The sequence below is a fragment of the Hyaloscypha bicolor genome (genome assembly GCF_002865645.1).
Source record: "Hyaloscypha bicolor E unplaced genomic scaffold K444scaffold_87, whole genome shotgun sequence".
NCBI lineage: Eukaryota > Fungi > Ascomycota > Leotiomycetes > Helotiales > Hyaloscyphaceae > Hyaloscypha > Hyaloscypha bicolor.
In genome coordinates, this window is record NW_020194589.1 from 888,482 (window position 1) to 959,716 (window position 71,235).

General features: G+C 37.2%; 12 protein-coding genes across 12 annotated transcripts; 2 read left to right on the forward strand and 10 right to left on the reverse strand.

Annotated features, from left to right (window-relative positions):
- Positions 1-9,651: 9,651 nt before the first annotated feature.
- K444DRAFT_613550 (uncharacterized protein) lies at positions 9,652-10,538 on the reverse strand. The gene is made up of 3 exons (XM_024880372.1): positions 10,304-10,538; positions 10,073-10,186; positions 9,652-9,952 (listed from the first exon to the last, which is right to left on the reverse strand). The coding sequence occupies exons 1-3, from the start codon at positions 10,305-10,307 to the stop codon at positions 9,840-9,842; spliced, it is 231 nt and encodes a 76-aa protein (XP_024735575.1). The 5' UTR covers positions 10,308-10,538; the 3' UTR covers positions 9,652-9,839.
- Positions 10,539-11,223: 685 nt separating this feature from the next.
- On the reverse strand, positions 11,224-12,109 carry K444DRAFT_414586 (uncharacterized protein). Its single transcript, XM_024872645.1, has 3 exons — positions 11,827-12,109; positions 11,577-11,687; positions 11,224-11,512 (listed from the first exon to the last, which is right to left on the reverse strand). The coding sequence occupies exons 1-3, from the start codon at positions 11,996-11,998 to the stop codon at positions 11,391-11,393; spliced, it is 405 nt and encodes a 134-aa protein (XP_024735576.1). The 5' UTR covers positions 11,999-12,109; the 3' UTR covers positions 11,224-11,390.
- Positions 12,110-13,873: 1,764 nt separating this feature from the next.
- Positions 13,874-14,785, reverse strand: K444DRAFT_414611 (uncharacterized protein). Its single transcript, XM_024872646.1, has 2 exons — positions 14,473-14,785; positions 13,874-14,322 (listed from the first exon to the last, which is right to left on the reverse strand). The coding sequence occupies exons 1-2, from the start codon at positions 14,612-14,614 to the stop codon at positions 14,054-14,056; spliced, it is 411 nt and encodes a 136-aa protein (XP_024735577.1). The 5' UTR covers positions 14,615-14,785; the 3' UTR covers positions 13,874-14,053.
- Positions 14,786-19,222: 4,437 nt separating this feature from the next.
- Positions 19,223-19,787, reverse strand: K444DRAFT_630379 (uncharacterized protein; the record flags this gene model as incomplete). The annotated part of the gene is made up of 2 exons (XM_024883204.1): positions 19,223-19,641; positions 19,784-19,787. 2 exons carry the CDS (start codon positions 19,785-19,787, stop codon positions 19,223-19,225), a joined length of 423 nt encoding a protein of 140 aa, XP_024735578.1.
- A 1,364-nt stretch (positions 19,788-21,151) lies between these two features.
- On the reverse strand, positions 21,152-22,133 carry K444DRAFT_414722 (uncharacterized protein). Its single transcript, XM_024872647.1, has one exon. It carries the CDS (start codon positions 21,858-21,860, stop codon positions 21,336-21,338), a length of 525 nt encoding a protein of 174 aa, XP_024735579.1. The 5' UTR covers positions 21,861-22,133; the 3' UTR covers positions 21,152-21,335.
- A 1,609-nt stretch (positions 22,134-23,742) lies between these two features.
- Positions 23,743-25,659, forward strand: K444DRAFT_630381 (uncharacterized protein; the record flags this gene model as incomplete). The annotated part of the gene is made up of 1 exon (XM_024883205.1): positions 23,743-25,659. The coding sequence occupies one exon, from the start codon at positions 23,743-23,745 to the stop codon at positions 25,657-25,659; it is 1,917 nt and encodes a 638-aa protein (XP_024735580.1).
- Positions 25,660-26,847: 1,188 nt separating this feature from the next.
- Positions 26,848-29,535, reverse strand: K444DRAFT_531441 (HET-domain-containing protein; the record flags this gene model as incomplete). Its single annotated transcript, XM_024874983.1, has 2 exons — positions 26,848-27,030; positions 27,652-29,535. The coding sequence occupies 2 exons, from the start codon at positions 29,533-29,535 to the stop codon at positions 26,848-26,850; spliced, it is 2,067 nt and encodes a 688-aa protein (XP_024735581.1).
- A 1,754-nt stretch (positions 29,536-31,289) lies between these two features.
- K444DRAFT_613555 (HET-domain-containing protein) lies at positions 31,290-33,227 on the reverse strand. The gene has a single exon (XM_024880373.1). The coding sequence runs from the start codon at positions 33,115-33,117 to the stop codon at positions 31,423-31,425; it is 1,695 nt and encodes a 564-aa protein (XP_024735582.1). The 5' UTR covers positions 33,118-33,227; the 3' UTR covers positions 31,290-31,422.
- A 710-nt stretch (positions 33,228-33,937) lies between these two features.
- Positions 33,938-34,755, reverse strand: K444DRAFT_630383 (uncharacterized protein; the record flags this gene model as incomplete). Its single annotated transcript, XM_024883206.1, has 2 exons — positions 33,938-34,215; positions 34,332-34,755. 2 exons carry the CDS (start codon positions 34,753-34,755, stop codon positions 33,938-33,940), a joined length of 702 nt encoding a protein of 233 aa, XP_024735583.1.
- A 1,569-nt stretch (positions 34,756-36,324) lies between these two features.
- On the reverse strand, positions 36,325-38,895 carry K444DRAFT_630384 (ankyrin; the record flags this gene model as incomplete). The annotated part of the gene is made up of 1 exon (XM_024883207.1): positions 36,325-38,895. One exon carries the CDS (start codon positions 38,893-38,895, stop codon positions 36,325-36,327), a length of 2,571 nt encoding a protein of 856 aa, XP_024735584.1.
- A 1,513-nt stretch (positions 38,896-40,408) lies between these two features.
- Positions 40,409-40,861, forward strand: K444DRAFT_724188 (uncharacterized protein; the record flags this gene model as incomplete). The annotated part of the gene is made up of 1 exon (XM_024888612.1): positions 40,409-40,861. A coding segment is annotated over exon 1 (249 nt), but the record flags the coding sequence as incomplete, so codon positions are not given.
- Positions 40,862-40,912: 51 nt separating this feature from the next.
- K444DRAFT_663972 (uncharacterized protein) lies at positions 40,913-43,415 on the reverse strand (the record flags this gene model as incomplete). Its single annotated transcript, XM_024886907.1, has 5 exons — positions 40,913-41,614; positions 41,667-42,242; positions 42,294-42,549; positions 42,622-42,801; positions 42,878-43,415. 5 exons carry the CDS (start codon positions 43,413-43,415, stop codon positions 40,954-40,956), a joined length of 2,211 nt encoding a protein of 736 aa, XP_024735586.1. The 3' UTR covers positions 40,913-40,953.
- Between the last annotated feature and the right edge of the window lie 27,820 nt (positions 43,416-71,235).

Consider the following 71,235-nt stretch of genomic DNA (forward strand, 5'->3'; position numbering starts at 1 on the left):
ATATTATTTTAGCGGTTTTGAGGTTTAGGTTATATAGTAAAGGCCGCGGCCTTTTATATATAACTTACTAAAATTATATAAGAAAGCTAGTTTTTCTATAAACTTAGAGAATAATTCTTTATAAGTATTTAATTAATTAAGCTTTTATATACTATATACTATTTATACTTTACTATTTATGCTTTTAATTTATTATTTTACTATTAAGTCACGTTTTATATTCTAGTATACTTTATATAGGTTTTTGTCTTATTATAGTTTCTCTCTTATAGTAAACGGGTTTTAAAGCCTGGAACTTATTCTAGCTAATAAGTTTATAGGTTCTAGATAGAGCTACTTACTTTTTTTATATTATATAATTACCTGGCTTTTATATAATATTTAATAGACTATATTAAGCTCTTAATATTTATTCTCTTTTAATTTTACTTATAATTATAATTACTTTTATATAGTACCTAAAAACTAAGAAAAGAGATTCTAATCTGGCCCTAAAATATTATATAAAAAATATAGAATTTCTCTTCTTTCTTAGATTATTTCCTTAGTTTTAAGGAAAGTATTTAGAATCCTACTTCTTTTCTAGTACTTTAAATACTCTTATATCTTAATTATCTCTATTTCTATTTATATTTTATCCTAGCTTATTATATAATATCCTTCTAAAAATACTTTCTCTGGCTTATTACTTATTAATAGAATAGAGAGGATATTAATAGCTATAAAAGAAAGCCTTGGCTAGTATTATCTCTAAATATCCTAATACTATTATATAAGGGCTCTCTATTTACTAGAATTATATAATTCTAGTAAGTTATAGTCTTTAAACTTGTCTTGATTTATAGGACGAGCTTCTATTCTAAGAAATAAGATAATATAATTATATATATCTAGTTCTAGTATTTTATAAGACGAGTCTTTATATTAAAAAGCTAGTAGTATAGGTATAATAATAGGCCTTTCCTAATATTTCTCCCAGAGCTTTTTAATCTTAGCTAAGACTAGCTTTAATTATTTCTTTAGCTAGTATATCTTAATATACTTTATATAATTATAAGAATTTAAAATTAATATAGTAATATAAACTAGAAATATATTAGTTCTTATATAATAATTATCTAGAACCTTATATACTGCCTCGATTTGATAAAGGAAGTCTCTTTTCTCTAGATCCTTACTTTTCTAATATTTAGCCTATTAGAATTAGTATAATTATATAAGATTATATAAAAGAAAAGAATAATTTATATTCTTTTATTAGAGGTATTTAATTAAGATATTTATTATAAAAAAAGTAGAATTAAGGGAAGTTAAGCCCTTAGCTATAAGAATAGCTTATATAAAGGATATAAGGAAGTCCTTAATTATATAAAGCTTTTTTTAATCTTTAGGAATTAAGATATTCTTCTTAAGCTTTTCCTTATAGTTTTAATAATACCTTTCTATTATTAGCCTTAAGTCAAGTAGTATATAAAGTATCTTATACTAGCTATTTTACCTTATATAATTATTTATTAGAATTAGCCTTTTTATAAATATACGAAACTTCTCTATTTTTCTAGCTAATTTATAAATATAAACTATAATATTATATACTTGACTAAAGAGTCCTATTAGCCTAAACTAGGCCTTTATTACTTCTATTATATTAAAAACTCTAGTATACTACTCCTGCTTATTATATAAATTAAGGTTCTCTAAGCTAACCTAATTTATAAATAAGAAGGCTTATATAACTAGATTAATAATATAGCCTAGATAGTAAATATACTAGTAATCTGCCTCTTAGTTTAAGCTTAGCTTATCCTTTAGCTTCTTTTAAACTAATTAATAAAGAATATTATTTATTAAGGTATTATTATATATAATAGCTCTAAACTTATAAGTAATACCATAATCTTAAAGAACTAGCCAAAGAATTAATATTGAGCTTCTGAGCTATGGCCAGAGACCTGCTTTAAAGCAAGAAGGACCTTTTATTACTTTCTATTATATATAGTAAAATAGCTATAGATTATAAGTAAAAGTAATTAATTTAGAGAGGTCCAGATATCTAGAGAGATATAGATAAGTAAGAGTATAGCCTGGACTACTTATTATATGGTATCCTGGTACCTTTTCTAAGCGTCTTTAACTAAGCTAGTAATTCCTGAATACGAAGTTATAATCTTGCCTTTAATAGCTCAATTAAGTACTTGGCAAAGCATATAGAACTCTAGCCATTTAACGAGAGTATAGGACAGATTCCGTATAATAATAAGAGTAATTAGAGCTTCAAGAATAACCGAGATATTAAAATAAGCTTCTAGGATCTCAGTATTAAGCTCCTCTTGCTCGCTCGTTCTAGTAGCTTGGTAGTAATATTACCTCAATTATAAATTAATTATTACTTGGTTCCTACTAATAGCTATCTTAATAGGGATCTTATAAACACCTTATATATGCTTCTTTATATTCTCTAAAAGAGAAGTATAATATAGCTTTCTCGTTTTCTTATTATAATAGATATAATAGAAGTAGGCTTAATTCTCCTTCTTAGTAGGATTATATATATGTTTCCAGACCGGGGCCCTTAATTTTCGGCTGGAAGGGGCTTCTAGTTCTAGATCTATAAAAGCAGAAGCTAGAGAGGAAGAGTCTAGCTCATGCAAAAAAGACATTTTGAGTATATAATCTAAATAGAATAAGAATAAAAGATGTGAGAATAGAGAGAGTGAAAAATTAAAGGGTGCGGGGTAGAAAGCGGTAAGGAATCAATAAGGAATCAATACGTATCAATACTTACTAATACCTTATTAATACCAGTAACTATCGATTCCTTATCGATACCTCAGGTATTTTTGCCGAGCCTGCTGCTTCTCAGAGGTCCATTCGCCCCAAGAGCAGTCTTTGGCCTGCGTGTCAGACTACATTGACACGTGGTTTTCTGTTCCCAGTTCTGAGCATGTAAAGGCCTAGAAGCTGCCTCCTTAATATTGGCGGATGCCAGTTGCAAGACTTATGGCCGCGTCCTCCGTAATTGCTCCAGATCTTGTAAGGGATGCCAGAAAGGTGCCCAATATCTCGCCCTGAGCCTTCTGCGCTTTCCCCGCAGCTTAATCAAAGACATCGTTAATGCTACTACTCATAATTGTAAACAAAACTGCAGGTGAATCAGAATGTAGATGAGCGATGGTCTAAAGGGAAGACAAATTGTAATAACTTCCTTGAAAAACTGTTTGAACCAGTAAGCCGTCCGCAGAATTCGTCAGCACTGAAACGTAGCAGTCATCGCGCCATCTGGTTGGTTTCCGGGTCGGGGGTGTGAGGTGCCGAAGCCATTTTAATGGAAGGCTTTGATGGAGGCAAGAGAGGATCGTTTAACTAGATAAAGATTAAAGGAGAAAACTCTGCCCTTAGGACTAGAAAGAAGCTTGCTTCTTATATTTCTCTCCTCAAGAGCCCGACTCACTATTATATACTATTTCTCGGTGGTTCTCTATTCTTCTTACCGGAATATTAGCGCTCTAGACGCACCTTATTAGTAATAATTTACAATTATTAATATATATTACTAATAATAACTCGCGATTATTATAGCAACTTTAATAACGTTTTAATTAGAAAATAGTAATTATTTTTCTTTTATAAGTACCAAAGGAGTTTATTATTTATAATTTCTTTTTATAATTATTATAAAGTAATAATAAATTTATTTCTCTTTATTATTAATAATTTCAAATATTAACTTAATAAAATATTCCTAAAAGCTTTTCTCTTATATATAAGTTTTATTAATTATAAAGTTTATAAAAAAATTATTTATAAGACTTATATAATATAATATATTAATAAATAAATAAGATTTTTATAGCTTAAAATATAAAATGTATTTTAAAATATTTATTTTATAATTATAAAGTAATAATTATTATAATCTGTTACTTTATAATTACATTTTTATAAAAGTAAAATAATAAATCTAATAAATCCCTTTAACCCCTTTAGTCGTGACGTTAAGTCCGACTATTAACCAGAGAATAATAATACGACCCGCTCCAAGAATACTGAAGCATTGTGTACAGAGGCAACAAATTCTCAATAATAAGAAATTCTATTGGTGGGATCCGAACTTCTGCAGCCCGCCTGGCTGGCTCGGCACCCAAGGCTGTAAAGCCCCGCATCACCATGGTCTCAGCAATGCTTAATTGCTCCGCATCGGAGGATAGGTATAGCGGGCGGATAGTCGGAGCTGGAGCTGGAGCTGTCCAGTAAACCTCGGAGGACGGGTTGAGGCAGCAGATCATAGAGTGCATGACACAACACTTGCACCCACTACAGCGAGGCTGCCAGCTCAGATGACAGGCCGATAGATACCATCTGGAGTGTGAAAATCGACCACGCTCCCAAATGAGAACAGGAAACGGAGGTTGGAAATGCTCCCTAAGCCGCCCTCAGAAATAGAGTTGGATATTAGGACCGCGCGAATAGTGTTGGTGGGAGGCATTACTGTGGTTTGCTATTAGCAGCTAGCTTGTGTCCCTCGATCCTTTAAGTAAGCGGTGAGTTGCACGCTTGTGGTGTCAGAGTACCAGAAAAGTACTTTAACAATCTTGCAATCTCAGACTCTCATCGGTTCGTGGGCTTTGCCGCGAACCATACGCGGCAGAGGGAGGCAAACAAGGCCGTCGCCATTCTCAATAGCGGTTAAGGTGTTGCCGCAGCCTCTGTGTCGAGAGCAAGTGCATCAAAGAACAGATGTAAATAGTGAAACCACACTCCCCTCTCGAGCAGGAAACAGACATGTGAGAGCCTTGCTCCGAGAAGCCGCAAATACGTGCACAGGATGAGGAGGGTTCTACGTGATCAGGAACAAATTCTTTGGAAAACTTGCGAACAGTTTTTATGGGAAAATGTAAAACGACTCCCCCCGGGGGTGTCGATTGGGGGCCGGACTAACCTAAAGTAGAGAGGAACACCAAAAAATCTAGTTTTCCTTTAAATTTAATTTACTATATAAAGAATTATTATAGTTTAATTATTTTTTTATATTATAGAAAGCAAAATTATAAGCTAATAAGATATAAAGTTTTTATTATATAATAATTAGTAATTTTTTTAAAAAAATTTTAAAGAAGGTAAGGAAAGTCGGAATTCCCAAGGCACTATGAGAGCCCGAAAATTTAGCGATCAAGTGCCTGGAACTAATTTACCCCTTACGCAATTATTGCCTTGCCTGTTCCACGCCCCAAATTAGAGCTCTTATATATAAACTTCCTTATATTTATATTAGGAAATCTGATTCGGGAAAAGGACTCAAGTAAGTACAAGCAACTAACTAGGCATTATTAAAACTCTAAAATCTATTGATACGTCTAATCGACAACCAGTGTCGTTTTACATTTTCCCGTTTTTATAGCTAAGCACATTCGTTCGACATGACCCTCAAAAATGCTTGTTCCGCAAGGTATTTATGTAACCTTCAAGCCTTCTTCAGCTTTCCGTCCTCAAGCTTTTGCCCCCGAGAGAGTGGGAATAGATGCGTATGCTCATATCGAAGAGGCTCCCGGCCCGCTAGTTGATCCCGCATATCTACTAGGCAAGCCTGTAAGCGTCAACAACAACTAGGAAAAGCAGTACACCGAGAGAACGTGAGAGGAGGAAAGCAAGGTAGCGTACAATGCTCAATTATCATGAAGCGTAGCGTAAGATATGCAATAATGACCCCGACAAGACTAATAATCGCACCGGTAAGGCCGAATGCGATTGCAATTGATATATCCGAAGAGACTGTTTAAGGATTAGAGAAGAGCTGAAAGGGGTGCGTAAAAGCCTCGGTGCAGAGCTGCACGTGATGGGGCGTTTTTCGCAAGCCCTGGGTATAGCAAGGGTGACTTGCCCATGATTGTATTGGTTTGAATTGATGTTTGAAATCGACTTTGGAAATCCAGCTTCCTTGGTTTGGGCCAAGTGGTCGCGGTTGAGAATATATAATTGAAAGAAATGGATGGTATGGATTTGTTAGGTTTGCGGCAGCAGGCAGCCTTGCCGGAACTTATTTCTGGTGTTCGGCTGTGGCGGCGCCGGCTGTGGCTGTGTGGTTGCGCTTTTTGCTTACCATCGTACACAACGGTTCATACGGAGTAGGGCCACGGCAAGGCAGCTTAGGACAAAAATTATGCAGAGGGGTCGAACATTGACAGGGTCCCCACAAGCGGTTCAATCAAATCTCCTGGTGGCTGCCACATAACGAATCTTGAGCCACACATCGCTTAATGTGATTCGTTCTCAGGTCCCCCCCCTCCCCCCACTAATTGCACCGCTGTTGGAAGCGCGGAGCAGCAATCCTCCGGCAGCATTGCTGCCCATACATCGTCTACGGAGCCACTCCACGCCACACCTCCAGGAGGTAAGGCTGGTGCTGTGGCTTTTGCAGCTCAACCATACCAAAGTAGAAATGCGGGTTTAGCTTCTCACCTGCTACAGAATTCTGCAGTCTGAGCGCTCTGTGGCGTGCGCTCGGAGTGATCGAACTGCCTTTAACGTTAGCTAAAGGGCCCTCCGAAGGTTTTGCCACCTGGTTTTCTTACCGTGAGGCGAGGTCACGTTTTTGGGGCTCACTGCCTACATGTAATAGTGCCATTTCCCCCCTCGTTCGTTCAGGTTTTGGCATTGCGGCGCGTCGCGTTGCTTGCGCCACCTAAAAGTGCGCCTCGCTTAAAAATACTAATAAAAGTATGCCTTACTCAAAAATATATTAATTTCCTTATTAATAAATATAAATAAAACTTGTTTTATTTTTATTTTAGTTCTTTAAGTTATATATATTTAATTTTATTAATTAAATAAAATAATTTTATTATATTATTAAAGCTTTATTTTCTTCTTTATTTAAAAAGTTTATATAACTCAAATTATTATTAAAATTAATAGTTTTAGTTATAAATATAAGAATATATTAAATTAAAATATAATAAAATAATTCGTTATTAAGTAAAGCAGTTAAAGACTATATAACCGAAGTCCCTACCAAAAGCACGACCCCACCAAAAGCACGTGAATTGACGAGATTTCCCGAAACTTCCAAAAATTAGTATTTAATAACCATCTAATGGATTATAATAAAACTAAAGCAATACGTAGTATTAATTAAGAACTCGATATTATTTCAATTAAAAAAGCTATTTAAAGCGTTATAGTAAACTAATTGTCCGCATGGCTGTTTTCCTTGCTCCTACCACCATTGGTACTACCCCCTGATCTGGCAGAACCACATTAGGTTATACGGGCAGTTCCACTAGTACCTTTACCTTAGGGAGCGCCTTTGTCCGATTTAACACTCTCGGAGCAGCTTTTTTTACCTTCGGAATAGTATAATTTGGCTGCTTCTTTGGTATCTTTTTGGCCACCGTAGCTCGCTCCTTCCCCCCTCCCCCTCTTGCGGCCTTAGCCCCCCCTATAGCTTTCTCCTTCGCTTTCCTCTCTTTTTCTAGCTTATTTTTGAGGGCATTTGCGGCTCTCTTGATTTTTCTTTCCAATTTCGCCTCCTCCTCAGCTGCTTTTAGTACTTCCTTTTGCTCCTGATATTCCCTAGCCTTGACTACCTATACAGGAGAGTAGCAATCGACAATACCCTTATTTGGCTGGCTATAAAGATTCAAACGAACTCCTTGTCAACCCTTCTTTTTCTGGAGATTAATAGCCTTAAATAAGCCTCGGTTTTGGTATTATAGGCAAGCTACTTGTACAGAGAGATATAAGGTGGTAGCAAAGAGTTTCTTGACTTTGTCTTCAGTTAGTTCTTTATTATATATAAGCTGAAATCGACGAATTGCTTTTGAAGTCTTGGGTATACGTAATTCCTGAGCCTTTTCAGGTAAAGAGAGCGTGGGACGAGTAATAGTCTTAATAATTATGCTTCTATCTATTAGCCAGATACCCGATTTGCGAAAAGCAGATTGGATATTTTCCTTAGTAAAAGCTTTATTAAATGCGATCTTGAATCTCGGCCAAAAAAGCCCTTTTATTATTCTAATGGTTCCCATTATTTCGTCTATTAGCTTATTGATTTTAATAAAGTAATATATCGAGAGAGGTTAGAAAAGGCCCATATTAAGAGATTAAAGGCAATAGGTTATATGAGGTGGTAAAATCAGGAGAATTATACTATTTTGATTAGCCCAATCGACGAATGCCATATTAACGTGGCTTAAATATCCATCTACGATTAAAAGACGCTTTTGGGTCGTACGTTTGGGTTTGGTATAGCGTTCAAAGATCTTCTAAAGCCATACTAGCCCGATCGCATTATTAGACTATCTATTACTTGAAACCATAAAATGTGCCTTCGAATCTGTCTTTACTTTATTAACCCATATACTTATTAAATCGCCCGATTCGCCTTTATATATTAGAAGTAGTAGTATCCATTTTCCAATTACAGATATATAAGCCAAGATACTAATGAACTCCCGGCTTCTATCTTGCTTAGCCTTCATAATTCTCCCTAAACGTAAAGCTTCTTGTATTATTATTCTCTTCAAGGAATATCCAAACCCTATTAAGAATCCCTTTTTATCGAAATTATATATGTTTTCGGCTATAATTCTGTATTTTTCGATGACTATCGCAAGCTAGAGAGCCAGATACACGTTAGTAAGTATTTAAGTAATAAATACACGAAATAATATTAGAAAATAGCTTATAATACTGAAAAAGAGTTAAAATATTAGGGCATATTCGGCACCGGCTCGTAAATTATTAATATTACGAAGGTACAGGCTTTTTAGCCTAATACTATAGCGCTTAACAAAATGGCCCACCCAGTTCTTCCCTACTTCTGCTTCCCTGATTTCCTCTGCAAGATTCTTAATAATATAACTGGTGGGCGGCATTCCCCGATCCGTAAGGTGATTAATTCAATAAATTAGAACCTCTTCTTGCTTAATGGTAAGGCATTGGTGCCAAAATGAGTTGGCTTGCTGTCGAGTCTTCATAAGGCCCCGAATACATCGAGAAACAGCAGAACGCGAGTATTCATAGTACTTAGCTGCCTTGCTGTAATCAGTGAACTCCCCTCTTTGAATTGCACCAATTGCCTTCGTAATCCGAGCTGATTTGTCGATTCTAGCCATGGTTTTGGTACTGGTGGTGGGACGCGATTTAGCGTGTTTTTGGTCGGGTCGTGCTTTTGATAGGGAGTTCGGTTATAGGGTTTACTCTATTATATTATGTCAAAGTTGGGTCACTCTAGCTGCTGACATTCACTTCAGGTGACTAAGTGCGATTAATTGTCACAGGCACTGGCCGTTTCAATTAGACGTTTTGATCGTCAACCAGATCGTATCACGCTACGCTGCTGTTTTCTTGAAGCGAGACGTTGCGGTAGACAAGGAGACACTAGTCTTCGTTCTCTGCCGTCTGACATTGGTCACGTGATCATCCCACTGCTTTGGGATCGAGTTCCTACAACCCGTTATCAAGGAGCAGAGGACCTCTCTTCGTGACAATTCCTACACTACACAGCAAATTGCAGCAAGCAGTAGAATGAAATCAGATGGGGAAATGGGAACCTCAAAAACTGTAAGGGCGCCACTAAGCGGAGTAAAAGGTAGCCCGGGGAGGTCTTCTAGGCATGCCAGCCGAAGGAGTTCTGCGACGAAACGCAAGTGAGCCGAACAGAAGTTCAAATAATTATGAGACCTATGGAACGAGCTCCGAAAGATTCGTTGTCGATTTTCCCCATCCAGTTTATCCTCCACTGCCAAACTCCAGGTAACCAGTGACCATGTGGAGACTAAACGCCAGCTAAACCTTGAACTCAATCTCCTAGCTTGGTATTTGCCCCTGCATACTATGGCTCAAGCCAGAGTAGAAATTCGCTTTCGACTGGAAGGGGATTGCCCAGCGAAGTGCGTATGCTCGTGCCGAAGGATATAATCGTGATCGACGGGACGTTGACATGTGTTACGTCCTATAGATACGCGTTGTTAGCTACGGGCTATCATACAAGCTGGCCAGAGTGTCCACAAGAGTACTTTTCGAAGGGTAGCAACGAGAAGGGAGTCAGGACATAGGAGTTTGAGAGAAATACCGGTATCATCAAGACACATTGCTCGCAAAGTCAGGTAGCTGATCCACACACCAATTAGACTTATGCACACACTAACAATGCCAAAAGCGGTGCTGATAGAATCTGAGGAGCCTGCTGAGAGTATTACAAATTAGCCATCGTTGCACGGGGGTGGACGGTGTGGGAGGATGCGCAAGGCTGAAGTGAGAGAATTGAGCTTTGCACGTGGTGGCTTCCCCTGAGACAACTTACCCATTGTTTGTTTTGACTGGATCAAATCCAGTGACCAAATGCGACTTGTACGAAGAAAGGCTCGAAAATTTTCGATGCGGGTTTACATCTTTATACATCATACCGGAGGAGGAATGATGGGGACAGGTCCATGGGCTTCTGGGAGGGGTTGGCCGTGTTATCGTTGTTTTCGCATGCGCAAGGATTGTGACACCCACTTGGTATTAGACCACGGTGTCGATTGGCTGTGTTTCGTGCAGGCTTCCTGGATTTGTGAGGGACTCCCAGTGTGTCGCCTCATGTCAGCCTACAAATGAGCGACGGCAAGTTGAGCGCCCTTTTTTGAGCCAATAGAACTAAGCGATCCTCCAGTTCACCCCACACAAAGATTCGGTTACGTGCGAGATTTCCGGGCGCTGACCCTGGGTGACGAAAAAGGAAAGATCAATAGGCGCAGAAACGCCAAAACGCCACAATTGGTTAGCTCAAATATGCGCTCACACGGCAGCGAGGGCATTATCGAGTTTGAAACATTTCCCCTACCTCCCCAGGCAACACAAAGAGCTTTCCATCAGCTACCTCAACGGTCGCGATTCTAAGAGGCGTCTATAATGTCGGCAGCGTAGGAGGAACAGATCCATCCGTAACATCTTTCGTGGCCAGGCTACCGCAGGCCTTGATTTGGCGCACTCAGTGAAGGTTGTTGCATTTTGGAGAGCAATGGAGTCACTAAGCAAGCCTCACCAGCAACCGGAAGTAAATCAACTTAACTAGAATTTCTAGCACGATAGTAACCTTGAACTATAAGCCAGAAGCCAGATATGGGAGCCTTGTCCGACTAAGAGAAATGCAGAACGTAATCTCACTTCTCGGACAGGATAGGTCAATTGGGTTAAGGCTACGTAAACAATCTGACTCCAGCGCTGCAACCGAAAGCCAAGGAAGGAGCTTGCCATAAATAATAGATGAAGGAATTGGCGCCGGAGACCGCTAGTCATGTGTTGTTGACCGAGTGGACGAAGTGGAAAGAGTCTTGAACGGGAACCACAATGTCGAAGTATAAAATAAAGGACGTTGCTTTCTGAGAAGTAGCGAATAGCGATGCTCTTCACGCCACCTTCAGATCTCTATTTCCAGGCCCTTGTTGCTGAGACGACGGGAAGAGATGCGTATGAAGATGCTGAAAAACAGGTTCATGATCATCTCCACGCACTCGCCGATGCCGCTCATCTATCGAGGAAACTTGTGAGCATTGGGCCTTGCGGAGATAAAAGGAGAGAACAGAAAAACGTACACCTTTCCAATGTCATAGAGCGTAAAGTAAGACATGCAATAATGACGCCAACGAAACTGAGGCTTGCACCGATAAGTCCGAAGACAATTGCGATTGCTGCGTCTGAGGAGACTATTAGGGAGTCAGAGAAGTGGTGGGTAGTAAAAACGATCACGAGAACGTATATGAAGCCGCGAGGCTGGAGTCAAGTGACAATTGCACGTGATGACACTTCTCTGGCAACCTCGGATGGAGATGTGCAGGCGCTTACCCATGATTGCTTGACTCGAAATAATCTTTAACGTTTGGGTATTTGTTTGATGAGAGGTGGGCTCGAAAGAGCGGTGCTCGAGAGAATATATAGAACTAAATAAATGGGTGACCAGCCTTGGTGGTTCGAGCTCGCGCTGTGGGAACAAGGGTAAACCTGTACTCAACCTCATCCCCCACGAAAGTTTAGGCTTCAACACCCTTATGTGATTCGTCAGCACTGCCACAGCCACTTTGCCCCAGCATCACCAACCCGCGCCTTTCCGTCCGTTACAACGTATCAGGGCTATCAAATATCCGTTGAGCTGCCACCAGGGACGAATTTCCGTGATCAAATATACCGCAAAATTGCAGCAAATCAGAGGTCTTAAATCAATGAATCTGGCGATATGATTTGCTGATTCAGTTCGCTTAGATGTGCACGGGCCAATTCGTCCCTGGTGGCAGCGCAGCGGATAGCGAGACCAGAAAGCCAACAGCACGAGCTTTCACCCTTCACTCCCTGTCTATTTCTGACTGGGTTCAAGGCTTATTTCCATTTCACCGTTGCATCTTATTTCCGTTCTTGGACAAGCGACCCAGCTTGTGGCACGAAGGCGGGCGGCATTAGAAATCGTCCATCCGCTAAAAAGCGAGGAACACCGGATCTCAATGCAACCCCTAAAACTCTTTAAAACAACTTTGTGAGGTAGAAAAGAAGCATATCTAACTTTTATGGAATTTTCTCGATAATTAAATATAATACGGAATTACGAGAATTTTATATGTATATATATTGCGAGAGTCAAGGTTGTGCGCGCCCTCGCTTAGCGAATTGGTCGAGTTTTAATGCCGCCCGCCTTCGTAGACCAATCATAACTCAACAGCCTTGCAGCCGTTGATCTGACCCAATACGGCGAAGGGTAGGGCTGAGATCGAGACATAGTGCTTTGGGGAAGTACTGATTTCGGGAGTCATGGGTTCGTAGTGTTAAGTAATACTAATAGCGCTAATAAAGCCGAAGAATATGCTAATGAACCCGAAGGCGATGCTAATTGCGGCGTCTGTGGAGACTGGGTCCCAGTAAGCAAACTAATCGAAGGAAATAGAGGGCAGTATCGAGACGAGCACCAGAGTCGCAGAATCCTCGTCGTTATACAAAGTACATTTGTGGAAGACCCACCCATTGTTGAGCTAATTGAGCTGTGGTTGAGAACTGGAGCAAGCTGAACAGAAGAATAGAACGAGGGGCTGCGAAAGAGTGACCGCAAGCTAAGTTCCTAAGCGTCCTTGCTGTTGGAGTATTTGATGATTTGAGCTGCGGATTTTGAAGATTATGAGAGCTGAAAATGCTGCTGGGATGGCGCACTCGCGGATTCGAGGTGTTCGCGTTGTTTACGATGCAGGTCTGCAGAGCCGAGTGAAAACGGAGAAACGTGCTGGGAGTTTCTAGTTGTGCATCTCAATGCAACTTGAACGTTTTCGAGCCAGCGGTTGTGATTCTGAGATAAGGTTAGTCGCTGAGAAAGCATAAAGAGAAAGGTGCACAGGGCTGCGGCAAGGATGGGAGACGCCAAGGGGTTGCTTCACGTGATTGCCATAGAACATAACTTACCAAATTTTACTGGTTTTTGATCGAGTGGAAAGCTCCAAATAAAATAATGCATTAGAGAAGAGGGAACAAAAGTGGCGGCGAGGGTCAGCAGCTTTATGTGCCCTGCAAGAGAAAATTCGTCTGCACGTGTTTCTGCCAGTCATCAGGTTGGTGCCGCACTTAACTTACGTTCCAGAGGCACGTACTGCGCGGTGGAACGCAGAATTTCTCCCGTATTCCATCAACCTATAGGAATACGTAAAGGGAGGGTGACCCATTTTCCTTTGTACTTTTAGCGCCGGAAGTACCACCCCGCGCCACGTTCAAGCGTTCCACGAAGGGTGTGCATCGTTCTCCCATCAATATGCCCAGATCAGGATAGCCAGCAACGCAAGAGGCTTGAAACTCACGCAAGGCATTCTCGGCGTGGAACGGCCATTCTGACGCAGGCTGGCAAGCCCTCGACCAGTTACAACAGGAAGCCACAATGGAATTGACAGAAGGGACGGTCTGACAGTCACGTGACTATCTCTGGCATCTCCGACGAATTCAATGAACTTTGAACGGCATTTATAACTATATGACTATACTCTTAGAAATTACTCTCTATAAATGCACTACGATCATCATTACTTGGTCCTTGAAGCTCTTTGCCTCAATCCTTCACCCTCAGATAATGAGATGAGATGCATATGCTCATGACGAAGAACCTCACGATGGTCATATACTCGCTGGCTTCGCTCATCTGTTTTAGCACTCTATCAACATAGACACTTGAACAGAATGTGGACTCAAGCTGGTAAAGAGGGGAGGGGAGCGCACTCATCATGAAGCGTAACGTAAGGCATGCAATGGCGACCCCGGCGAAGCTGATAATTGCTCCGACGAGCCCGAAGACGATTGCGATTGCAGCATCTGGAGACACTAGTCGGGAGTTATTAAAGAGTTGTAGGATTGGCTGATGGTAAAGAAGGGATGAGAAGAGGCGAGGCTGACGGAATGGTGGGGTGTGCACGTGATGGATATTGCTGTGGCGGCCCGACACTTGGAAGGCGCGGTAGGGGGGGTGCTTACCCATGATTGGCTCGAACTGGTTTGATTCTTGAAGATTGGCTGCGCAATCACGGAGAATTGAACTGGAAAGAGCGGTTGTATATATAGCGCAATAGAGGAGAGATGTCAAGATCAATCCAACTGACTGGAACCCTGGCCGCATTGAACAAACCCTGCAACTTTGTGCGGACTAACTTGAAGCGGTTTTTTGGCTTCAGATGCATGGCGTTGACCAATTGCGACTGCATGAAACTGACGGTGAGCTGTGTGTTGATCTGGAGGCTCTGATTGAGGTCGGGTCCCGCAGCAGCTGAGCCACCCGAGCCTCCGACACTCATCAATTTCGCGATGCCACACCACGGCTGGGCGCGCGCGGTCGTCATGAGGGGATCCCCCTCGGATTAACGGTGCTCATCCGCAGGCCAACGCACACATGCTCTGAAATGGGTGTGCTTTGCTGCAAGCCAACAGATCTCAACCTATGGGAAGGAGCCGGGCAGACCAATCAAATTCCTTGCTGTCTGCCACAAACGACGTTTGTGCTGCATATCGCTTGATATGATTCGCTGCTTCGTCCAGGTAGCTCAGACAAGTGCAGCAACCCACTCACCACATGGCCGTGCGGGAGAATGGAGGTCGGGTCGAGGGGTGCGAGGCGTGTGAGGCGTATGTGACAGTGCCCGAAATGCGTTAGTTTATGAGCGGGAAATGGTTGGAATTTGACAACTTGGACTTTACGCTCGAGATGGTGGTCGAGAGTGCCGGGTTGGCATTCGAGCTGAAGGTCGATGGATTTAGATATGGGAGAGTGGAGGCGGAGTTCCATTGAGTGCGTGTTGTGTAGGCGAGAGGCCATGAAGCGCAGCTGGACGGACAGCTGAGCAACCGCAGAGAGCAGCAGAAATACTTGCGATGGATGGACGTGCCTTTAATGTTCAATCCATAAATGGACAGCGATTGGTAGTGCTCTCCTGGCTCGGCCGGCCTCATAGCCAGGACCAGAGCTACGGGAATTGGTGCAGCCCCAGGGCACGGCAGGGCCAAGGCCGAAGTCCTGTTTGTCTGTCTGGCTGTCTTGCGGCCTTGCGATCTTGTAGCCTTATGGTCTGGCTATCTGGCTATCTGGATGTGGCCCGCGACTGCACCCAACGGTGCCGTCAGCCTTGTCAGAACTCAGGACGGATCGCCCACCTGGAGCGACTCGGATGATCGAATCGTATAGTACGGCAGGCAGGCAGCGACAGGAAATCCCTGGGCCAGGGGGCGCACCCTTGGAGGCCGCAGCGAGTGTTTCGGCGCGGTGGTGTGCACGGCTGGGCGGTGATTGATCAGGACCATGCCCCCGGACCCGACATTTTGGTTGGGCCCAGAAGCCACACGGGCCAATGAGAGCAGCGGCCGGTGCATGGCGGCAGGCGCCGAAGACGAGCCAATATTAGCTACTTTTTACGCCGACTAACACCAGAGAGAGATGAGTGAATAACTGGGCAGCCTTGCAGCAGATGCTCTGTCCTAACATATGGGCGGCTTCACTCATTGTGTTATGGTTAGTCGCCACTAGCCGAAACGAAGAGAGCCAGCATTACACTTCCTGCAGCCAGGAAGTTGCACGGTGGCGACAATCACCATCCTGAAACGGGAAGCGATGTAATGAATAGCCAGCACTAGTCCCAAGCATCCGTCCATGCTTGGCATTCAGTCGAGCGCTCGTTCCGAATTTCATGAGGACTGACTTGGACTTCCACTACGACTTTGTGATCGAGTTTCTTTTTTTAAGACCGCGTACTCGAAGAGCCTTCCAGTTCTCAGAATTATATCCGAATTTTTTGGTAATTTGCGATACGCGATACGAAGCAAGCAGAATAGCAGGATAGCAAAGGAACAATAGAAGAGAGGAGCCACTCGGCTGATGACTGGGCAGTAAAGAGAAGGCGCCATAGCCTTGCTAGCTCAAGCCGGGTTTGCAATGACGTCTAATCGACCAACGTTTGCAAGTGAAGACGATATCTACGGAACGGTCTTTGCATGGCAGAAGCTAGCTATTGTTTCCGTCGAGTGCCGATAAAATGAGCCGACTTGTCCTAACATAAAACACCTCGAAAACCTAAGCACTCTATTAAACGCCTTTTGCTTCTCGAACTCCATTCACTCCTTTATTTGTTTGAAATGTTTGTCGTAGTTCGATCCATAGGAAAAAATCACCTCTGAGGCGAGGCGAAGGGATCGATAAAAGTATGCTCGTGTCGAAGGATTTGCTCGCGGACTGGAGAAATTCGGTTATTCTTATTCTCTGCGTATAGGTTTATTAGCTCTGTGCTGAAATTAATGGTAATCGAGTATTAAGTAGTGAGAGAGTAAGGGACAGTGAAGGCTAGGGGTAAAGTTGGGATGTGGTACCGATTTCGAGTGTCATTGCGCGTAGCGTTAAGTAGTTGATAATAGCGCCAACGAGGCCGATGAGTGTGCTAATGAGCCCGAAGGCGATGCTGATTGCGGCATCTGAGGATACTTGGGAGAGATTGTTGTTAGATTATTATTGTGAGTAAGGCTGAGGTGAGAAATCCATGATGCGTGGAGTGAGGCTTGCACGTGATGGCTCTTGCTTGACCATGAGGAAAGATAGCTAACCCATTTTTAGTTGCTGAAAAGTCGCGGCGGAGGTGATGCAGTTAATGAAGAAAGATGAGGGCAAGGAAATTTTCGACGCGAGTCTGCATCTTTATAATAATGCACAGGGCGTTGAGTGAAAATGATAACGGAGAGTGGAAGACTTCTAGCGGGGTTGAAGACTTCCAGCGGGGTTGAAGACTTCTAGTGGGGTTGAAGACTTCAAGCGAGAGTTGAAGACTTCAAGCGAGAGTTGAAGACTCCAAGCGAGAGTTGAAATTGTTTAAGCGAGGGTGAAAATGATTTTTGGGGGTTGAAAATCATAACCGAGGGGTAAACGAGGTTTCGCGGACAACAAGCAACGCAGAAGTCAACCGCCGCATTGCGTGGCACTGCGGCCTTGCTGAGTAAATCTGACTCGCAATGAATCCTGTCCATACCGTAGCAGTAGAGGCGCAGATCGCTTGCCAAAGAAGGGGAGGATTGTAGACAAACACCCCTGCTTGTCTACATCCCCTGCCAATTGTAATGGGGGTGTAACTGTTATCGGTGCCCAGCTCACTGGCCCGGCTACTGCCTTTGAAAGCCATTCAGCTCCCTCAACCTCTCAGCCTCTTACTTGAGAGGGGTATTGCCGACTGACCTTAGAATATGAAGGTGAAATGAGGGGTATATTGCGAAAGACGGTCGCGACAACGTATCGGCGGAGCCTTGCCCTGGCAAGAGGATAATGAAGGGGGCATTCGCACGACTTAGATAGCAGCCAAGTCAATTTATTCTCCCAAGGCTCTGAGAATCAACTGACACCACCTGCAGACCAACGAAGGACAATTCGCAGCCTCGCAAGCCGCAGATAAACGAGGCCAATCGGGCACAACCTGAACCGCCACCGGGAAAAAGGTCGATTCTCTGAGATCGATGGCCTGCACCATCATCGTACCGCCAGCCTACCTCAACCCACCTAAACAGATATTCTGGCTGCTTTCGAAGATGAACACCACGCTCGCCCTGCATCGCAGACCGCAAGGAGATCTGCTCCCAATTCAACCGTGGATTTGACTAGGGTTGGTTGGAAAGCAAGACGCCCTAGCTCCGGATGCCCAACCCAATTCCCATTCAGTGAATGTCGGGCTAGACAGGGCCCATTAGATCCCGTGATGCCCGGCAGCTAACAGCATCACAAAACCGATAAAGGGATCTCACTGCCTCACTTGGAACAGGGATCACTACTCGCCAGCGCTCCACAACCCAAGGGCATAATATTCTCGAATAATCACGTGAGTAAACTTCCTCGCGGTCCGGAAGAACTTTCTTCCTTGTCCCGTGTGAACTCGATCACAAGTAAAAGCGAACTCGTCAAGCATGAACACCGCTCTCCCAGACTGCGTCCCAGCAAACGGAAGACCTACAACCTTGTAACTGATGATATTCTGGCCTTGCGTATGAACGACTTCCGCCAATTAGGCAATACCGAACGCAATCGCAGCTCATAATCGTCGGAAGAAAGTAAGCGCGAGATATGCGAGAGTGTCAAGTACTACAAAAAGATAGCCGTACAGGCTGATGTTCTGACCTAGCAGATTGGCGGTCTTCCCCAAATGCGAAATGTCGAAGGACCACGTTTCAAAACCAAAGGCCAACGCGACGCTATACTTCGTACAGTTTCTTGCAGCTCTGCTCGCTACCTCATCTGACCGGTATTGATCATGGATAACTAGCACCATACGTAGCAAGCCACAGACTACACCAAAGATCGGCGTGGAGTAGGTGACACCATAGTAGACAGAGGACCGTTTTAAAAGGTCACGCTGATTGTGCGCTTGAGCCCCCAAGGCCTCGTCTTCAAGGAGACTTCCCGTCTTGAAGACAATTTTGAAGCCCGTTGACAGTGCGCCACAACAATCACGAAGAAGTCAGAACAACAATACAGGAATTAACGATGGGAGATAGGTGCCACTTGGCTGGTAAAGGGGCCTTGCGGGGGAAGCCTTTCTAGCTTTGCTAGCTCAAGCTGATTCTACAACGATTGCCAGACGAATATTAATTCAAGCCATAACGGAATCAATGGAAGGAGCTCTAAGACATCCATCGGCACTGTTTTGGCCATCCAATTCATCCATCCAATTTTACAAAGTGGAAAGCATTTGGGTATCCGACACGAAAACTAACGCCAGCTACCAGTAGCCCTCGAAGCCCGAACTCCGTCCTCATAGCCGCAACTTGGTATTATCGTCGGCGTCTCATGCCATCCAAGGAACCCGTCTCCGATGCCATGCGAAGGGAACGACGAAAGAGTGTTCGTGTCGAAGGATTCGCTCGTGGTCGATAGGCAGTTGGTTGTTATTATTTGCTTAGAACCCGTGTAAGCCATGAACTGCCATGAGCTGAACTGAAAGTCCCCCTCTTTTCTCTCACCCTCTTGAGAGAAGGGAAGGAGAGCGAGGGTGGGGGAAGTTGAGAACAGGGACGCACTAGTATCAAGACTCATTGCTCGAAGGGTGAGGTAGCTGATCCAGACGCCGATTAGGCTAATGGACACACTGATAAGCCCAAAGGCGATGGTGATAGCTGTGTCCGAAGAGCCTTGAGGGAGAGCGTCAGTAAGCTGTGTGGGTCTGAGAGGACTAAATTGAAGGAAGTGCGGGCAGGGGCGAGACGAGGACGGGGCAGTGGAGTAAGGCTTGCTATAACTTTACTCGCTCCTTCGTGGGCCAAGACAACTCACCCATGTTGGGAATGTCTGCAACTGAACACGCGCGCTGACAGTCTCGATAGTAGGAAAGGAGAAAGGGTGGGTCGGTTCAACTTCTTTATAAGGCGTGAAGAGTGGTATTAGCAAGAAGGCTTGGCTGGGTAGGGGAGGCAGGCCGAGAGGGCTGCCAAGTTAGTTCCCCACGTTCGGTTTGTGGGAATTTGCGTACTTACTGAGGCGTCGTAGCTGTCGAAATGTGAAGGAAAGCGAGCCAATCATCTTCTTCAATTTGGTTCTCTCCGCAGCTCGGGTTGTACGAGCGACGCAGGATATGGCGCAGCAAAGGCCATGATCCACACCGACGGCAGACGTATCTTCGATTCCGCTAATCGAAGGGAGCCTTAGCGGAGTGTATTACAAGCGAACTGGACTCCCCTTTAATACGCGAACATTATAAGAACGATTCACATAGCGGCAGGTTGCGTAACGGAAGAGACGATTTTCAGCGCCCCGATGACTTCAAGACAGCTGCTTGCAGACTCTTGCGATTTAGCATTGAAAGCTTATTGGACCTCAAGGGGGAAACGTCACCACTAGCAATGCGAATATCAAGCCATGACTTGAAGAGGGAGCTCACCGTTGGGGCAATGCAAGGGCTGGTTTTAAGCCGGTTAAGATCCTGACGCCTCAACCCATCCTAACAAACCAGATACAAATGAAAATCAGGCGGCGAAGTTGCGGATGTTGTCGGTGATCTCGCTAAAGTTGCACCCCCACGCCTTCACGCGACCAGGCGGGCGACGCCCGCCCTGGATCTGCATGGACGATTGCGTACCGTCAACTTGGTCGTCGTTGGTGCCCAGCGTGAGAGACAAAATGGTATGCACACGGCCAGCCTCCGCTTAAGATGAGCAAGTGACGCCGAGTACCAAGAAGCAAAGAACCGGAGAAAGGATTATTGACATCCAGGTTCATTATTCCGGCGGCAATACTATTGGTCAATGCCGAGTCACGTGTTACCTCAAATTCTGGAAGAACTTTCTTCCTTCCGCTTTCCTCCCCAACCCCAAGCAGATTCAATTTGCCAAAAGCATGAACAACTCTCTCCCAAACTGCGTCCCAGCAAACGGAAGGCCCACAACCCGACCGTCCGCACCCTTGCCAGCTGTGGTCCTCAGAAACCAGCAACCCCGCACCTCGAAACGGAATTTGTTTGAAGGTCAGCCAAGCCTCTTCATCTCAACATGATTGACCACTGAGACGACCCCACTTGGTCGTGCATTGGTGTGCGTCATGTAGATTGGGGTAATGCGGTTGCGACTTCCTTTTTCCTTTCTTCGCAGTCCCAAGGAACGGACCAGTGCTCCGACTTGGAGACCGCACGTGATTTAAATCACGTGTTGTGGGAAGAAGAGTTTGGATGCTGGGACCCGAAGATGGAGAAGGGAGGTTGATCCCGAACTTAAGAGTTGCGGGATGAGGCGGTTTGTGGATTGGGCTGCAACCTAGCAGCGTCCCGCTCCCGTGGCAGCAATCGCAGATGCTCTCCTGCATGCGAGGGAGTGGACTTCCACTGCATGCACGTCTAGCCTCGAGGGGGTGAGCACGTCTGGAACCGCACCAACAGCCTCGCGCAAAACACCAACAATTTCCGACCCCACACCCGGAAGACGAGAAGCGCGTTAAGCTCAGCAGGTTTTACCCCTTTGGCGTGCATTGGGTTGAGAAGAGCGCGTCTGCGTGTTTTTATTTGTCGTGGTGTGGCGAATGGAGATGGACGGAGGGCGTTAAGCGCTGGTGTTAGACGCTGTGAAGTGAGTTGGTGACGGGCTTGGTGCGCTGATTGGGTGCGCGCGGATGCCTTACCCGTTCTGGAAACCTTGAGGCTGCGGCGAGGAGCTGCTCTGGGCTGCCATCGAGGCCGAGGCTGGTGTGTCTCTCTGGAGATGGGAGAGTGGGCGGGAGGAAGAGAAGAGTGGGCAAATGAGGGGCGATGAGGGCGATGAGGGCGATGAGGGAGATGAGGGAGATGAGGGCGATGAGGGCGATGAAGCGTGATGAAGGAGTGCTGCGTCTGTGTCGAAGTCGCGCACAGCAGGAGTGATATCATATGTCTGAGTCGTGAAGTCGTCCCTGCTTCGGTTGTGTCACCAGCGTGGTGTTGAAAGAAGAAAGGAATGCATTGGGAGGCGGTGAGAAGCGAGCTCTGATGACGACGGCTCCTCGGCTGCAAGCCTGCAAGCCTGCAAGCCTGCAAGGCATGACCGGGCGTCTGCGGTGTGGCCTCCCGTGCGATAAGATATCAATCATTCATGGCATCGCTAAGCGTCTGGCTGTTTGTCTGCTGCATTGCCGTAAAAATAGTTTCGAAGATGCATAAAATGAGTCCGCTCCCAGGGGCTGCACTCTGCTTGATGTTGTTGTTGGTTGATCTTGGGAGACGTCCAAGAAACGGGAATGCCCCCTTTTCAGACTGTGAGCTGGTGAAACACCATAATGACTGGTTTATCGAGCCGTGATACTTGATGCTTGGGGCCGGATGCAGTCGCTTGGTATCGGCGTCGTGTCCGCTCGAGCAGCCAGACTGCGCTGTGCTGGTCCTCCCTCGCCTTCTGCCAGTGCTGGCGACGTGTTGATGCTCACCAATTGCCACGGATCAGCAGCAGCAGCAGCAGCAGCAGCAGTGCTTTCCAGACACTTCGAGACCCGTGGGTCCATCTGATGTCTTGGCTTGCAAATCAACACTGAGGCAAACTCCTCGCAACGCAGAGCAAACCGTCCCAATCCACGTCCTGCGCGCTGAGTAATGCTCTCCTCCTCCTCCTCCTCCTTCTCCACCACCACCACTCACTCCCACCACCACCGCCGCCCCTCCAGCCAATGCATTTCCAATTGCTCGCTGCCGGCCCCAGCCGGGCCTAGAGATCAACGAACCAGCCCTCGCCGCCGCCATCCAGAACTCCCAGCCTGCATCTGCGCCTTCAGCCCAAGCAACGACGCTCTCGCTTGCTAGTGAATCCACAGTCCACTCGCTCCGCTTCCCCGTCGCTCGCTCAGTCGCTCCAGCCAAAGCAGCAGCAGGACTCGGACTCGCCTCGCCGCGAACCTCCCTCGCCCTCGCCCACGGGACTTGTCCGACGCAGCACAAAACGAAACAGCCTCCTCCTCCTCCCCTTTTACATACAAGCCTCTGCTATACGCAGTACACTCACTCACTCCCTCATCACAGCTCACCCTCTGCGGCTGCTTCGTCGTTGTGAGCAATTTTTCGAAACTGTGCCAACCCGGCGCTGCATTCTCTCTGGAGCGCGCCTGCCTCGCAATTTCGCCGGTAATCAAAGCACGGCCGTTTTCGTTCCTCGAGGCCCTGTCTCAGCGAGCAAAGCAAATCTCGACCTCAACCTCCGCCACAAACTTTCTTTCCTCACGACACCTCCCGACCATCACGACTCACACGACGACACGCCTGCATCCTCCCGGCGGAAACCGAGTCTGCGAGAGCCATACCGCAGATACCGTGGCAGAGAGTCGGCCGCATTGGACGAAGGAGTCCGGGTCCTGCGACACACTTAATTCCAACACCCTCGAGGGCAGCAATTCGGAGGAACCTCTCCTCTCCCCTCTCTCTCTCTCCCTCTCTCTCTCCACAGTATCACCGAGCTCCTGCTGCATCGATCCCATCGAGTCTCTGCTATCGATGTGTCTCGCTTGATATCTCACGGCCCGTTTGTACCATCATTCCACGTCCATGCCCACATCGTGATACCCCAAGGCTCGCGACATCCGATCACCTCCCGGGGCCAACTGACATCAAAACCATCACAACCTGCATCTCGCACACGCCGCCATCCCGAAATACATCTCGACCCGTTTGAGCAAGCTGCATCTGCTTGCCGGCCAAGGACTATAATCCCGCTCTTGGACGCCAGCTGAAACGCTCTTGACCAAGACACCCTCCTCCATTCACCGCGATTGTGCGGAACGACTCCATCATGAGGGAAGTCAATTTCAGCATCCCCAATGTCAACAAGGCATCGGTCGGCATCACCACCGCCTTGTATGACCGCCGAGCTCTCGATTGCACGTCGACGCTGCCGCTCATCAATTCTCTCAATCATCTCGCTTACCTGACCACCTCCTCGGCCCGGATAAGAGATATCCTCACCGTCGATGGAGGTGTCGAACGACTGGTATGCCTTCTTAAGGCGGGGCGGAGTAAGGATATGATGGACATGTGGAAGTGGAATCTGGCGTTTCAATGCGTGGTGAATATTGGAGTCCGAGGGTCGGAGAATGTGCGGACAAGAGTGGTGGAGGCAGACATGGTTCCCGTCATCGCTACAATACTCGACAATTACATCAAAGTGGTTGACAGATGTCGAGAGAAGGCGGAAGAAGCAAAGAAGGCACAAGAGCAGCGGCTCCACCACACCTCACGATCGAGTGAGCACAGAAGCTCCCACAAGGGGGCCTCATTTGGCAATCGTGCCTCCCGGTTTGAATCAGAATTTCGAGCATCTCGACGACAACCTCCGCCACCATCTATCGACATACCTGCTGCATTTGCGAACCCTCCTTTGACCGGTGGCTTGGATGCCATGGACACAACCCCGACTGGGCCTCAATTCGCTGTCACATCTCCTCCTGAGCGAACCACGTTCTCCGTCAATCGACACCATCACCACCACCACCATCACCATCACAGAGGTCAAGATGCCCGACAACACTTCTTACCCCCGTCTCGACACAACATCCAACCTCTTGCAACAGCAGTTCCATCGATGGACACAGCGGACGGATTCAACATCAGACCAGTTCGTGATGTGGATCGTCTGCCATCAATGGTTCCAGGTTTCCACGGCGGACTGACATCGCAGCCTGAATCTCCCACTACACCTCTTCCTCCTACTCAAATGCGTTCCCCGACTGTTCGTCCCACTGCTCTGTCAGCACCATCAATCCGATCACGAAGACGACCATCAATCCGACATCAAGCATCGCTAGTTGGAGAGTCGGAGGATCCAAATGCTGACAGCATGGCATCGGACGAATCTGGGGAACCAGAGATTTCCGCAGTCCCGGCGGATATTCAGACGACAGTCAACATTCAGGACATTACAATGGATGAGGGGGATAGCATGCTCACAGCTGTGGAGACTCCTCTGGGTTTGACAACACCGACCGTATCCGAAGCACAAGATGCAGGAACCTTCAACATCACTCACCGGTCTCCTCTTGATGGAAGCTTGATCAACGACGCCACAACTCCCACTGGCCCAACAATGGGTCTCTCACCTGCTCAACCAATTGCTGCGAACACTCCACCTGTGATGCCAAATGCCACAATTCCTCGATATCTCCTTGACCGTCCGACTCCTACAAACGGCCAAGTTCTTGCTGCGATGCCACGGGATGAGGATGTCCTGATGTCTTTGCAATTACTCGCATACGTCTCAAAATACTGCAATCTACGATCATATTTCCAGCGCTCACATCTCGTTCCGAAGCTCAAGATCGGCTCGGAATTACACCTTCTCGATATGGACGACACCAATCCATACTCGCCATCCTCGTCCTCTCCCATTGCTTCTGCCTGCGATTCCGAAGAAGAGGAATACCTCCTCCCAGACGATTTCAATATTTTCCCTCTCGTCGAGAAATTCACGGTTCGACACCATAGCCAGGATATGCAATACTGGGCAGGAGTTGTGATGAGGAATCTGTGCCGCAAGGACGACAGTCGAGGCGGGATTAGACAGTGCGCATACTATCAATGTGGGAAATGGGAGGAGTTCACAAGACAATTTGCCAAATGCCGACGATGCAGGAGGACGAAGTACTGCAGCAAGGAATGCCAGAAGAGTGCGTGGGTCTTCCACCGACATTGGTGTGTCGCTGCCACACAATAGCACAACCCAGATATCTCCCGCGCGAAGCTCTAGCTTGAAGCCAGAGAACGAAAGAACGACTTTCCTAATAGTTTAATGTCAACATCACACGAAACATCGAATCACATTGAATCAGCGAAGGATGCATCCACCGGACGAAGGAATGAAGCGGTTCCCTTTCTCTTTCTCTACATTATATCATCGACCGACGATTGTCGACGTCGACACGAAATGAAATCACAGCTGCATATCAGGGGCGTTTGTTCAAGGCCATATCGCTTTTCGATACCTTTGCTGCAAATATTCCCTTTGTCCTTTTTATTGGGGTCCGAAACGAAACGAGACCCTTGAATCAAGGAATCGAATCAATCAGTGGCCTATAACGATTAAAGCCCCTGGATTGACGGCTTTCGTTTACAATCATGGCTTGCACATGGCATTGTTTTTTGTTTTGGTGCTGGATTGGTCTGGTCGTTTACCGCGGACGAATTGAATCGAGGAGAGAATGGAATGGAATGAGGATGGATATGAATCTCAACTACACACGCAAGTGAGGGGATGGAGAAATTGGCTTACATTTGGCTGAGATGGTAGCTTCAAGGCTTGCAAGAAGCTGGAAAAAGTGATAAGCGGAGCTGAGGGGACGAGCGGGCATGAGGACGGGCAGGCAGGCCTTGTATGTATGGTTATTGAATGCGGGTTGGTCGCACATGCACAGCACCAGTGTTGAATAAATCTGGCACTTGAACAAAACTGGCAACCATTAAGAAATCCTCCAACTTGACATGGCAAAGTTTCCAAACCTGATGAACGTACTCCAAGCAAGTGCTTATTAGTCAAACATCACCAATACGATTTCCGGCTGCGTGGGAAATACGACGTCGCCTCGGCCCGTTTCTTCGCTCGGTTGTCATCGCGCTTCAGCGCACTAGCTCCAGCGAGCTCCTCCCTTCCTGCCCCCTCATTAAGTCTTCTCATCACCCCACTCTTTCTTTCTTGATCTTTTTCCATCCAACAACGACCGGTATCTTCTTTCCAGCTAACAACGGCCGGCATCTTCTTTCCATCCAACAAGGACCGGCATCTTCTTTCCATCCAACAACGGCTGGCATCTTCTTTCCATCCAACAACGACCGGCATCTTCTTTCCAGCCAAGTCGGCTCGTTCCATCTGCTCTCCCTTCCGGCGCCATCGACCACACACCTCACATCACCGCAGTTCAAAGGTCTGCGCCTGAATAAATTTCTCGTTCTGCAACTTGATTGCCTCGCCATTCATCATCCCATGTACATAGCATTCGCCGACGAGGCGGAAATAGAAAAGGTTTTGCATCACCTCATCAGTCACCTTGTCTTTCTGCATTTTCTTGCCTGCTTCAAATTCCTTCTTGCCCTCTTCGAGCTCGGCTTGCCGCTCCTCCTTGGTCAGGGGTCTGTCACGAACCCTGGATTTCTTGGTGCCATCTTGCGTCTTCATCTCTTCCTGTTCGGCACCGGATTTACCATTCAGCGAGACGTCGTCGGGTCCATGGCTTTCATCGAGGGAAGCAGCTTCATCCGCAATCATTGTCTCTGCGTCTGAGACCACGTTCTTGTCGACATGGGGAGGTGGGACTTCCTCCGTGGATTTTGCGGCCTCTGTCGGCAGCGATACTTTCTTCGGTGCTTCTGCCTTACTAGATCCTGCTCCGTCTGCGTCCACAGCCGGGCTCCCCTCCGGTATCACTTTCAGCGAAGATTTGCGCCTTTCAAGCGGTGCTGCCAGCTTTTTAGACTCCGCCAACTCTTCCTGGTTCAACGGCCACGTTCCTTTCCCACGACGTTGGCGGTATGCACCCATGCTTGACGACCCAGCCTCCCCTTCTCGAGTGCTATCCCGTCTCTTCCTATATCTATATCCGCAGATGGCTACGGCTGCTTCAAGGTTGCTGTAAAATTGTTTGTACCATTGATCATATCGGTCGATCAGCTCTGCTTTAAGTTCTGCTGGTTGTTTCTTAATCTTCTGGAGGACCACAGGCACACTGCATCCGTAGAGAATGCAGACTTGGAAACCTGCACTAACATCATCTCGAACTATCCCTAGACGTCCGTCTTTCGTCCTCATAAGCTGCCTATTCCAAATCACCTCTTGAACCCTTCGCAGGAATTGGGCAACAATTGTGCAGCGGCCTTCCTCGATCAGCTTCCTGCAATCGACGTATCCACCGGTCTTCGACATCGTCTTGGCCTTGTATCTCATGGACTCCTTGCAAGCTCGGGGGAAGTACGTAGGAGGATTATGGCCATTCTGAGCTCGGTCTGCAACAAGTGTGCGCCAGAACTCATCCGGCGGGTTTTTGTCGGTATCATCCCAACCTCCAGCTGGCAACCAACGGTACGGTATATTGCCATTGGCAGCAAGATGCTCCACAGTTGCCACCTCGTCAAGGACGAACCCACGAACAAACATACTGTACTCTGGATATGTTGAATTGGGCTTCTTCAGGGTTGACCATTTCCTAAATTCGAGCTTGTCAAGATCTAGTTCCTTTTCTCCTGCAGCGGTGTAAGTCCTCCGTCCAGATTCATCAGGGAGCCCGACCAAAGCGTCTGCATTTTGACGTTCCATTCGAAGTCCCACGGTCGGGTGCTCCTCCATTTCAAAAGCAGCCCCGCTCAGTCCTGGAATCCATGAGGGTAAAGGAATTTCCCGATCCTTCTCTTCCACCTCTTCTCCCTTTCTCGCTTCGAGTTTCTTGTGCTCCTCCTTCTTCAGATGGCTCTTCCCCTTCTCCTTCTCGTGTTTCTTGTCCCTGGCAGGTTTTAGGAAATCGGGGTCGTCGTGACTCTTCATTACAGTTGGCGCCCAAGCACGACACAAGATGTCCAATGCCCTCTTCTTGTCTGCTTTACGAATAGAAAATTCAATGAATTCTTGATAGACATCAATGACAGGGAGGCGGTAATCAACGTTGTACGCTTTATTGGCGAATCCCTCCTTTGGTGCAAACTTCAAGGCAAACTTTTCTTCCTTTGTTAGTTCCTTGGTATCCGAATCCTTGAAGAGGTTCTTGGGAGTAGTCTCCTTCGAGATCGCGAGGAGAGCGTAGATCGTGTCACGAGGCTGTGTAGCCTCGAAAACCGAGAGTCGAGAGACCAGGAATTCTAGTGAGGAGAGAGGCATGCGTTCACCAGACATCGAGTTGCGGAATAGATTGCTCGTAGCGTCAACAAGCAGCGCCGCGCCTAAAGATGAAACATCTCCAAAGAAGTTTGGGATGTTCCCAAATGACCGATCCAGCTTCATGACGTCGGACAGCCGATGCGTCGCAGTTTCGACCTCGACAAAGAGGGAAACAGCGTCGGCAAAGTCTTGCCATGAGTTCGAATCTTTCCCGCAATAGATGGTGCCGCCACGAGGCGATAGCGCTATTTCCTGCACAACCCATCGTCTGGAAAACCAGGGCCTTTTCATGAGTCTGATGAGCGCAGCCCAGTGCTTTGCGAGTTTGGGATTCTCGATCAACTCATCGAACGTCCAAAGTTCCAGTACTCTGTCTCTAATAAAGTCCATAGCCGTCTTGCTGTCTTCGCCCTCCTCGCCAAGCCAGATGCAAACCTTCTCCGCGCCGCCATAAATCCTGTCCATCCGTGGCACTTGCTGGTTGCGCTCCTTCGTATCGTTCTGGTTGATACATATTGCGTCGATCCATAACTGGCGGACCTCATCGTTTGTGCGCAAGGCCCATAGAGCCCGCTTCAAGTTTTTGGAGATGCGAAACGCGAAGACGTTGTCCCCATCATTGACGCGCAGCACCTCGTCCTGCGGCTCACGTCCCCAACACCACGAGACTGCCTCGTACGATGTCTTCTTCTTCGATGCTTCCTTCCCCTTCGTGTCTTCGTCTGGGATCATGGCTTCCCTCTCAACCCCACTCGGCCGACGAGAAACTGGCGTCTCTTCCTCGACATCTTTTGTCTCGTACTTCTCCAGTACTCGTCTCAGCTTCAATAGTTCAATCGGGTCGCCGAACTCAACAGTCGCCTCGCCGCTCTCCTTCTCCTCCCCTCTCGGCTTGTCAGGGGCAGCCTCAGGGGCGTCTCCCTCCCCCGGAAGGTCGATCTCGACGATCTCGCAATCGATATCCAATTGCGTATCGTTTGCCGGTCTGAGCCTGAGAAGACGCAAGGCGTCGGCGTTCTTGAGTGCTGTGTACTCGTACGGCGGCAACTTCTTGCGTTTCTTCGCCTCCTTCACCTCCTTCGCTTCGCTCGCGTCCGGCGTCTCTTTTAACTCGGCGGGGAAGGGCATCCTGGAGGCGATCTTCGGCCAGCAGGCGGTGTCAGTGGACAATGCAACGGACCGATGCATAGCTAAACTCGCGACGACAGGATAAACAGCTCTGTTATAATTAGATCCCGCCTTCCCAGGAAGAATATCTGCTGGGGGGGTGGGGCTGAACAAATTCAATGTTGTGGGAACCGGGACATCCCGTCTGCAGCACCACGCCCCACCGCGGGAACTGCGCCGGGATCTGGGGGATCGATTTTTCGGGGAAGGGGGGGGGGGAGAGTCTTCATTGGCTTGTGTAACAGGGCCGTCAATGTGGGGGGTGGGAACATGGCGAACGGGAATCGGCCGGGTGTCTCATCTATCCAGCCAAAAATATCACTCTCGCTGCAGGCGGGAAAGTGCAAGTCATGGGAGCGCCACACAACCTCTTTCTGTTCCTGTCCCTATTCAGTGAGAACAACGTGCCATCAATCAACCCTTCTCATTCGAGAATCGGGGTTATCTTTGAAGCGCCCCCATCTTGCGAGTGTGGTTGGTTTGGCCTGGGGAGCAGCGCCAGCACTGACACCGACACCCTCCATCGGTCCGGGAACTGCTTCCCGTGCCGTGCCGTGCCCCATCGCGCGCGAACCGAGGTGTGCGGGTGGAAGCTTGATTTCTCTGACCGGTCGGTCTGGGCATGCAGGGGTGCCCCTTTGAAATTTTGAGTGGGCGGGCGATCGGGATCTGTGTGGGGAAGATGGGTTGGGGTGGCACCTGGTGGCGTCGTTCGGCGCTTAGAGAAGGTTTTTGCAAAATTTGGAGGTGGTGTAGGTGGTGTCGCTTCTTCAGGTGAGGATGAGGCTGAGACTGAGGCTGAGACTTGGCTCAGGTGTGGTGGCACAGGGACGAGGCTCTGATGGGATTGTGTGAGGGTGAAGATTTGATGAGCTGTGAGGACTCTGGCTCATATCCTAGGTCTATTCATTATACCAATCGACTTTGGTTGGGAAGGCAGTAAACCAAAGAGTGAAGGTAAGTCGCGCAAAGTCTCAACATCTCGATCAGATTTGCATCCGCGGTTCTGCGTTTGGCAGGCTGTAAGATAAGTCGGTCGGTCAGTCAGTCATATGTTTGAACCGACTGACTGATGTGATTAGTAATCAAAGTCTTCAACTGACTGACTAACTGATTTCGACTGATCAGCTGCTGATTAGTTGGGCTATATGCTAACTGATTGACTTACTTGGTTTTATTTCCTCGACTGATGGACCGATTACTGATGAAACAAAAATTTCATAAGCGCTCCCCTTGCATATACCCATGAGTTGGAGCCACCTTGGCGAAGTATTCCAAAAGCCAACCACTTCTCGCAAGGCAAATTGCTTGAAAGCGGTGATGCAGCCAGAAATACCGGTATGAATTCTTCTAAAGACACTTTCTCTAGCTACTTATTGAAAAAAAATTGTTCGTTGTTCATGGAGAGTGTGGTACGGTACTCTGAGGTAAGAAGTAATCGGTGAGTACTACTTAAGCGCGAGAAGGACTTCCATCACTCTTAATGTCTTCGGTCCACACCTCTAGCGACTTGTGGCCGGAATGTTCACCCACCATCCTTGCCATAACTTTCAATTTCCGGCGCATGACTGTCAACCCTTCGCTAGGTAAATCTCCGATATCAAAGATTTCCTTAATATCCCCCCACAAAAGATTAGAACCAGCTTGAGAGATCAGTCCTATCTCAGCCCTGTAGACATGAGGATCAAGGACGTAAACACCGTTATAAAAAAACAAGATGCATACGCCACGATCCCAATTAGCGTTACTAAATTTGAGCGAAACCATGCCCCATATTTTAAAACCACTCTCCAGGTGCCAATACCGTTTGCAAGAGTTCCATTTGTCAGCTGGGGCGACAGACTGAATGGTAAAGTCAGTTCCTTCCCTGATTTTCAGAGGTAAAGTCGGATGCCGGGCAGATTTTGGTGCTTGTGTGAGGAGATAAATCGCCCGAGGTCTCGTCGATTCTGTGCAAAACGCATCGACATAGTCAATGTGTATCAAGGATTTCCTGGATCTGATGAAACCGTCAGGGCTTATCTTATCCAAGACGACACCCCAATCATCCTCCTCAAACCCCGACCTGGTATTACTTATAACCAAAACATATTTGCGACCATCACCACAGCATTTACAGCGAATAAAAGGACATCCTTGCAAGCATATCTCGAGCAAACTGCAATAGATCTTAATGCCGCGATTTGTGACTGAGTGCTCGACTGACTGCATGATATTATAAGAAGGTGGGGTCAAAAATTCGCTTGGGGATGTTGCCAGGACGCTGTAGAAATCGTCTCGATTGTCATCTCCATGGTCACAGTTGAATTTACAGCCATCCTTGAGTACCGGTTGGGAAATGACCGATAAACAACTCTCTTCGGAAGTCCATCCAAATATGCTGAGATCACTATTGTTCTTGATGATCTCTTCCTGAAGCCGGGTGAAGGCCTTATTCCCTTCTCCGTATAATAATGGCATGTTGACATCGAAGATTCCAAGCAGACAGTAGGCCACATCTTCCACTCTTGTCGTTTTTCTTTTTGAGGCCCATGCCATTCGCTCCGCAATGGATATATCGGCCAGCATTTTATGACCCCACAAGACGGCGCGGCCGATATGCGTTATCGACCAAAGAGGCTCCGCCAAATCATCCTTCGTACCTCGAAAACCCCAGGTCTCGTCGTAGAAACGTACTGTCTTGGGCGCAATCAGCTCCTGGAGAGTCCAGCCCCGCGTGAACCATTTACAGCCTTGCAACTCATTGCGGCTCGCCAATGAATAGTCCTGACGGCTATCGTCGACCCCCAGATATTTCATGACAGCGTCCTGTCTCGGTGAAAGATCAGACAGATATGCGTAGCAGACAACAGCGTTCTTATACCATTGAAACATGGAATTGATAGCTTCAGTCAGCTCTGCGCTGCTGCTTTTATCGATACAACAGGTATCCACCCAGGCATATTTGATATGATCTCTAGCCGCAAGGCTGCACGTCCACTCGATCTTGGCAAACCCCTCTTTCTCGATTGTGTCGGCGTTCGGGCAGATAAACTCCTGGAGAGAGACTTCCTCTTCACTCCAGGTATGGGATAGGATTGCGTATTGGGGTGCTGGTCGCACAGTGAAGTCCTCGAGCTGCATGGTCTCGACGTTGATCAACCACATCTTGGTCGATAGATCTCCGACTTCGAAGGAGAAATATGATGCGACGTATGGCTTGCTACTTGAACGGGTTTTCAGGTTGCTGGGAAAGATGATGTGCAAAGCTCTCGAAGTCCCGATGGTATTGAGAGAAGGCTTGGTGATCGGCGTTGGAGGTTGGTTTAAGCAGCATGGTAGCCTGGTGGCTGACAGGGGCCTCATGGTGATCTGTGCGCAGGAAATCTCCCCCCTTAAAGTCTAAAAAAAGGCACAATCTTTGAAAGCGAAATTGTGCCAACTACAATGCTGGCTTGAGTTTAGATTTTGATTTGGCGATATAGGGAAGTTTGGAGAGCGGTGGCGTTGTTGGGCTCTTAGATAGCCTCGGGAGATCTGGAGACTCGAAAGGGAACGATAATTTTATTGACCTTCTCGTTTTGGGCCGAGCATTTCTGCAACATATTGAGATGAAAGTGATGGACATCCCAAGTATCGAAGAAATCGTTGGCTTACAGATCTGGAAACAGATCGAGGAAGTTGTGCTTTTGGACACACTGAAGAAGTCAAGATAGTTGACCATCTTCCACATAAAGAAATCTAACCGTCCAGGTCCAACTCCAAGTCTGAACAGAATACAATAGCTGAGCTAACACTCGCAATATCCGGGTATTGATACTAAACTATCAAATGAAGTTCCTCCTCTAAGATGAGTGAGAACGGCTACCTCATCCCTTGCATCTCTCAAGTTCTCAACCTCCGCCCGCAACTCCTCCCCACTCTCACCACACACACTATCTAACCACAAAAACCTGTCCGTAATCCTTGTCACCACATACCAATCTGCCTACAACACCTCCTTAACTATCTTCAACTGTTCCACAAACCAGGCTCTCTCCGGTTTATCCAAGCTCGCAATGCCGCCTAGGACGAGCCCCCAAAGCAGAAATTTGTCTAAGTGGTACTGTAATTTTTGGGATGCGCAATTAGAGGTATTCCTCTGAAGTACCAGAAGGCTGGATATTCCGATCACGGCTTTCAGGCGCGAGACGTAAATCTGCAGCATATCGTACGTATTGGGTAGCGGTGCAACAACCGCAACAACCGCAACGCCGAAGATCATCGCTGCGAGGATTTAGGTATGGTGTTGGTTCATGGCCCAGACTTTCACGGAGGCGATGTAGTTTTCGTGACTGCGGAAGACGGTGAGGATGGGCTGGGAGAAGGAGTCCATGGCGGACATGATGTCGCCGCTGTGGTAGTAGGTGTTGGCTTGTCCCTCGGGTCAGGGAATAGAAGTGAAAGGGAGAGGAAACCGAACCCGACGACCGTCTTGGCTAGGCCAGGTATTTGGAATGTCTCAAGGCCTCCTCTGAGATTTGGCAGATCTAGGACAGCTTTTCTGCGCTCAAAAATAGACTTGATATGTCCGTAGATGTTCAGCCACTGTGCTTTTCTTAGCGGAAAGTTGAAGGGCCTCCTCTTCTCCTCGGTGACTTTCAAGGTCTCGTGGAAGACGAGTACCAAGATCGCGAGGATAATATCGTCACTGGAAATCTCGCCCCCGTTTGCAATGACCTCGTTGAGCTTTCTGATTACGAGTAGCTTGTGTGGGAGCGCCTCCACGGAATTGGGATAGATCTGATTATATCGAAGAAAGTCCATGTGGATCGAGCCTGTGAAAGTTAAAGTATGAAATAAGAGGGGATTATCCAGACTCGCTGTGAACCGCGCCTTGGACACTATGTTCGCGCCAGAGCTAGCGCGAACCGGAAGTTCATCATCGGGACATAGCCGTGGCACGAAGCAAGTGGCAACGGGGAGCGTGAGGTTTTGTCTGACCGAGACAGGGGCAGCTTCAAGGAGTCGACATATCGAAATCCATCAACTCGTGTAAGGAGTCACTTAGATTCTCAATTGGATAGGTTGAGAAGGGATCACTTCGACCAGAACCCAAGATCTCGAGCAAGCCCAGCTTAGGTTGCTTCTTCAATCCCTGATTTGTAGAACGACAATTCATGATATCCTGTCTACGCGATGATTGAGATGTGGACAACGGAATTGCCTTTTGCATGCTTTTCAATAGAGTCTATTGTCCTCGCCACAATCTAGCTCGGCGGTTTCTGAAGATTCAGGAATTGTTGGTGGGGTGAACTGTAGAAGGAAAAACTCAAAATCTGGATCACGAACCACGTCTGGGAAGACCTCTCGTACAACCGCCTGAGGCAGGAGAGGTTGCCATTGCCGGCTCAACCCCATTTCCTCAATCCCCCACGCAGTCTTGTGCTTCTGATTGAACTCCTTGGCCGCAAATTTCCGGACATGGGATCGAATATCTGGTCTATAACCTATTTTGTACTGTCTATGTTGATTGGTCTGTTTCGACAAATAAGAAATTTCTTATTGGAGTTGGGTATGCCTGCAGTTTGCGACGAGTGGGAGTGCATAGAAATGCTAGGATGTGGAAAGCAAGAGTCCATCTTTCTCGGGCTGCACTTGGAGCACTGAGGAAGTCAGTAATCTCGTTGCTATCCCTCTGCGGTCACTGCCCTTTTCGGGACGTCAGATATGATAACCTACAAGTTAGATAGGTAAGACAAGACTCCTCAACCTATAAAAGACAACAGGATTGCCGTAAATAGACGGTCAAAGTATCATCCTAGTACTGTGGATATCAACGACTCGAGTTGCTATCCTTTTGCGGTCACTACCCTATTGTGATATCAGACCTGAAATCTTAAAGATTCGGTAGATAGGAAGGACTTCTCGACCGAGAAAAGACGAACAAGATCCACGTCAACGCACTGTTAAAAGCACGAACTGAGGAACTGATGAAGCCCATAGTTGTGGGTAATATGTGCGGCAGGGTGGATGATTAATTGTTGTGCCTGCTACAGTAATTGCTACTTGTCAATCGATTCAGATGCAGTGGTATCCATTTCATTTTCTATTTGTCGAGCCGGGCCACAGGACCAGTACTTAAACAATACCCGCATCTGGTATTACGCCGACTAAGTTACTATTGCTTCTGGTTATCTATGACTTGAATAGCAATTCTAGGAGTGGAGCCCATGCATCCCTCCTTTGCCACTTCTGTGGTGTGAAGATGGTCTTCCAATTTGCTTTGAACCTGACGGTAACGCTGGAAGAAGTGTGAAGATACCTGTGTCCATGCCTCCACTCTGTAGTGCCGGTTTCCCCATTGCACCAAAGGTTATTGGCAATTCTGGCAGGTTAGACATTTGCCACCCAACAGTCCTGAAGCTGCTTCAGCCAAGTTTCCACAGTTACATAGGAGCCACCTTCAAGAGCAACTTGGCGTTTAGGAACGTTCCGCAACCCATTCCGAGGGAAATCTATCAGAGTATGTTCGTACTTGGAGTCCCTAAACAGGATCCTATGTCTCTCAGCACAATTCTCACATAATATGCTTCCATCACAGTCTTTGCAAAGATGAAATCTAGGCCCTTCATATTTCCCACAGTAACAGCAACCTGGCCAGCAAACCCAATGCCAGTGGTCGCGATGGTTAGGGGAAAGAATACGTTCCAATGCGGTGAGCCCGTTTGGGATATCCCTCCCTAAAACCAGACACCTTCCCAAAGCAATCCAAAGAAGCAATGGCATGTATCCTCCGGAGCAAGACTTCCATCGAGGGTCCGGAGGTAACAAGAGTTGCGAAACGAGTGAGTTAACCGAATTGTGGAGACAAGAACGAAGAATAGCCAAAGGTATATGTTCCTCGGCGTGAAGGTCGGAAAGCATGTTTGCAGCAAGCTCAAAATGACCGTCTTTCGCACGAGATAAGGGCGTTCGGCCAAAATAATCAGGCTCCGAAATGTTTGCGCCTGCTTTGATCAAGAGCTCCATTGTTTCCAAGCGTTGTAACTTTACGGCAGCCATCAGTGCAGATGGGCATGATGGGCAACGGGCGTTCAAATTTGCGCCGTATTTGAGAAGCTCTTCTAGTATGGCGGGCTGTTGGTGTGTGGAAGCCACATGTACAACTTTTGAGCAGCCGTTATTAACAAAAACATCTTCATTCAGCAACGACCCAAGATCTAGAAACCTGGAAACCAACTCCAGATTGCCAACCCTGACAGAGGCGTAAAGAGGAGTACCGGATTTCCTGTCGTGGACATTTGGATCCGCCCCGTAGTCGAGCAGTAGAGAACAGATGTCCGGTCGACGTTTGCGAACTGCCATTGGGAGAGGGATTCCTTTGAAACATAGGTCGTAAGCATCCTCTTTCCACCCCGCCGCATTTGGCGTGAAGCCTTTCTTCAACAAGTACTCCGCCAAAAGGAGACACTCATTTTCGACTGTGGCGCTCACTAAACCCTTGAGTGATTCGTGGTTAATGGTCTTAAATAAGTCATCCAGGAAGGGGATGAGAGCTCTGGCTCGTACTTCATCGGACACCTTTGATACAATACCACCAGCCAATTTAGCCAACTCCTCAGATTGCCTATTAAGCTTGCTAAACAGAAGCTCGAAGATCGAAAAGTTGGAGACAGAAACGGCCTCCACGAGTGCGCAGTGACTATACACTGTCGGATCTCCCCCGTTTTCCAGCAGCAGTTTTACCATGGGGAGATCTTCCTGGATAACAGCGAGGCAGATCGGGTGAGTTGATTGTCTACAACTTTTGGTTCCAGCGCTGATCGGTGCACCAGCGTCAAGGAGTGTCTGAACGATCGAAGTATCCCCCGTTATAATGGCGTTTTTGAGAGGAGTGTCGCAGTATCTGCGGGCGTAAGGCTCTTGGAGCCTCCGATGAGGTGAACTCCAGTACGTATCTCGGCATGGACTGACGCTGTTCAGCTCTGAACCATTTGATATCAAAGCTTTCACAACATGGTTGTGTTTCTGCGCAAGTGCTGCACTGAGTGCTCCTCCGTAAAAACCACCCTTGATGTTGACGTCTGCTCCATGACCAAGAAATAAATTAAGGATTCTCGTGTTTCCACTGAAAGCAGCAGCCTGCAATGGAGTGCCAAGGAGGCCACCGAAGGCGTTAATATTAGCACCTAGGTCGAGCAGGTGCATAATGACTTCCTCGCGGTTTGCAAGAGCAGCTGCTTGGAGGGGACTTCCCAATTCGCAGTATGAGAAATCAATACGCGCTCCAGCTTGAATTAAGCCTGTCACAACTTTCATATTTCCTTGAAATGCTGCCAGCTGAAGTGGAGGATTGCCGTCACAGTGCCTGCCACCATCGGGAAACGGTAGCATCTTAAACCGACGCAACTCGTCGACATCTGCGCCATTTCGAATAAGCAGTTCCACTTTATCCCAAGAGTCCGATGGATCGAGAGCTAGCGTTCCTAGAAGGGTATCTTGATAGGAGTTTGGGCGAGGCAAGTCAACAATCCCCCCCTTTTCCAGCACTTTGTTGAAAAGCGGCCAGAGCTGAGGATCGCTTGCTCTAGCGATAAAAGAGAGAAGTGTTTCCCCGCCATTGAAGACGTCAAGGCGTGCTCCTAAATCCACCATTAAGCCCACAACATCCCAATGCTTTTGGGATGCCGCCGCAAGAATGGGAAATTCTTTCCCTCCCCAGGATGAATCGGATTCGACGTTCATGTCATGCCCCTTCTCGACAAGTTTCTTCACCAGGCCTGCGAGCCCGAGACATGCAGCATAACAAAGTGGCGGACCTTTTTGAATCACAACCAAAACCCTTTCCTGCTCGTCTTTCCACCAGTGCGCCTGCGCGAGGTTCGGGTGCCATTCATAGCCATCAACAGGAAAATAGTCACACTCAGATAATTGTTGTAGCCAAGACTCAAAGGGTCCAGCCATGTCCGAATCGACGAAGAAGCGCCATAGGAGATCTTCGAGTTCTCCCTGAGAGGCAGAATCTACTTCCTTGTAGTGACTATCCCAGTGACTCGCAGCATAGTCTACGGAGAACGCGGCATAAAGTGACGGGATTACAGGTGCATGCATAATTATAGGGCCACTAATAGGGCCTGCAGTGTCTCAGCGAGCCCTGTAAGCCCCGTAATTACCTTCCAATAGAGGCGTAAGGCCCCTGAAAGCTCCCTGAAACATAATGTAGCCCGATTGGGAGGTTACATTAAGCCACAGGCTTTGATAGGGCCCTTAGCCCCTGTATTTTAGGCGTGCGTCCGCAATCGGTAGCGGGGTAAAGTGAGCTTTACCCCCCTTCTCACCCCTCCCCAAGCTCTTTACTCACTCTCTTCTTTACTCTCACTTTCCCTTAGCAATTATGGCTACCTTTGGTGGTTTGTTTGACTTCCCTGATTTATCAGATAACCAATCAGAGCTCTCCTCTCCTCCTGATTCCTCCGATTCAGACGAATCAGCCTGTAGCGTAGCTACTGAAGATAAAGAGGATGCCTGGTATAATTTACCATCTGATTCAGAAGATGAAGACGATGATTCAATTGCACCAAGCCTTACCCTCCCTCTTCGTCCTTCCACAGCCACCTCCACAGCTTTTACTATGCCCGATATCGTACGCAAAGAGCATTCTACTGGTACCAGAATCAAGGCTATTTATATGCTTGAGCAAAGACGATCTGCAGGCGATATCAAGAAAGCTACAGGAGTATCCAGAACTCGTGTTTATGAGCTTGCAAGCCTTGCTAGGCAGCGTGGATGGAGAGAGCATGAGGATATGCCCCTGGAAACCTCTCATGTACTCAATCAACCTCGATCTGGTAGGCCAGCAATCTCGCCTGCTGTAATCAAGTGTGTCTTGCAAGTGGTACTTCAAAATTCGACTACTCGTGGTTTCTCCTGTGCTGTCATTGCAAAGGAAGTAAGGAAAAGAGGTCACGAGGTTGCCCCCCGGACAGTTTGGAAGGTTCTTACGGCAGCTGGCTATTCTCAGTGCAAACTGACAGTAAAGCCTGGTTTGAACAAGTTCAGTAAAAAGGAGAGGCTAGACTGGTGTTTGGAGCACGAGCATTGGAGTCTTGAAGATTGGAAAAATGTGATTTTTACAGACGAAATAGCAGTATAATTAGGCAATACACGAGGGAAAAGAAGGGTCTGGAGGCTTCCAGGGGAAGCTTATAACAAGCATTGCATAAGGAGACGCTGGAAAGGCTTTTCTGAGTTCATGTTTTGGGGATCGTTCTTATACGACAAAAAAGGGCCATGCCACGTGTGGGAAAAGGAGACAGCTCAGCAAAAGCGAGAGAGAAAAGCTGATTTGGATGCAAGGAATTCCTTAATTGAGAAGGCCAACAAACAGAAGTGGGAGAAAGAGCAAAGGAAGTGGCTAAGGGACTGGATCAAAGTCCATGGCAGGAAACCTGGTGGAACGAGAAAAACATGGAAGCATAATGAGAAAACCGGAGCTTTTGTGGTGAAGAATGGACGTGGAGGAATCAATTGGTACCGATACCAAAGGGAAATCCTTACTGCAAAGCTCTTGCCCTTTGCAAAGGAATGCCTGAAGGATCGTCCAAATACTATTGTTCAGGAGGACAATACACCAGCCCACAAATCTCATTACCAATAAGGGATTTACAACCTTTGGAGGATCATGAAAATGCTCTGGCCAAGTAACTCACCTGATCTCAATGCTATTGAGCCTATGTGGTTTTATATAAAGAAAGAAACTACAAAGCGGGGACCTACGAGCAATAGAAAGAAGCTAAGGGTGAGGTGGGAGAAATGCTGGGAGGATCTCCCTCAAAGAAAAATTCAAGAGTGGATTGAGGCAATTCCTCATCACGTGAAAGAGGTAATTAGATTGGAGGGAGGGAACGAGTATAAGGAAGGGCGAAAGAAGGGCCAAGAGAAAGAAGCAGTATATAGCTAAAGTATATCTTCAAATATGATCAATTTTATCAGGTGATTTACCCCACCTGCAAGCCCCTTTTTTTAAGCGAAATAGCCTTCAGGGGGCAAGTAAGACCTTACAGGGCACTTTAGTGGACTGCATATAATTATGCCCTGTAATCCCGTCACTTTATGCCGTGATCTGCGTAAGAAGCCATACTTCCGTCCTCGCTCCTTGAGCTTCGTGGTCTCCAAGCACTGGCCGTCCGCGAAGTCATCCATCATGATGTATGTAATACACGTTGCAGCAACATCATGGATTATTGCAGGCGATCCGCCGTAGAATTCCGCGACCTCAGTGTCGAGAATCCGTGGTGAGAGCAAGAACTCCTTGATCGAGAAATGAGAGAAGTTGACCGTCTCCTGATCATCATGTCCGGCGATAATCACCAGGCCTCCACAGAACCGAAGGATATCTTCCGGGTCTGTCGGCACAGCAGAAAAGTCCATTCGAGCCTGCCCTATTTCAATACTGATGGCCTCGGCAAGCTCGCGCAGTGTGAGAGGCCTCAGAGAATGGGTGAGCCACTGGAAAAGTTTCTTGATCGTGATCGAATCTTCTCCCATCTCGATGCGGATCTTCGAGAATGCTCGGACGTAGGTCTCGTCGAGGCCCTTGTGGAGCTGGGTCAATGCAACACGAATCGATTTGTCGGTTATCAGTGTGCATAAGACGTCGAGCTGGCACTTAACCCACTGGAACCTATAGTAAGCAATGAGTGTGTTTCGAGTTCAGATTGGCTTGTGAAACGTACATTCCATTCGCACGAGAAGTAAGGCATTGGAAAATTTCTTCTTGCAGGTTCGGATCTCGAAGCTTCAACTTCTTGCCATTTATCATTTCTTGCAGCCGTGACTGAATATACAAGTCAATGTCATGTGCATTGCTCGCCTCTGCCAAGGTGATCTGTAGCAAATGATCCAGCTGCCTTTGAATGTCCGTTTCTTGTCGACTAGACATGAGTAAATTCAACCTCGATGACTCCGATTTCGAAAGCTCGACAAGGAAGTGAATAAGTTCTTCACGATCATTGCATTCATCTAAAGCATCAAGGATGATGAAGTTCCGCTGCTGGAAATCGAGACACTTCTTCAGAATGGAGCAAAGAGTCGGGAACGTGCATTGAGATTTGAATTCTCGATATTTCTTGGATATATCCTCCACGTAAGCGAACGCTGCAGGGCTTTGGCGAGACATCGATACAATCAGCGTCTCAATCGCTTTTCTTGAGTCTCGTTTGCTGATATCTTTGTAGTCGAAATAGAAGTAGCTAATCGTGACTCCGTGGTCGTCTTCAACGAAATTTCCAATGTGGTCGATTATTGTTGACCTAAAACATATTTCAGAATCAAGATTAACTTTCACGATGGTGAAAACATACATAAGAATTGTCTTCCCCGCTCCAGCTGCAGTTTCGTGTTTGTTAGCAAAACTACTCATAAAGCAGAAGAAGAGATAGCTAGTACGTTTTGCATGAAGCCACAATGTAGCATTCTGCTCGTTCTCCCATGTCTTGTAACTATCGTCGGCAAAGATCCAACCTCCGGTCCCAGGCAGGTGAAGTTTGACTGCATTGTAATGATTTATGCTAGGATCAACACCTCCAAGCCACTCAAACATTTCTCGGCATCGTTGGGCTTTCAAAAGGTTAGAAAAATGTTTTGAGGACACGAATAACCACCAGGAAGCTATCATTCTAGTACACATACCTGTAACGTGACCATTGATAGTCACCCTCGCTATGGAAGCCTCCATCTTCTCTGCAACATCTGCCTCCTTCTCCACGCCTTCGAGCAGTTCATCCAGCTCCTCGAGCGTAGCTTCAAGTTTGCTCTTCACCGGTTTCCACAAGCTCTTCAACGCAATCGCCGAGCTTGTGCCTGGGAGCCCTGGTTTCTTCCTTCAGCCATTATCTCATCTCACCCCATCCTTCTCCAAGTCATCAACGAAGAAGATAGGGCTTACATTTCATCCTCTTAGCGCTCTTCTCCTTAAACACACCTTTACAAAGAAGACAAATTCCCAAAAACTTTCCATACGCCTCGACCAGAGCTGATTTCAGGCGTTCCGAAGTGGGGTACAGCCGCGCATAGATCTCAAATCTTCCAAGTGACTTCCCAAGACGACGGAACATATCGACAATTCTTTCGAAGAAGTCGATGAAGTCGCCAGCAAGCTGCAGCACGAGTTTCGCAGCACCCAAAATCAATGCCAAGATTTCCGGCTTGGCGTTAACGTGGACGAACACATCGACAGCCTTGCCATATTGCTCTGCTCCTCTGACAAAAGGTTCGATGCCTTTCACATACTTTCGAGATTTGGACTTGTCTCTGTGCTCATCCTCTGCTTTTCTGACTTCGGCGAGGATATCTTCAGCCGTGCACGAGTTGCCTAGTAGAGCGAGGTCGTCGGCGCTCAGGGAGGCGATAAAGAACTGTCGAGCTTCGGCAAACGCGTCCATACTGGCTCGTAGGTCGGGATTGTCCTCATGTATGGGGTTCATGTGGAGTTCGTGTCTTGTGACGATAGAAGAGTCGAGAATCGTGCCTGATCGCGCTGCGTTGCAACCATACTATGTGTGAGGCTGAGCAGGATTGAATGATCAACACCAATCATGTGAGAGTGTGGCGCTCATGTGATCTCGCCCAGCTGCAGGCTGCTAGGACGCGGCATAAACCTCAACATAACTGATGCAGGGAGAACAGTTGTTGAAATGATATGCGAGAAGATGATGATACTTGATGATGAGAGGGAAAAGAGAGGTTGATACTGTACGAGAGTCGTCAAGGAAATCCAGAACTTGCACTTGCAAGCGAGATGACTCGACGTCAAGTGATAGAAGGAGCAACCATACAAATATACTTCCTATCCTCTCCCATAATTCTAGTTGACCTACTTAGCTCATTGCACATATTCTATTGTCACTAAGAAACATTTCCTTATTTCATTTTGTCCTCCCTCTGTCTTGTATCTTCATCACGTCATTAGCCACTTGTCCTCAAACTTCAAGCTCCTACTTATAATCTAACAGGTCCAATACTTTTTTCATAGAAATCACACTCTTTCAGGCGTTTTTTCGCCCATTGGACGTTGAGTTTTTAGAGCTGATATAGGTTCAGATTGATTATATCATTCAAAATAGCATTGCTACTTCGGCCATTAAACTCACGAAGTTTTTGAAAGTATCCCTGTGAGTTGGAGTATTCATATTGAAATTACTCCCGAAACTCTCAGCATCTGAATTATCCAACCAAACCCTTATCCACACTCAAAGATGCGCCATGGCCGGCCGGTATAACCAGAGTGGCTGGGGCTACCAGCAGTTTGCTTGCGCGCGCTCAACAGCTACTCCAACCAATCATCAAGCTTCTGCCCTCTCAAGCTCAGATACCACCTCCAGCCCAATTCAGCACTAGACACAGTCCAGAGGTCTGGTAACCAAGAATTAGCCAAGAAGGGCGCCGAGGACTTCGTACGTGACCACCGCCGACTAGCCACAGAAGCATCCGGCGCGGTGGCACTCGCCCAAGCCAGGATGGAAGTGTACATCTTCAAACCAAGACTGATTGAGAGTGGCCCTGGCACGTTGGAACATTCTAGTTACAAAGAGAAATCACTTGCAAGTTGAAAGTGCCTCTATAACTCAGGATTTTCGAGTCACAGATTCTCAGGTGACGCCAATTAATTACGCCACTTCAAGCTGAGAAACTTAAATCACGAAATTATTTAAAAGTAAGAACTACACTACAGCAAATTAGGACAGTGAAATCACCAGCAATTTGAGAGTGCTCTTGCAAGTTGGAGTTTTGAGAGGTATAATGGTAAGTTAGCAGATTCAAACCACGAATGGGCTTATTTACACCCTATTTAAATATACTCCTCTAATCTTAGACATTGAAATCCTTTATAACACAGCTATTCTTATCTGAATGCTATTTGATTGTGCCGCTCCAAATTAGAACAATAAAAAATTGCTAGTTAGAGAATGCTGTTGCAAGGCAAGAAATTCAAAATCTTAATAATATAGCTATTCTCACTTAAAGCCTAATAATTGATTATATACAGTGTATCAAATGATTTAGCTTGATTTGATTATCACCTCTGAATCAAATCAAATCAAGTCAAAATTTACTTAATCAAATCATAATCAACTATAATCAACTATAGTTAATTATAGTTGATTATTTAGTCACGTGACCGTACACGTGCGCTCGGAGGTTGGAAAGCGTGATGAGGCTAAAATAAGGTTTAGGCTAGCCCATATCCGGTATCGCTTCAGGCGCTCCTTACTAAATCGGGTATCGCGCCGCTTGGTAAGCGAAGCGGGACGAGCCGAAGGTGCTAGAACCTACTCGATTTTCTAGTAATTCCTTGCCACCTTATAAATCTTATTATTATAAATAAAATAGCTAAAAATAAACCCTCTGATAAATAAATGCTTTGAAATTAGGGGGCTATTGCTAATCAGACGCTTATTAAAGAATCTTCTAGATTCTAGAGGATTTATATATAAATAAGTGATTTCCCTTAAGTTACTTTCTTCTCTCCTTATTTCATATATAAATATCTCAATAACTATAGCTCTAATTAAGAAGCTTTCGACTATAAACCTACTTATATTTACTCGATATATTCGAAAATGTCTCAATAATCCTCGATTAACCTTAATATCTTTCAAAATAAGGAGGATTTTGAGCTAGAATATAAGGTATATAATAGCAGAGTAATATATAAATAGTTAAGGTAAGTAAGCTATAGAGTGACGCTTGCAAGTGTAACTGATTCCAAGAATTGATTCTAATAAAAGACTAATTAATGCCTCTTTCCAAAGCTAGGAGCATCTCCCTATATATTTCCTAATACTTAGCCAAGCCTATAAAGTACTTTACTTAACTAAGAAATATAATCCTATATAACCTATATGATTCCGATTATAAGCTTTATCCAAAATAGGAAACTAGATCTATAATATCTAATACCTATCTATATGCCATTATATATACCTATTATATTAACTTCTCCTCTAGGCCCTTATTCCTAAGAGGCCTGAGAAAACTATAAATAGCTTTATAAATAACTCTCTAAAACTTTTCCGGCTACTAGTTCTTTCTAAAAACTTCCTATAATTACCCTATTATTATATCAGGTAATGGAATTAAGAATATAATTTACTAATCCTATCTAGTTAACTTGCAAATTGCCTCTAGTAATTCCCTCTTATAAAAGTAGTACGGATATAGTATATACTATTAGATATAAAGCTTTTCCGGTCTCCTAATTAGTTTATAAATCCCAATTTAGCCTCTATTTGTAAATAAATTATTACTTTATAGGCCCAAGAGCTTGGAAAAGTTAATCCGATTTTCTAATTTATTTATAAATTCCTTTTTTGGAATTTTCTAGGTATTTCTGGTATAGAACCAGTTCCGAATTCGTAATTACTATTTGGGAAAAGGGTATTATAAAAAGATTTCTCTTTTTCTATTAATTAATTATTTTTTCCCTTAATTATAATATTATATTTAGCTTCTCCTTATTTCTTGCCTTTCTTTTTCAAGCCTTCTTTAAGTTCTTTTAAGCTCCTTTAAGCTTTATTTAAGTTCTCTTTTAATTTCCTTTTTTACTTTTTTATCTATTAAAATAAATACTTCTTTTAGTATTTATTAGCCTATTATTACTTATTTGGCTAATATTTCTATATCCTTAATTTGCTCTTATTATCTTTAATATTTTAAGAATATTACTAAGTTTCCTAATCTCACTTATATTAAGAATAATAATTACTTAATATATAATTACTACTATTCTAAAAATAAGAAATATAATCTTATAAACTATAAATTCCTTTTTTTATTTCCTATTCTAATACTATTTAAAGTTCTTCAAATATATATAATATAGTTAAACTGCCTTTTTCAAGCTATTAATATATATAAGTACCTTTTCTAATTTTTATCTAAAAGAAAAAAGACTATTACTACTTTTTTTTATACTAAACTATATATATTTCTTATATTAAAGCTATTATTCGAGGCTAATAGATTTCTCTAATAATTTAAGAAATAGATTAAGTAATTCTTATTAGCTTAATATAAATATAAAGTATTTTTAATAATATAATTAATATTCTTTAATATTAAATAAGCTTATTTCTTTCTTATTTCTTACTAATAGCTAATAGTTTTATAGGCTAATTTATTACTTGTTTCTTAAAAGAATTCTAATAAAGATAATAATAAGGATAATAGAGAATAGTTATAAGAATAGGATATTTATAGAATATAGAAATTAAAGTTTTTAGAGTTTTTAATAATTTTTATATAGGTTTTTTAAGAATAAATATATAGTTTTTAATAGTTTCCTAATAAAAGTATTTATTTTTTATACTTTTATTTAGCTAATAATATTATAATATTATTCTTTTTTAAGTATTTTTTATAATTCTTAAGCTATATTTTCCAGATTATTTAATAGTTCCTATATATTATCTGCTAGTAAATAGCCTTTTTAATAAACGAAATGCCTTTTTTTTTAACTTTTCTTATAAGCTATAATAAATTCTATTTCAAATTCCTCTTTATCTTTAATTTTAACCGGTTCTAATTCTATTATAATACTAGCTTATAGGTATTATAATTCTAAGAAAGAAATATAAAAATAGTAATTCCAAATAATATATCTATTTATATATTCCTATAATTTCTAGTATTTTAAAAGAGTCGAAATATTTATTTACTAGCTTTATACTAGGTTATAGCTATTAGGTATTCTTTATATAAAGTATAACTTTATTATATATATTGAATTCCTTATTAATATACTTTTTATTATAATACTTTTTCTATATATCTATTACTTTTTACTATTACTTTTCTAGTACTTCCCGTTTTACTTGAATTTTCTATATTCTTTCTTATATTACTAGTATTTCTCTTTCTGGAATATTATTCTTAATATATAGTTTAATACTAGAATAGAATTCATATAATATATAGAATAAAGAAATTTCTATTATTAAATATATAGAATTATTATATATAAATTTTATAAGAATAAGCTTTATTATCTAGTTATCCTACTAGTAACTAGTATAGTATTTCAAATACTATTTCAGAATTTGGTTTAGATTCTCTGTTTATCTATTAGTTTATAAGTAAAATACTATACTTAATTATTATTAAATCTTTAAATAGAAATACAAACTTAACTAGAACTTATTTATAAAAACAGATTCTTTATTAGAAGTTATATCTATAAATATACCGAAATCTTTAATAATATAATATATAAATAGCTCTACTAACTTAGGAGCCAAGATGTTTTTAATAATTGGAATATATTATATTATTTTCATATATTTATTAATAATAATAAGTATAAAATTATATATCTTATTATAAAATCTAAAAAAAAGTAGTCCCGTAATAAAGTTTATAGTAATTTCTTATTATAGCTTTAAAAAAAAGAAAATAAACTAAATATACTATATAGTAAATATCTCTTAATCTTAGTTTATTAATATATAGAATAAGTTCTAATATAGTCTTTTATATTCTTTTTTATACTTTACTAGAAGTACTTTTTCTAGAGAATCTCTAGTATTTTACTAATACTAAAATATCTATTTATAGAATTATTATAGTTAGCTTATAGTAATTCTTTTTTAAAAGCCGGCTTATTTAATATATAAATAGTATCCCGATATTTTAATAATCCAGATATATTAAATTCCCAAGTTTTAATAGCTCTAGTAAAGGTTTTTTTAAGAACTATTTATATTACTAGTATTATACTAATAAATTAAGCTTTTAGTATTATAATAATAATTTAAATAATATGTTTCTGCTTTCCTTATATACTATTTCGGATCTAGCTATTTATATAGCTAGAATCCGTAATATATATTATTTATAACTAGCTATACTAATAATAGGCTCAAGTAATAGTATTTCTAGTATTATTCTATTACTAAAATAGATTTCCTTTTCGGAATTCTTTAGTATTTTACTAATTAAAAAATGCCTATTTCCTTTCTTTTAGGCCTTATATTATAATATTATAAGAATAGTATAATATTTTATTACTATTATTTATAGAACTCTCTATTCTATATTTTATAACTTATTATAAAATATAGATAGTAAAGTATCTTTATCTATTCTTATTATAAAGTCTGGTCTTTTTAATAACTTATTAGTAGAATTACTATATTTTAGCTAGTATTTTAAAATAAAGTCGAAAATAGCTAATTCTTCTATTTATCTTATCTATTAACTATTTAGTTTTCTTTTAATTATAAAATATTTCAAGTTATTATAATTTATTTTAATAATAATAATATATTAGATATATATTAGATAATACTATTAATACGAAATATTAAAATAATAGCTAAAAGTTTAAAATTATATATTTTATACCTATATTTAATTATAGTTATCTTTTTTAAATAGAAGATAATAGAGTATTACCTAGCTTCTATTTCTTTACTAAAGAGCTAGAAAATTATACTTATAATTACGAATCCTAAAGTATTTATTTCTATATAAATCTTTAAAACTAAATCGAAATAATAAAGAATTAGTATTATTATAAATATAATTTATAACTTCTTAAAAGCCTTATTTGCTTTATTTATCTAGCTAAAATAATATTATAGATTTCTACTAGTTTTTAATAAATTAATTAATCTTTTTATTATTCTGAAATATTTATAGATAAATCTCTAGTAGAAGTTAGTAAAATCCAGAAATACTTGGATTTCTCGGATATTATTTTTTAGGGCCGGCCATTTCCTAATAACTATAATTCGGCTAGCTTCTATTTCTATATTATCTGGGCTAATTATAAATCCCAGAAATTATATTCTTTTTATATTAAACTCGTATTTTATTAAGTTTATAAAGAGCTAGTATTATTATAATTATTTAAATATATATTAGACTACTACTATATACTATTCTGGGTTCTCTAAATAAATTAAAATATTATCTAGATAAACTATATAAATAATATCTATAAAGCCTACTAATATATAGTTAATATATATCTGAAATATTACTAAAGTATTAGATAATCTAAAGAATATAATATAATATTTAAAATATCTATAATATATTCGGAATATTGTTTTTTATTTATTACTCTTCTATATTTATAACTAATAATAAATATTCTTTAAGTTTAGTTTTATATATATCTTAGTACTATAAAGCCTATTTATTATTTTACTAATAAGTAGTAATAGTATTCGGTTCTTAATAATAATCCTATTTAAACTCTAGTAATTAATATATAAATATAGGCTGCTTTTTTTCTTTAAAACAAATATAATTAGAATACTAGCTAGGCTAATAAAATAATAGATCTATTTCTTTTCCAAGCTAGTATTAAGATATTCCTAAAAGATTTTAAGCTTCCTTTCTAATAAAAAATATATAGGTTTATATAATAATTAGAATTCTAATTCCAGATTTATATAATACTTTATTATATAGTAATTAGATAGTATATCTATAGCTTTTATAGAAAATACTCGAAAAAGATTCTAATATTTCTTAAAAAATATAATTATTTTATTTATAATAATAGTAGTAATTCTTTAGCTATTTATTATAGAATAGGTAATTAATAGAAAAATATATGCCTTATATTTTACTATTTTAGTAAACTTCCTAATATTTAGAATTTTAATCTTTTATAATTGAATTTAGTATTTCTATATTACTTTCCTAAAGGAAATTAGGAAATTAATCTAATAAAACTATAGGAATTCAAATATTATATTAATATAATATAAAGTATATATTAGCCTTTCTTTAGTTCCCTAATATATTTTTAGTAGTAATTTCAAGAATATAATTTCTATATAAATAGATTTTTCTTTTCTCTAATAAGAATAAAAGAGTTACTTTTAATATTAATAGAATACTTATATCTAAAGCTAATCTTCTTTTTATATAATTGGCCTTTATACCCGAATTAACTAATATTCTAATTCTTTATTTTATCTTTTCTTATTTTAATAATAACCTTAATTACTATTTTCATTTTAGGAGCTTTGCTTTCTATAATATAAATAAGTATAATTATTATAGAATATATCTGTTTCCCGGCTTCTTTAATTCTAGATACTTATATGATTTATAGCTAGACTTATTATAATTATAGTAAATCGGTTTCTTTCGATTTAAATAAATAATAATATAATAACTCTTTTTTTAGTAAATAAAACAAATTATATCCGGTTTTATAGATCTCAATACAGGTATTATATTAAATTCTATTATTATATCTTTATTATTCCGGTTTTATAAACCTTATAACGGAAATATACTTTATTTTATATTTTTTTATATTTTTTGTTTTTTTATATTTTTTATATTTTTATATTTTTTTTATTTATTTTTACTATTTTATTGAATTATTATTATATTTCTATTAAGTAAATAGGTTTAAATTATTCTTAATTATTATAGTTATAGAAATAAGCTTTTCTATTTCTTATAAAGTATTTCCTTAATAATTAATTTTATCTCGAATTTCCTGCTTTAAATTACTAAATAAATTATTCTGCTTTTATAATAAACCTATATATTTCAAGTTATCTAATAGGCTATTTAAGTAAAATATAAAGCTTTAGATATTTTGGCCTAGCTATTATTTAATATCCTTAAACTTAATAAGGGTATTATTATTATAGTTTTCTGAATCCAAGATAAAATTCTTTATAAACTTAATAAAGATCTCCTAATTTATAGTATTAATATCTATTAATTACTTTCTATATTTCTAGATATCTCTAGCTATATTTTTAAAATAGAAAGTATAATATATAACTTTTATTATATTAATAGCCTAGATAATTCTATTATCTTTATACTATTTTAATTCTATCTAGTAAAAGAAGTTCTAGAATTCTTTAATATTCTTTTTCTAGTAAATAGATAGTTCTCGGGTTTTTAGAATCTTTTAAACTAAAAGTACTACTAGAAATATAACAGGTTCTATATTAAATATCCGAATATTTTTAAGATAATAGATCTAAGCCTCTAGCTTTTCTAGATTCTCTCTTTATTATATCTCTATTTCTAATTCAATAATATAATAGCAAGCTACTACTAATTTCTCTATTATTATTATTCTATTAGCTAGTTCTAGAGATATCTGAGTTTTATTTCTTTTTTCTAATTAGATAATATAAAGAATATTTAACTAGATACTTCCCTAGATATCTAGCTAGATTACTATAGTAGTAATAGAGGCACTTCTTCTAGTTAATACTCTAGCTATTAATAGTTTTATCTATTAATAGCTTAATTATCTTATAATAAATTACTTCCCGAAAATTAGATTAATTAGAATATAAAGTATATATAAATAGTTAAGGTAAATAAGCTATAGAATAATACTTGTAAATATAACTAATTCCAAGAATTAATTCTAATAAAAGACTAATTAATATTCCTTTCTAAAGCTAGAAGTATTTCTTTATATATTTCCTAGTATTTAGCTAAGCCTATAAAGTACTTTACTTAACTAGGAAATATAATTTCATATAATTCATATAATTCTAATTATAAGCTTTATTTAAAATAGGAAACTAGATCTATAATATCTAATATCTATTTATATATTATTATATATATTTATTATATAAAACTATTTTTAAGACAAGTTTCTATTTTTAAGCTTAATTATATAAGAAAAACTCTAGACTCTTCTAAAATTAATTCAGAAAACCTTAATAACTATTAAATAATTATTATATTATACTTATTTAAGGGCTATAAATAAATAGTATATATTTTTAATTTAATTTAATTATAAAATAACTAATATATTTTTAGTAAAAAATTTATAAAATAAAGAATTAGAAAATTAATAAGTAATTATAAGAGCCATTATTATCTTAATAATTATAAGTTAGTTAATATAGATATTATATTAAAGAGTAATAAGCTTTATAAGTAATTAATATTAATTTATAAAATAATAACTAATAATTTTTATAACTACTTTTTAAGACTCAGATTAAATATCTATTATTAAATTATTTAGTAAAGCTACTAGTTAAACTAGCAAAGGCTTTACTATAGTTTATTTTAAAAGATTATTATTAGACTTTATAATTAATAATAATATTTCTTTTAGAGTTATTACTATTCTAAGCTTTAAAAAGCTATTTTAATATTTAAACTAGTAAGTTTTATTTAAAAATTACCTATATTAATATATAACTAATCTTTATATAATAAAGTATTACCTTTATATTCTAAAGTACTTATAAATAAGCTTATTTTAAGATATAATAATTATAGTAATCTCAGGTCTAGTATTTACTATTCCGGGTTTAGTACCTGCTATATTAGATAAAATATATATATACGGGCCAGCTACTACTTTTACTATTTATAAAAGTTACTCTCTTACCTAGCTCGACTATCTTCCTCTTTAATTAATCTTTTTCTAATACTCTTTCTCTTAGCCATTTAGTCTCGTTATATAATACTAACCCTTATTTATACTAGCTCAAGTATCTATATCTGGAAGAGCTAGACTATAACTGGAAATCCCAGTTCAAATATTCGTATCTATATACCAAAGTACTCGTATTCGAGCTCAAGTACTAGAACCTGAAAATACTATTCTCCGAATATAATAATAGGAAATCCCAGTACTAGTACTAATACTAGTATTTAGATATTAGAGCTCTTATCTTCGAGCTCAAAGTCTAGTATCTGAAAATTCTAACTTTTATAAATAGTAATTAGATTCTCTATTTTAAGTATAAGTACTTAGGTATTAGGGTATTTGTTCCTAGCCCCGAGCTAAGACTATAGTTTAACTAATATATTAAAGTATATAGCTTCGGGAAGAATAGCCTAGTATTTTATTCTAAGTATTAAGAGTCCTTATTATTAATAAGGTTTCTAAGAGTTTAAATATCTCAAGAAAGTAAAATAGTAAAATATTATAGAAATGGATCTAATAACTATAGGGCAAGAGACATTTATATAATCTTATAGGCTATAAAGTATATAGATAATATAAAGAAGTTATTTAGGATAAATAATATATAAATATAACTTAATATAATTCAATATTTCAAGTTTATTAAATTTAGTATTTCCTATCTATTTAAATATTACTAATTACCTTAAATTATCTCTTATATAAACTAGTAGCTGCCCTTTTATAAAATAATATATTTAAATAGCTATTTTTAGCTATATAGAATAATATAATTATAGTCTCTAATATCTCTATTATCTATATTACCTTTTAAAGCTTCTAATAATAAATTAAGTAGGAAAAAAGAAAAGAAATAGAAAGCTAGAAAAGGAATAAAATAATAAGTAAAATAGTAACTATATATTTATACTAATTATTTCTCTTTGGTTTAGTATTAAAAATTTATTAATACTAGTAATCTAATAGTACTAGTATTTTTTTAGTACTAATAAATTATTTATACTAGTAATTTAATAGTACTAGTAGTCTCTTAATACTAATTATATATTTATACTAACTATTTCTTAGTATAATTAATTTTATAGTACTAATAAATTATTAGTACTAGTAATTTTATAATACTAATAGCTTTTTAGTACTAATAGCTTCTTAATACTAATAGCTTCTTAGTACTAATAGCTTCTTAATACTAATAGCTTCTTAGTACTAATAGCTTCTTAGTACTAATAGCTTCTTAGTACTAATAGCTTCTTAATACTAATAGTTTAATAGTACTAACTATATATTTATTCTAATAGTATTTTAGTATTAATTTAACTTTTATACTAACTATTTCCTTATACTATTATTTTTCCGGTATTAATATATTTTTATATTATATCTATTTATATAATCTAAACTTAGTTTTATAACTCCTATATATCTTGCTCTATAGATAGGTAATAGTTATTATTATTAGAATAATACTTTTCTTAAATTAAAATAATATCTGAATATAATTCCTTAATAATAAAAAGTTAGTCTATAGGATAATATTTGATTTAATTAAAGTAATAGTTAATATTAGAGATAAAAAGAGAGCAAATAGTAATTTTATAGAAATAATAATACTTTTTCTTATAAATACTAGAGAATAATATTCTATTACTTCTTATATATTACGGGATAATAAATAGAGAGATTACCCGAGTATTTAATAACTAAATAGCCTTAAGTAATAGTTTAAGTTTCTATAAAGTATTAGTTAAAGAATATTAAGATCTCTAAATAGAGTTATAGTTTATATTAAGTCTTACTACTTTACTAAACTATAACTATTTCTTCTATATATATTAAAGGAGCCTACTTTACTAATTAGATACTTTTCCTTAATAGATTTAAATATTCTTATAAATGAGTTTATTCTTATTAATAAGCAAGAAGTAATTAAATATATAATATATTTATTTATATAAGTTCTAGAAACTTTTAAAAACAAGTATTAAGAAGTAATTTAATTTCTTATTATTATATTTAATATAGACCTACCTTTATTAAATTTGCTTAATGGATTTTCGGATTAATATTAGTTATAGAGAATATAAGAATTATTTTATAAAAATGCTTTTGAGATAATAAAGCTTTTCTAGTTCTTAACCCAGATTATATATCTGGGTTCTGAGATTAAAGAAAGTTAGGTAATTAATAGCTATAAGTTATTTTAGATAGCAGGTTATCTAATTTTAATAAACTCTATTAATTTTTATAATTATATAAATTATATTAATAGCCCTATTTAATTATAATCTTAAGTTATATTACTAAGGAATTCTTTTCTAATATTCTACTTATAATTAATAATATTTATCTAAATAAGCTAGCTACTAATTAGATATATATCTTATCTTATAAATTAGAGATATATCTTATCTTATAAATATAGTAATAAATTATAAATCGAAGCCTATTAGCTAAGATAAGAGATACTCTCTAGTAAATCTTCTATTCTTATAAATAAGATTGGCCTAACTTCAAATACTTATAAATAATAAAGCTTAGCTTATATTACTTCTTATTACTATTTAGTATAATCTTATTAAAACTATCTTATTACCTTACTCAAATAGCTATAGCTTTATTATAAGCAAATATAAACGGGAGAAAACAGAGAATAAGATTATAGATAAGATTTTTTAGAGCTTCTAAATAAGCTTAGAAATAGTCTTAGAGACTATAGACAGGTTAGATCTTATAATACCTAAAGTTCTATAATAATAGGTTTGGAAAAGAGGCTTCTATTTCTTTCTAATACTTATAAGGCTTCTAGAAGCCTATAATTTATACTTTATACCTCCGGATATAATTTATCTTATATTATAGAAAAGGTTATAAAGGAAATACTATTCGGGTATTATATATCTCTATTTTAACTAAATTTATAACTTGAAAAATAATCTTATATATATTATAAATTCTTTTTAGTCTAAATATACTATTACTTTTATAAAAGTCTCTTTCTAATCTAATCTAGCTTTAGAATAGCTAGATTTCTAAAATAAGATATATAGTATATAATTATAGGCCTAATAGAACTAAGATAATAAGAGAAGAATTTACTAAATATTAGATAAAATATAAAAAGAAAATCGAGAACTATTATCTAGAGAATATATCTATAGTTAATTCTAAATAAATTTACTTTATATAACTTCTAGATATAAGATTATAATATTTATCTATATAGGAATATATTATAATTATTTACTATTATAAATATTTGCTATTTCTAAAAAACTCCGAGTATTATAAAGTAATAGGCCTAGAAATAATAAACTAAATCTTTCGGAATTCTTAAATAGCTAGTAATATTTAATAGACTACTAGATAAATATTTCCTTATAGCTATAAAATAAATAGAAAAATAGAGATATAAATACTTCTAGCTAAACTATCTTTCTTTATATAGCTTTAAAAGTAGTATCTCTTATATATAATATTATTTTTTACTTATTTAACTAATCTATATACTTAAACTCTATTTAAAGCAAACTTGCTACTATATATAATACTTTAATATATATTTAGTTCCTTTAGTTACTTAATTTTAAGCTTTAGAAAATTAAAGAAAAGAGGCCCGAAACTCACTTTTATTATTATTCCAATTATTTAAAAAGTAATTTAATAGCTATTAAAGATAATTAATTTAGATTATTATATCTAATTTTTATATAATATAGATACTAATAAGAGAGTTATAAGATAGCTTATTATATTAATATATATTCTAAGAGTAGATATTTATTCGTTTATAAAGAAATAGATTCTTTAAATAATTAGGTTTTTTAAATAGATTTAAAAGTATTACATATAAATATAATTAATAAATATTTATATAAATAATTTCAAAATACTATATTTTATAGATCTATATAGAGATATAACCTATATCTAGTTCTTAGTTTATAATTCAATTATATATAAAGTTCTTTATTCTAGTTCGAATTATATTTATATACTAGATTATTATAATTTTACTATTAAGCTTACTATTTAATATTAGAGAAATTATATAGCTAGAATATAGATATATTCTCGTTATATAACTTATAAGATATAGTACTATAAATAGTTAAAATACTTACTTTTTAATTTCTTTAAAATATATTTTATATATTATATTATTATAGTTATATAAATTAATTTCCTTAAATATTATAGGTATTATAACTCTATACTAGAACTAGATCAGGATTCGAAATATAATTAGTTAATTAAATATTTTTAGTATTTTATACTTTAGAATAAGTTCTATATAGTAAACTAGCTTATATTTATAACTAGAAGTTCTCGAACTAAAAAGATCTATATCCGGCTATATATTTAAGATATCTGTTTTGTTTTCTTCTAGAATAATTAGATACTTCCTTATTAAAATACAGTATTTTCTATTTATAAATTAAATATATAATTTAAGAACTTTTAGATCTATTAATTATAGTAATTCTTATTATATTTATTTACTATTTAGATTTTTTACTTATAGCCTAAAAATATATTAATTATTTAATATCTTCTCTATTAAGCTTATAACTCTTATTATAGTAATTATTCTATTTATTTCTAGGGTTATATTATAACTTAAATAAACTAAGATAATCTGTTTTTATATTTTATATATTTCTGTTCTAGATAATAACTTTAAATTTATTTTCTTACTTATTATAGCCTTTTTAAAGAATTAATAGCTTCGCCTATAGCTATAGCTATTATATACTAGATTAGATATATTTATTAAATAAGACTTTAAGGTATTAATATAAATATAATTCTAGAATAGTTTATTAGCTATAAAATATAAGACTTTTAGTAAAAATAATTATTCTTAAAGAATCTATATACGAGTATCTAAAACTCTTAAAAGTCTTTTAGTATCTAATTTATAATAATTTATAAAAGCAAAAAGCTATCTAGATTTTTAAAATAATACCTTTTATTAATAAAAGAGCTAAAGATTAAAAATATAAAGCTATTTATACTAATAAATTCTTTATTAAAAGACTCTATTCTTATAGTAATTATTAATAATAGTAGTAATAATTATAAGTGCGTTTCGAAATCTATTAGCTATATTTAAGATTTAGCTCTTTTAGTCTAATAAGTTATTTTAAATAATATAAAGTATATTAATCTATAAATAATAAAAACTAAGCTTTCTAGTAATAACTATAGTATTACGAAAACTTTTAGATAAAGTATATATTAGTATAAAGATTAACTAATTATTCAAATTTTTTAATCTTATTTTAACTATATTATAATCTCTTTATTAATAGCTTAATATTAGATAATAATTGAAATATTCTTTACTTAAATAGAGAAATAGTTCTTGAGATTTATTTAGTACCCTAATATTAATTATATATAAAAGAAGAAATAAAGAACGTTTTTAATACTAATAGTATAAGAAATAAATAAAATAAAATAAAGTATTAATATACTATTCTAGTAAGTTATATATATTATAACTCTAGAGTACTATTTTAAAATAATTCTAAAGTATTTAGTTATATAACTATATTATATAGGAGTAGTATAAACTAAGCCTATTTAAGTAATAGTTTGCCCTTTTAACTTATTAAAGCTTATTTAAGTTCCGGAATTCCTTAAAAGCTCTTTTTAAGTCTTTTACTTTAAGTACTAATAACTTTATAATTATAAAAGCTATTAATAAGAATTTTAATATATTTTAAAACTAATAAGTTAAAATACTATTTGAAAGCTTAGAAATATAGAGAATTTTCTAGTAGTAGTTTTAGATTTTATTTATAAGTAAATACTTTAATCTTAAATATTTTCTTTATTAGATTCTAATTCTATTACTAATTCTTACTAACTATTATTAATACTACTACTATTACTAATAGTATATACTCTATTAATAAGTCTCTCGAAGCTTCTAGAAGTAGTATTTCTAATATATAAAAAGAAGTAAAAAGAGATCTAAAAAGAGATCTAAAAAGAAATATATAAGAAAACGAGTTTTATATCTCTATTATAAAGAATTAAAAGAATATAGTAATTTTTTAGGCTCTAGTTTTATAAATAATCTAGCTTCTTTTCTATTATATAGAAATCTTAAGTTATATAACTAAATATTCTAAAATAATTCTAAAATAACTTTAAAATTACTTAAAAGTATTTTCTAAAAATCTATAACTCTAGTATTTAAGAGTTATTTTAGAATACTAGAATATTTTTACTTATATTACATACTAGTTATATTTAATATATTATATTAAATATATATATATAATTATATTCTAGCTATAGCTAATATATTTACTAATCTAGTAATAGAATTATTAAAGCTATTAATCTATAAGAATAAGGTTATTATATTATTTAGTAAATAATTAATCTAGTAGAATTAATAGAATACAAATATCTTATTATTTAGTAAAGTAATATAAATAAATCCTAACTTATTTCCGTATTATATTTTAATCTTATTTATAAAATCGAACTATAGCTACTTTTATAAGGCTTTTAAATAATATATTAAATAAGCCTTATATATTAATTAAATATCCAAATTCAAGTACTTGGTTCTAGGTTCTAATCTAATATCTTAAAATAAAGTTCTATTACTTTCTATTCTAGTAATTAAGTTTTCTAATACCGGATTCGGGCTATATAAGAAGTCTAAGATTATTTTATATAATATATAACTATTTTCTATAAAACTTTTAATCTTTTTAAGAATAAGATAATTATAATATATATTTTCCTGTTTTAGTATTCTCTTAATATATTCTTTTTCTTAACTAGAATAAAGTTAATTCTGAAAATATATATATTTTAAATAGAACTAAAGTCTAGTTCTTTAGTTATTTAGAATAGATTTAAGAATTTCTAATAGAATTATCTTAAAAGCTTTTACTTTAATAAGAATATATTTAATAAGGCTATTATTTCGAATAAAAACATTTATTAAAATAATATTTCTAGTCTAGATAACTAGTTTCTATATACTAGTATAACTATATCTCTTCTTATTAAAAGTTCCTTTATATTATAATAATAATAAAATAACTCGAAAATGTTTATAATTAAATATAAGATTTATAGGTATTATTTTATTACTTATTTAAAGAATAATAGTAATATTATAATAAGTCTATTTATATAACTAATTCTCGAAATTATCTAGTATTATTATATAACTAAATAGCTTAAATATTTAAATATAATAACTAGTTTATATCTATAATTATAATAGCTTAATACTAAAAAAATAATTCTATAACTAGAACTTAAAATAAAATTAAAAAAATACTAGAAATAAGCCTATTTAATCTATTATATATATTATAAGCTATAATAATAACCTTATTAACTATAATAATAACCTTATTAACTATAATAATAACCTTATTAACTATAATAATACCTTATTAACTATAATAATAACCTTATTAACTATAATAATAACCTTATTAACTATAATAATAACCTTATTAACTATAATAATAACCTTATTAACTATAATAATAAAACAGAAAACAACTTCCTATTAATTAAAAAGCTTTTAAGTTAGATTTCATATAAGGAAATCTTAATAAAAGAATATTAAAATCCTAAAAATATCCTCTAGTATTTTAAAGAGTTTACTTTTAATATAAGTAAAAGATATCCTAGTTTAATATAGCTAATATTAGATAATAATATAGGTAGTAGCTAAAATACTAGAAATATATATAACTATTCTCTAATTACTATAATAAGTGCTTTCCTAAAGAATTTAATATTAATACTAAATAGGTTATATTTAATTATATATTTAGATAGTATATTTAGTAATTCTTTTTAAAATCTCTAAATAATATACTAAAACTCTAGAGAAATAAATAAAATATTTGCGATTTCTTATCTTTTATTAAATCTTTATTAAATGTCTTTATATATATTTATAAATTCTTCTAAAACCTAAATTACTTAACTTTTATTATTTAATATTATAAAAAAATTTAATATATTATTTCTAATAATAATATTCTTGTTATATAGTAAAGTATTTAGTAATTATATAAATAGTTATCTGATTATTAGAAAGCTTAAAAGAAGTATCTGAAATAAGAAAAGTTACTAACTAAGCTAAATTAAGCTTACTGGTTTCTAATATATATAATAGTTAGTACTTCTTCTATATGTTTTACTTATAATTGGAATAAGTAAGTATCTCATTCAAATAAGTATTCTAGTAAGATTTTATATATAAAAACCCGATTAAATAATTTTTTCGCGAATTTAAGTATTTTTGCCTATATTTTTATATTTAAAAACCGTTGTAATTTGGTTATAAACTAATAAATAAACCTATATAAGAACTTAAATTTTTATTTTGACTTTCTAGAATTACTTCTTTATAGATATAAATATATTTTAAAAATTATTAGACCAGGTATTAAGAAGAAAGCTAAGTTATTCTTATTTTAAAACGATTTTTAAAATAAAAATCTGTGGTTTTCTTTACTAAAATCTTATTAGAATATTTACTTAAATAAGACACTTACTTATTACAGGTATATAATATGTCCTAATATATACTAGCCCTTATATAGGCCCTGAGGCGGCCGCTTATTCCTATATTAGGCATGTACTAAAATCGCATATATATTTACTAATAAATAGCTTAAATAAGAGTAATATAATTTATTATAATATATATATTTCTTTTTTCTTTCTTCTCTAACTATAATAATTAATAGAAATAAGTAATAATTTTTATATTACTACTAATAAATATATCTATAAGGCCTACTATACCGGCCTATAAATAAAGAAGAATAAGTAGCTAGTAAATATAATATATAGCTACTTATCTAAATAGTAGAAATAAAAGGCATATACTTTTTATTTCTTTCCTGCTTCTTTTATATAAAACTTGCTTATTAATAGAAACTATATAAATATAATATATAATACTATATTTAGTATAAAACGGCTCTATTTATATCTAGCTAGATAATAAGCTTATTATACCTAATAAGCTAATAATATAGCTTAAGAAAAATGTCCTATTATAATATATTAAGCCTCTTTTAAGATACTAGCTATAGGTTTATATAAGAGCTATTAACTAGTAATTATAGCAAGAATAGGCTAATACTACTACTTTTATAAAAGTCGAAATACTTATTAAAGCTTTAGAAATATCTCTAATAAATATTATTATATTATTTATAAATAATTATAAAAGCTATATATCTCTACTAGCTTTTAATCTTATAACTTAAAAAATAAAAGCACTTGCTATATTTATAAAAGAGGCTTTATTTATTAAGAATATAGTTAATATTTATATTATAGCTATTTTAAGTTCTAGAAAATATAGATTATTTATAATAATAATAATATTAAAAACTCTTATAATATTACTATTTATAACTTCCTTAAATAATATAACTAGTAATAAAATAAGCTAAATTATAAAATATATAAGAACTATAATAGTAATAGTATCTTGGCTAGCTATTTTATAAATAAATAGCTATAAATCCAGAATATTTTTCTAAATAAAGCTATTTATATATTATAAAGCTTCCGGATATATATTAATTTATTTTTTAGCTATTACTATTTTTTATATAAGAAGAACTAGTAGAAAATAGAACTTATAGATCTATTTCTATTTAATTACTTAGCTATAAAGAGCCTAATAATATACGGCTATTTTATAAACTTATTTTAGAATAATAAAATAAATAAAATAGCCTATAAGAAGTTTATAAATATATTATAATATAAGAACTTTCTTTTATATATATAAGAGACTTTTATCTAGCTCTTTTTATAGTACTAATATATTATAAATAAGATATTATTAATATTCTATTACTATAATAACTAATATTAGATTAAGGTTCTTATTAGCTAGAATTATAAATAGAAGCTTTTATATCTAATATAGCTCTAGAAGATCTAATATGTTTTTAGTATAGCTAGAATTATTTTAATAATAAAAATATATTTATTATAAGTATAAGATACTAAAAAAGCTAAGATCCGAAATATATTACTTAATTAGATCTTATAGGCTAGTTATTAGAACTAAAGTATTCTTTATTAGATTTATCTAATATATTTACTATACTAGTTTATATATATTATTACTAGCTTTTTATTATTTATAAATAATTACTTTTTTATATAAATAGCTTATAAGCTATTATATAAGCTCTAGAAATAGCTTTAGCTCTAAATTAAAAAATAGAAAATATATTTTAAAAAATATATTTATTAGTAAATTTAGAACAAAAAGAGCCTAAATAAGAATAATTTTATTATAAATAGCTTTTTTAAGCTTATATAATACTTCTATTTTATTTTATTATAAAACCTTATTATTTTATAGCTATATTATTCTATATTATTCTTTTTTACTTATATTTCTTTTTATAAACTAGAGTAAAACAAGTTTATAACTATAATATAAACTAATACTATTACTAGTATAAAGCTATAAAGCCTACTTTTATAATATATATTTCTCGAACTAAATAATATTTTTAAAAGCTTATATAAAACTATATTATAAAGTATTTAATAACTAGTAAACTAGTAAATAATAGCCTTATAAATATAAATAGTAATACTATAGGTTCTATAGGCCTAACTAAATAAGGTTTTATATATTTCTATTATTTTTATTTTAGATAATAGACTTCTAATAATACTAGTTATATTACTAGTAATTATACTAGTACTAATAGTAATAAATAAGCTTCTTATAACTATTATTACTATTATTACTTCTATTACTAGTAATACTATTAGCCTATTTATACTAATAGCTCTAATATAAGTTTTTATAATTAAGAATATCTAATAAAAATAATAAAAGAAGCTTATAGGCTAGCTAGTACTATAGGAGTTTAAAGTATAATAAGATAGCTATTAGTATTTAGGAAATATTATCTAGATTATATTTAATTATTAGAAAATAATCTAGAATAAGATTCTAGCCTATATAGTCTATAATAAAAGTATTAATATAACTATTACTAAGCTTGAGCTATTATATATAAACTAGAACTTTAATTTACTAATAAAAGAACTAAAGTATTATTATAAATATATTATATTTATATTAGTATAAGAGCTAAATTAGAGAATAGTAAAAAAATAGCTATAATAGAAATAATATAAATAATAGAAAAAAAGGAAAGGCCTATTAGTATAATAGCCTATTTATATAAGCTAAAGTTCTTTATTTATATAAATATATATATAATTATAATATTTTCCTTTTATATATATTTCCTTTAGTTCTATAGCCTCTTATAATAGCTATTCTAAATACCTAAATACTATATAAGAAAGTATTATAATTAAGTAAATCCCTAAAAGCCTTATTTAAATAAGAATATAAATAAGTATATTTATAACTTAATAATATTATATCTAATTTAGATAACTTTTAGATAAATAGCTTTATATAATTACTAGTATTAGTTTTATATTATTAAAGCCCGGATTAGATATAGTATTATTAAATTATAACTAATTATAATTATAATATATTTATTATAGGTTTTATTTAAAATTATAAATAATTTCGAAATATATCTAAATAAAATATACTAATAATAAGTTCTATTTATTCTAATTATAAGTAAATTATAATAGAAAAGAAACTAGCTATTATATATAATATATATATAGAGTTATAAAAGTAGTATTAACTAATAACTATATATTTTTCTAGTTCTTTTACTAAAACTTATATTTACTAAAATAATTATATATTATAATTATATCTCTAATTTATAATATCTAGCTTACTAAGTTATAATACTTATACTATTATATTATAGTACTTATATTACTAAGTTATAATATTTATACTATAAGCTTTTATATTTCTTTTAACTAGAGAAAAAAGTAAGAAAGTAATAGTAAAGTAATAAAGAAACTAATATAGATAATAGAATATTTATAACTATAATATAAGTTATCTATATATATATATATATATATTACTAATAAAACTATAATAGAAGTTAATATAATTATAATATATAATTATTTTAATAAGTATAAGTTTTAGTAAAAAGACTAAAGAGAAATATATAGCTTAGTTAGTTCTACTTTTATAGCTTTATATATATACTATAATATATATATATATATTAGAAGCCAAGCTTATTACTTTATAATAGTTCTCAAGTAAATATAACCGAGATTATAATAATAAATTAGATTATAGATCTATTTTTTGAAATATTTTATTACTAGTATTATTTTGCCTCTTTTTTTAGTAATTTACTATTTACTAAAACGGGAAAATTATTATAAAATAGTAAAGATTAAAGGCTTGGATTTTTAGCTTATATAGAATAAGTAACTTCTATATATAACGGGTTAAGAATACTCTTAATATGAATTTGGGAGCTATAAATACTTTCTTCTAATTCTTAGTTTCTAGCTATAACTATTTCTGGAAGTATTAAAGATCTAAGATTTATACTAATAAAGAAAACAAGTATAATAGTATATATAGCTATTAAAGTAAAGATTTCTAAATACTTTATATTTATAAGTAAGCTAATTACTAGAATAAAGAAACTAGTAAAAATAGCTATTAAGCCTAGTTATAATTACTATTTTCGGTTCTAGAAAATTAAGAAGCAGACTATTACTTCTAGAAGAAAAATATTACTAAATATAATATTTATAAAATAGCTAGTAAGTTATATTTATATTTTAGAAAAGTAATAAATATTAAAATCTAGTTAGGAATTATGTTTTTAATTCTAGAAAGAGTTAGTAAAGTTAGATTAGCTTAATTATATATAGTCTAGATATTATTTCTATATTATAAACTCTTTTTAAAATAGAAAAATAGTATTATATAAAAGGCTTACTCGAAAACATCTCTTAAATATCTTTTAAAGTATTTAATTTAATTAATTATTATTAGATTAAATTAAAGTTATAAGATTATAATAATCTAATAATATATTTATATTATAATTAATAAGAATCAACTTATTTCTTAGTATCTAGAAATATTTCTAAAGTATTTCTAGTATATAATTAGAAGAAACTATAAAGTTTATAACTTCTTTTACCTATATTAATATTTCTTCTAAATAAGTATTAGTTCTAGAAATTTTTATAAAAAGTAGTAAAAGTATATACTATAATTCTATATTATCTCTTTAATCTATTTATATAGCTTAACTTTCTTAAAAGTACTAGCTCCTATCTTATCTTTCCTATTCTACTCTATTCTTTTAATTATATCCGGCTATAGTATTATACTTCTCCTATTTTGCTTTTTTTAATACTATCTCGCCTTAGCCTTTAAATTACTATATGCCTTTATAAATAGCCTTATAATAGTATTATATATACTAGTTTTAGTATTAATCTAGTTAAGTTTATCTAGCTTCTCTTATAATTCGTTTATATTACTTTAGAAATATAAGAAATTACAGGTACTAAAATAATTAAAGTATTAGAAGATTATACTATTCTAGTTAGTACTTATAAAATAAGAGAAGGTAGTAAAGCCATCTAAATGTTTTGGATTATAGATATAACTAATTTGGGCTTTAATATCTAATATAATCTTTTCAAGTTATTAAAGAAGTTTTTAATTATTAAAATAATAAGGTTATTAAGAAGCAATAATAAAGCTCTTAGGTTATATTATATACTTGTTCTAAACCCAGCCCCAAATTAGGTTATATTATAGAAATAATATATACTTCTCAACTTTTCTTTTTTAGTTATATAATATTCTTTTTTTATTATCGAATCTACTATTATATCTATTTAATTATTATTATACTTTATATAGTACTATTTCCTTACTTTTAATAATTTCACTATACTAGAAGAAATCAAGGCAGTTCTGCCTCCGGGTCATTACTATCTATAAGGACTAGAAGGGATTATAGCCGCCTTAGCCTCACCGCCAGATAGTATTAACGGCTCTATAAGCCTATTATAAGAGCGAATATAGCTAGTACGGGTACACCCAGCCCATTTATTAAAGACGAACCCAAAGACTAGTTCTTCTTATCTAATAATAATTAGTAATTTATAGGCAGCGGGTAATAAGGCTTTAATATACGAAGATTACGGTATAAAGTAACGGGATTACAGGGCATTTACATTCGTATAGGGGTATTAGCGGACTCCAGGGTATGGCTTAAGATACTATACCTGAACCTCTAAAACAAAGGCTATAAAACATTTCCAAGATAATAGAAAATCTTCAAGAGTTATGGTATTACTAGTAGAGCAACTATAGTACTCGGGCGCTATAAAAGAGCTATTATAGGACCCTTTAGTAAGTCTGCCCCTGTAAGTATAGGGGATATGCCTTCTAAAGATATAGTATCCCTTATTTATAGTTTATAATATATTTATAAAAGAGTAGCCTGGAAATATAGGGGACTTTAGTAGGTAAGTATAATAGAAAGTAGCCTAAAAGTGGGCTTATAATATAAATACCCTATAATCCCGTTACTTTATACTATAATTTTTATAACTTAGTAATACTTTAACTAATTTGGCTTCTATAACAGAAGTATTAACCCTAATAATCTTATTATAGGTAGTAGTAATAGTATAGCTATTTAATTCTTCTATTAGAATAGCTTTATAAATCAGCTATTAAACTATAATATAAGATTTTCAAAAGGCTATATATACTTTAATAATAATAATATAATTAAAAGCCTCGGAAATAATAATTATTCGAATTAAGCCTCCTTTAATTATCTTATATTAGATACCGGTTCTAACTATAAACTAACTTTCCTATTATACTTAGTAATTCCAACTATTATAGAAAAGAAATTAATAAATTAATAGGTAAGATATAAGCCAAACTCAGCTATAAGACTATATATAATATATCCAGAAGTAACTAAGAAGAATCCTGCTATAATATAGTTTATCTAAACTATTTTTAGATATTATTAGACTAATATATATAGAGAATATTATAACTTATAAGCGGTTATTGGCGGCCGATACTTTATAGACTTTAAGGGCTATAGGCGGGCCCTAAAGTAGCTAGAATTAGTAAGAAATATCGAGTTTAATACTAAGGCAAAGGTACTAAGAACTAAAAAGCAGGCTATTATACTATTTAAGAAAATAATAAAACTCCGAGAATCTGCCTGAAATATAACTTATAGGATAGATAGCTAATAGGAAAAAGGATATAGGAGAAGAATTTTCTAGGAAATATTAATCTTATTAATAAGACAGAGCTAATTAAGGTTATAAGAAAGATATTAAATAAGTCATTTTTACTAAGTTATAATATCTCTATATTTCCTAATACTAGTTCTAATCAGAACTTTATATTATATTATCTATTAAAAAAGTATAGATTCGAAATAAATACAAATATAACTTCTATTTAGATTATAATTCACTTAGCTAGTTTACTTAATTATAGGAGGTTATTATTACCGGGCCCTATAATTTACTAAAAAAGCCTTAAGTTTATAATTAAGGAATATAAGAACTCGGTATTTAATAATACTAGTACTAGTTAGAATATAATATCGGATTATAAGCGAAATAAACTCGGTTTTAAAATAAACTCAAATCTAATATACTTCCTAATAAGAAATTCAAAACAAATATTTTTGCCAGAAACTATTAAGGTCTCTATTACTTTTAAAGATAATTCTATAAATATTATAATAATTATTATATATATTATATATATCTTTATATATAATATTCTTCTTAAAAACAAATTCCTTAAGGCTACTAATTATTTAATAAAATATATATATCGGTTTATTTCTTACCTATTTTCTCTAAAGTCAAGATAGTCTATAAATTTGCTTAGAGAGACTATAAATAAGTTCTATAGATAATTAGGGAAAGGAATTAAGGTTTTTACTTTCCTTAATATCGGATTTATTAAAAACGTTATAAATACTAACTAGATATTAATGAGAGCTAAAACTAGTAGCTTTAAAATTCTTTTTTAACTAGAAAATTATAACTAGATTATATTTCTAAATAGTACTAAAGAAGCTATAGTTAGATAATATGGTACGGCAGGCCATACTCGTCAAAAATCATATTATTTTTGGCGGTTTTGAGGTTTAGGTCACATGGCAAAGGCTGTAGCCTTTTGTATGTAACTTGCAGAAATCACATAAGAAAGCTGGTTTTTCTATAGACTTAGAGAATAATCCTTTATGAATATTTAATTAATTAAGCTTTTGCATACTATATACTATTTATACTTTACTATTTACGCTTTTGATTTGTTATTTTGCTATTAAGTTACGTTTTGCACTCTGGTATACTTTATGTGGGTTTTTGTCTTATTGCAGTTTCCCTCCCATATATTTTATGGTAAGTAATGCAGGGAAGATAGAAACTTCGTAGTTAAGGTAATGCTCTCATGAAGTTCTGAGGGGTATCTATAAGGCGGATTATTAGCTTAGCAAGTTAGGGGAGAAAAGGGCTATTATAATGCCTTGAGCCTAAGGCCGAAATATTAAGGATATACGAGTATTAATTTCAGTGTCTTATATTAATTTCCGATGTACCCAGCGACTTGGATACGGGTCAGCTGCAAGATATGGTCACTAGTATAGTATGCAGGGGTAGTAGAAATAGAGGCTAATTATAGAAGAAAAAGAAGCGGAGGAAATGGAATGAGAAATATTATACTAAGATAGTACGAGTCAGACCTTAGTTAGAATCAGACCTTAGCGCTCGGAAATGAAGTTATACTATTAATTTATATATTGTTTTTAGTTATAGTAAAAGCCGGAATTAAAGCAGCTTTAATCTTAGTAGTAAAGCTTGCTCCTAAGTCCGAAAAAGACACCTAAAAGAGGAAATGCCCTTAATATTAAGTAGAATAGCAAACTAGAATCGGAAATAAGAATCGAAAAGAAATCGGAAATGAGAAATCGTATAGACAAACTAGAGAAGCTTCTAGAGAAAGGAATGGATACCAAGTGGAAAGACGAAAGAGAATTCAGAAAAGTCAGAAAAATTAGCGAAATTATATTTATTATTTTTATTATTACCTTTAATAGTATTAATAGGTATACCCAGTTCGGCGAAATTAAAGGAAAATACGGCAGGTATTAAGCTAAAGGAGCAGGAAAGAGAGTATAAGTAATAGGAATAAGATAGGAAAAGCTACTACTTTATTATTACCGATACTAAAACTCGAACCTCGACTACGTCCGTTATTATTAACCGGTTTCTCCCTAATTCTAGTTCCCAAATCAAAAGATATGCTTAAACGGGAAATTAGCCCTTTAGGAATATTATTAATAGAAGTCTCAGGTATAGAAACTCCATAATTAGCTATAGAAGAAGTTATTAAGATTAATATGGCTGAGAATAAGTATGTACTAGTACCGGGTTTGAACCTGCCGCTTGCAGGAGCTCCTGGAGTACTATGGTTTTAGGGAAGTAATATCTCTATATTCTTGGAATAATATACGGATATATATAAGGACTATTATATTCCCGATAATACTAAAAGAGAGAGGATTATTTGTTATATCTCACCTATTTATAAGGATCAGATTAAGGCTATACCGGAATACTATACTAATAACCCAGGAGATTACCAGGAGACCAAGTTCTTTGAGGCCTTACTAAAGGAATTCCGAGAGTATGACTAAGAAATACTCAAAATTAGCTGTAACTTTCTTAATCGGATTATTATATAAGCTCAGAATAGAGGGATCTCTTCCAAGTCTTATATTAATATATTTAATAGAGTATTAAAGGAATTACTAAAGAGGAAAGAGATAAATGAAATTACTTAGTACCGAGAGTTTATAAGAGGATTA

What these genes read in the sequence shown, in the direction of transcription:
- K444DRAFT_414722 (XM_024872647.1), bottom strand. Translation starts at nt 21,860, where the DNA reads ATGATATCACTCCTGCTGTGCGCGACTTCGACACAGACGCAGCACTCC.
- K444DRAFT_414611 (XM_024872646.1), bottom strand. Translation starts at nt 14,614, where the DNA reads ATGCGGCCAGGGTTCCAGTCAGTTGGATTGATCTTGACATCTCTCCTC. An exon ending in CCAGTTCGAGCCAATCATGG is followed by an intron (nt 14,323 to 14,472) that starts GTAAGCACCCCC and finishes ACTCCCGACTAG; the next exon opens with TGTCTCCAGATGCTGCAATC.
- K444DRAFT_613555 (XM_024880373.1), bottom strand. Translation starts at nt 33,117, where the DNA reads ATGTGGTTGATCAACGTCGAGACCATGCAGCTCGAGGACTTCACTGTG.
- K444DRAFT_613550 (XM_024880372.1), bottom strand. An exon ending in AATGTGTCTTGATGATACCG is followed by an intron (nt 9,953 to 10,072) that starts GTATTTCTCTCA and finishes GCGTATCTATAG; the next exon opens with GACGTAACACATGTCAACGT.
- K444DRAFT_414586 (XM_024872645.1), bottom strand. Translation starts at nt 11,998, where the DNA reads ATGAGGTTGAGTACAGGTTTACCCTTGTTCCCACAGCGCGAGCTCGAA. An exon ending in TTCGAGTCAAGCAATCATGG is followed by an intron (nt 11,688 to 11,826) that starts GTAAGCGCCTGC and finishes ACTCCCTAATAG; the next exon opens with TCTCCTCAGACGCAGCAATC. An exon ending in CTCTATGACATTGGAAAGGT is followed by an intron (nt 11,513 to 11,576) that starts GTACGTTTTTCT and finishes TTTCCTCGATAG; the next exon opens with ATGAGCGGCATCGGCGAGTG.